At 34.8% G+C, this 72,089-nt stretch overlaps 3 protein-coding genes and 1 long non-coding RNA gene across 4 annotated transcripts; 2 read left to right on the plus strand and 2 right to left on the minus strand.

Annotated features, from left to right (window-relative positions):
- Positions 1–4,765: 4,765 nt before the first annotated feature.
- LOC136806196 (uncharacterized) lies at positions 4,766–11,440 on the minus strand. The gene is made up of 6 exons (XM_067062756.1): positions 10,923–11,440; positions 10,636–10,716; positions 10,133–10,236; positions 9,911–9,951; positions 7,883–8,158; positions 4,766–5,034 (listed from the first exon to the last, which is right to left on the minus strand). Exons 1-6 carry the CDS (start codon positions 11,367–11,369, stop codon positions 4,766–4,768), a joined length of 1,218 nt encoding a protein of 405 aa, XP_066918857.1. The 5' UTR covers positions 11,370–11,440.
- Positions 11,441–17,608: 6,168 nt separating this feature from the next.
- Positions 17,609–19,500, minus strand: LOC136806192 (uncharacterized). The gene is made up of 2 exons (XM_067062753.1): positions 18,668–19,500; positions 17,609–18,507 (listed from the first exon to the last, which is right to left on the minus strand). The coding sequence occupies exons 1-2, from the start codon at positions 19,464–19,466 to the stop codon at positions 17,681–17,683; spliced, it is 1,626 nt and encodes a 541-aa protein (XP_066918854.1). The 5' UTR covers positions 19,467–19,500; the 3' UTR covers positions 17,609–17,680.
- Positions 19,501–19,558: 58 nt separating this feature from the next.
- LOC136806195 (uncharacterized) lies at positions 19,559–21,355 on the plus strand. The gene is made up of 2 exons (XM_067062755.1): positions 19,559–20,212; positions 20,437–21,355. The coding sequence occupies exons 1-2, from the start codon at positions 19,719–19,721 to the stop codon at positions 21,353–21,355; spliced, it is 1,413 nt and encodes a 470-aa protein (XP_066918856.1). The 5' UTR covers positions 19,559–19,718.
- A 10,567-nt stretch (positions 21,356–31,922) lies between these two features.
- LOC136806193 (uncharacterized) lies at positions 31,923–33,298 on the plus strand. Its single transcript, XR_010846532.1, has 3 exons — positions 31,923–31,999; positions 32,648–32,737; positions 33,207–33,298. It is a non-coding gene; the product is annotated as an uncharacterized lncRNA (long non-coding RNA).
- Positions 33,299–72,089: the final 38,791 nt, after the last annotated feature.

The following is a 72,089-nucleotide window of genomic DNA, read 5'->3' on the forward strand; positions in this document are numbered from 1 at the left end:
AAAATTATTTTTTTTAATTATTTTTTTTATAAATGATCGCCTGATGGGAGGCTTTTGAACAAAAGAAAATCAAACAATCTGACTTTAATAAAAAATACCAACATGCGTGACAAAAAGTCCTCTTCCAATACTTCTAACTGTATATCAACGTTTGCTGGTTGTTCTACGTCATTTTTTGCCGGTTGTTCTACATGTACCATGCTGTATGTGTATTTTCAAAAAACAAAAAAACAAAACAAATTAAATTCAAATTCTGTAATAATTTATTGAAAGATCAAGTAAAAGGGTGGTACAGTTGTTAAATATGGTAAACAATTGCCTTGCTGGAACTCAGCTTCCCAAAGCTCTTTCAACGAACTGTAGATCGCTTGATTTTTCAAAAAGCTTTGTCCAAACCCCTCTGACTCTGTCAACTTGAAGCTGTAACCATTATCATTTTTCTTAGCGAAAAGGGTTACAGTATTCCAGTTTTTTAGCGTCGTTATCTACAAAAATAATCGATAGACAATAATAGCTTAGTGTCATAGAAATTAAATCTCAAAGGCAAGGCTGACGCGGAAAGTCTGATTGATTTGATGATCATATCAATTTATGTTGTCTTATTCTGATTGAGATTGGATCGGTTTAGAAATTTTTAAAGGTGCAGACTCTTTTATTGAAAGAATCGAATTAATTGAAATTTTCGGAACATTTTTTCGATTAGCTCTCAGTAAAATTAAAAAAATTGTAAGTGGTGTGTTTTATAATGTGTGTTGCAGGTTTTATTTTTACACAAGTGTCCCCGTTTCATATCTCCCTATTGTTATATTATGCTAAATACAAGTAAAATGTTTTTCTTTTCCTCTTTCTGGACAATATTGCTCCACGTCCGTTTCAATTCAATATCTAAAAGCTTGTTAATTAAAATTGATGGTAAGTAAATTGTCAAAATCGATCCAAGAAGGCGAACCAAACCTCTTCTGAGATTTTGATGTTTTTTATAACTATAAGCATAATTTGCAGAGAGGTATGAAAGGTTTATTTTATCCCCCTTCTGAAATGAAACCTTACCCCCCTCTTTTTTTTCAAAAAATCGAAACTCGCTCTATACGCTACCAAAGCGATCAAAGAGTACCAAATGTAGTCGAGTCAAGAGTTGATTGTTTATTTCATTTCTAACCTTATTGCATCGTGATTTGTAACTGCCAAAATGAAGCTAATTTGTCTTTTAGTTTTACGCTGTTTTCATTGTTTCCATTGTACTTAGATTTGTTATTTGATAGGACTTTTGTAGTGAAATTGTAAATGATTATTATATAATTTGTATTAGTCCCACGTGTATTGTCTATATTATGTGTCTAGGGAGTTGCGTATTGTATTGTATAGTGCCGTATTGTGTGTATAGTTATGTGTTTGTCCCTTGAGAGTTGTCGTGATGTGTTATAAATCTGCGTATTGAAATTGTGAGTGTTAGTTGAGAGTATATGTTTACGTGTACGTGCATGTTCAGCCACAGTGTTTTTAGTAAGTTTCTATTTCTTCTTTTATATGATATATCTTTGACTTTTCTTTGTAATGTAACAGATGTATCTTTATATTTTGACTTGTACTGTATTTATATTTCGTTAGCTAAATGTGTTATTTTATTCAATTTTAGCCATTTTCCACCAGGAAACCACCATTTTTACATGAAAGTATGAACTCAAAAATGTTTTTTGTTATGCCTGACCATGTTGCCCTTGCTACCAAACCTTTTTCCACAAGCATTGCATTCGTGACTTTTTACATGTGTTAAAAACGTTTGCGTTATACCAAATTTTTTGTTGCATATTTTACAAGTATAATTCTCCTCATGGGTTTTCATGTGCTTCTTCATAAGATCCTTTGTTTTGAATGTTTTCCCACAAACTTCCACCCACTGATTTTCTGGATGTTCTTCAGTTTCAGATTGTGACTCTAAGTAATTTGAAAATTAAAAAAAAGATTTATGTCATACAAAAAATCATACGAGTGAGACCCTTCATGCACAAAAAAACAAAAACGTTCGATTGATGAGAAATAATTCGAACGTTTTTTATTTTTTAATTGGAAAGTAAGTGAAACGAATGAAATGAATGACAAAGTCTTATTACTTTATACTGTTGTTGTTAACAGATATTAAACAAAAAATTGTATTAAATTTGATGAAGCATATAAATTACCTGCACTTTCCTCTTCAGTCTTTGATGATTCCCACTCTGATTCAATATTAGTATCAGACATCACGACTTTTCTCGAAAAAACTGGTGCACTGAAGAATCTTGTCGATGCAAGTCTGCAATCTTTGTTTATTTTTATTTATATTTTAATGCTGACGATAATTCGGACAATCAATGATAATTCAGACTATCAAAGATAATGCGAACGATCAATGATAATTCGGACCATCAAAGATAATTCGGACCGTTATCGGCTGCCTCGCCGGAAAATGATAAAGTTTAAGATAATTCGGACCATCTATGATAATTCAAACCGTGTACGGAAAAAAAAATTTGCGAATCGGATGGTGTTATGCCTCTTTGGAAACACAGGCCATCAATGATATGTTGTCATTTCATTAAGCAGAAAAATAATTGTCAGAATGATATATAGAATGTCAGAATGAATATAAGGTCTGTGACCCAATTTACAGCAATTGATTTTATATCACTATGCTTATAGTGATATGGATCAGCAGGTTTTCAAAGAGATAAAATATTATATGTTAGAGTCATTTAGCATAGTACGGAAAGGGGTCTGATCCCCCTTCTTAAACAACTCCCCCTCTCGGCATCTTCCCCCAACCTGTAAAAATTGTTATCCCCCAGGGGATTTGGACAAAAATAACTAACCTTTAGTTTAGAGAGTGAGAAGTTAAATAAAAAACTTCTTTCTTCTTTTTGACTCGACTACTAAAACAGGAAACTTCTTTTCATGCAGATGAAATTTCATAACATTACTTAAAAATAATCCACAATATATTATGTGTAAGCCACTTTTTTTAACGATCCCCCTATCCTTTCTACCTCCACCCCTTTTCATAAAAATTTCTGATCGCCTTGTTCATTTACTCGAAAGGGTGCACCCCCTTAAGAAACCTTTAGAATGTTGTTTAGAGATATGAATATACTGTATTTGAATTCATTCATTATTAAAGATTACCGGGAATCCCAAAAATAATGGACCTGAATGGACAAGTTTGAGCTTAGAATGAGATTCTGAGAGAAGTAAAAATGATACGAAAAGGCTCTTCCAGAAAAAATGAGGTAGTGGAGGATATAACATATGGAAATTTAGCCCCCCCCCCCGACATAATGAATTATGACCCTCTGGACAAATTATCCCTAAACTGAGCAAATTTGCCCCCAACAACAAGGCAAATTTTGCAGATTTTTCACTACCCCCAGACAAAATATCCAATATATCCTCGACCCCTCACGAACAAAAATTTTCTAGAACAGCCAATCTAAACTTTTCACTATTCTAAGGAGGAAAGGCTATTCCAAGCTCTCATGCTTTAAATTTGCTTTCTGTTCAAAATTTTTGAAGAACGAAAACGAGACCATTTGCAAAGAAGTGAATAAAATCGAAGTATGTCAATTGAAGCAACTGCGTCACAACAAAAATATGCTCTTTGCAAAAGTTAAAAAAAAAGTTGATCCACACATTTGATCTTTTTGAAAATTTTTCTTTCATTTTGAAAAAAGTGGTACCCTGAGACTGCTTGAGAGAGACAAAGAGAAATAAAAAAAATTCTAAAATTGTGAATTTTCCGATCCTTAGAGAGAGCCTTGTTAATAAAACTTTCCGATTTTCCAAATTTGAAACAAAGAAAAATAGCTGGCAATTTGACAATAAAGAAAATTTATTCATTGTTTTTCTCGGCATTTTTTTCCACCTGATGTCATTTGCCGGCTACTATTATTAAATTGATGTCTACACCAAAGAGATGACCAAATCTTGAAGTTATTATAATGTTGTAACAAAGCATGATCCAATACCCAGGGATTAGATTGTGGTTGTAAAATTAGATTGTTTTAATGTTAGGTAGATGTATGATGCCTACAATGGAGCTTATCCTTTTAAGTTACAAAAATGAAAAGAACAAAGTTTTTCCTCCACTTTTTATATTATACATACTAGTTTATTGTTGATTTGTTAAATTGATTCACTTTTGTCATTTTAAGATTCCTTATTCAGTCAGGTAAAACAGCAGAATCTTCTCAGAAAAATGACCCTCAGATGGGGTATGAAAGGGTGAAGTATTTTTATTTCGACAAAGATGCTTTGATAAAGTTATGATGATACTGCATGTGGAAGCCCATAAGAGGGCATACATTCTTAAACTGCATTTCTCTAAGACAAGGTTAAATGTAATACGAAAATGTAAGGTTTATTCATATTCATCAAATAACTACCAAATTAAATTTAATGATAAAACTTAATATTATATTATTAGAAAAGAATGTCTTTCCTGTATAAGAAAATATATTTCACATGCCAGATTTATTTAATTCTAAATATATACATTTGGCATGAAAAGCTGAAACATGGATGAGTTTTCTCATTTTATTTCTTTATACAAAGATGGTTAGAGGGTATGGGTTTTTGCACAGAACCTAACATTGCATTGGTTGTGGTGATGTGTAGGTTCCAATCATTGGTCCTTTCGTATAAAATCTTGAACGATCCCGACGTATCTAACCTAGCTCGACCATAAAGCAGCCGTTCTTGACTCTGTGGAGACTGCTTTGTGTTTGGCTTTGATTCAATCTTTCAGCTTTACACTCAAATCTTTGCTCTCGAGTTGACTGGGGTCGTCTGAATCATAAAACCCTTGTAATTCTTCTTTTTCTGACGTGGTTAGTTTATTCCAGAATTCATCCATCAAAAAGGATTGGAGTGCAGTCGCACAAAGAAGGTGACCACGGACAGAACAGGAATAAGCCTTTCCAGTAAACATATGTCCGACGGTAACAGGGGCATAGACAGTTTCAAGGGCTTTATCGAGGCCAGATCCTCCCATCAGACTGCCAACTGAACCCAAAAAGCTCATAAGCTGGTGACACTACTAAGTCAAAAAACATAGATTTTGGACACAAACTATGTTTTTTATTGACAACCAACTGCTTTTCTTAGACAACCAACAACTTTTTTTGGATTATCAATAGTTTTTATTGCATTATCAATAATTTTTATTGAAAACCAACAATTTTTATCGATAATCAACAATTTTTATTGATAATCAACAATTTTTATTGTTAATCAACAATTTTTATTGTTAATCAACAATTTTTATTGTTAATCAACAATTTTTATTGTAAATCAACAATTTTTATTTTTAATCATTCAATTGTTGATCAATATTTTTTTATTGGCAACCAACAAATTTCATTGACAATCAATAATTTTAATTGCCAACCAACTATTTTCATCGACAATGAATAATTCTATTGGATTGACAATAGTTTTTACTGGCAATAAATAAATTTCATAGCTTAGCATTAATTTCCATCAGAAACCAATATTATATTATCATTCTTGGTTGTCAAGATTTTTCATTGCTACCAAGACAAGTTTTCAAAATCCTATTGACTGCAAACTTGTAATTTAATCTCAATCTTGAAATTGATTACTATACCTAATTCCATTTCCTGATCCTTTTTTTAAAGGCTCTTCTTTCTTGAGACAACCTTTTTCTCAACCTTTCTACCCTTTCTACATTCTATTGAGACATTTCACTGTAGGAAAGAAAACGATCGAACATTCGAATTTCGACCAATCAGTGCGTGTTGTGATCACATGCACGAAGCATGATCGAATTTGTAAACAAATATGGCGGAATGTGTGCGGAGAGAATTCCAATGGGATGTAGTTCCCCAAGAAAAAAAAACAGGAAAAAAGACTACAATTTAAACGTTGATAGGAATAGAAATTGACTTTTGTTAAAGGATCATTGCTAAATTAAAATGACCCATAAAACTTTGGGAAAGAATGAGGTTTTAATGTAAATGTAAAGGCAGACACGGAAGACGGGGGGCAGGGGGTGTAGATCAGAAGTGGAAAATGTATTTCGTTATTTTTTGATGGTATCAAACGGTTATAATGATTTTGCTAATTCATTTCTTTGTTCTTATTTCTTCAGGTGTATAACAGATAGGAGCTAGACTCAAGACAAAACTCAATTATATGCAGTACTGGTTATATGGTTTGAAAGTCATTAGTAAGTATCGGAGAAAAGTCATCATTTACATATCTATTTTCGAGCTCTTTTAAACAACCAAAAAAACTGAAGAAACTTCTCCGATTAAAACTTACAACTTTGAAAAACCCCATTATTTAGTGGAAAGTTTTATTATTGGACGCTATTTCTGGTTGGATTTTTCTTTCGAAATTTTTCTGAACAGTTTAGTCTATTTGGTAACCTAAATCGTCAATATTAAAACAGTACAGGTATGCTTTTTTATTTTAGAATCGTTCAAGGATCAGAGAAGATTAACTAAGACAAACAAAGTCCAAAGTAGAAAGGAAGAAAATTAACAATCAACAATTTTGAAAACAGAAATCTATTTTCAGATCAGAATTGTTATCAGAATTTTCATCAGAATTTTCAGAATTACTTTTCGTATTTACAAAATGAATAATTATATGTGTTAATAAATATTTGCTAAATTAGAAATGCGAATAATATAGAATAGCTATCTACAAATGAATAAATATTATATATAATAACTTACAATTTTAATCTCAACTTCAATTTATTATTGTATTATATATAAATTCTAGGGAAATTCTATTTATATATAAATAGAGTATGATTGAAATACTATAGAATATATTGATATGTACAGACAAAGATGAATTTACTGTATGTTAAAAAGTCTCACATACAATCTAAGCAAAATAATTCTCAGATAGGAATTCTAGGATTTAAAGTGACTATAACAAAAAAGAGCCAAAGAGGGTAAAAAAGACACCACAATACAAAACAAAGGAATGACAACACAAGGAGTTGCCGTGTATTCTAATTTTTCATTCGTCCAAAGGAACTTACTTATCATATGTGGCAGTTAAAAGGGAGGTTTTCCGATTCTTCAGATGCTCAAAATCGAATTATGTTTTAAGAAAAATGGTGGCTAGGAAGGAATCAAGACGAAAGAGACAAATGCAATGAAAGGGCCATTTGCTTTACTGTGCTTGTTATATATAAAAAAAAATCACTGACTATTATTTTTTCTTTATGAGAAAGCATTTTGCTGCAAAGTTGCAATTGTAATGACCCTTTCAAAGCGTAAAAAAATAAAGTAATCTAGAAAATCATCGAAACCATTATAATCGTCGATAGAGAAAAAGAATCTTAAAATGTCCATTTTTTGCTGTTTTGAGAAAACATACTAAAACATTGAAGTGAATACTTAAGTTTTTTTTGCTTTAGAAAAACCATCAGAACATGCTAATAACCCCTCGAATTATTTTGAACATAGAAAAAGGGTTTCACCTTCTAAATAAAAATTGAAACAAGAAAATCTTGAAAAAAGATTCTAGCTGATTTGGACACAAGGCTGTCTTTTTCTCCAAGGATAAAACAATTACAAGCAGTACCAGCGAAAGAGAAGATCTGCTTCCATCCCTTTTATTATACTATTCCATCAAAAGATAGGCACTCCCCACCGACCCACCCTAACAACAAAATCGATAAGTTGTGATTTTTTTAACGTCTCATTCCTTTCGAACTTAAATTTAAATTTCTTAAAGCATTTCTGTGACAACCTTTACGATTTTGTTGTTTCTGACCCTTCCTCCTTCTCCCCCTCCTCTGAAAACCACTCCTTGCAATACCGGTCATAATGGCATCGATGATTTTCTAGATTTTTTATCTCATTACCTTCGCCAAGTTCAACAACGTCCAGGGTACATTTCGACGAAGCACTGGATGTCTTGCGTTTCCATGATATCATGAGGTTGCCGTCTTTCGTCCGGATTTCTTCCACGTCCACCATTTTATTCTCGCCTTCTTGAACATCTTCAAGCAAATAGGCGAAGCCCATTTGCCTCTCCCATGCCACAACAACATAACTATGCTTTTCAATTTTCGGAGGATATTTTGCCGATATGATCGATTCAGCGATGTCTTCGATGCTTGGGTGTTCTGGTTCTGGTTCTAGTTGCGCAGTGGTCTTTTTTACCCTCTTTGGTTTCTTCTTTTTGTATTCGTTCACCGATTTGAAGCCTTTTTCGGGGGGGGGGGGGTTTCAGGGGTCTTAAATACCGTCATACCGACAAAATTTTGGGTCAAATACCGTAATACCGTCGGTGAAGGAAGCCTAATACCGATACCGATATTATATTTATGTTCTTTTTCTAAAATAATGAATTTTCAAATCTATTGTGTAGTAACAAATTAGAAACTGTACAAACAGGTCTTGTACTTTATGAGGTCTCCCAGTCAAACCCTCAATTCAGGTATTCACGCACAAATTTTTGCTAATTCACGTATTCACGCGCGAAAAAGAACATTTTCACGTTCACGCACCAATTTTGCTTTTACATCTTTGGTTAAACGATTGTGACCTTATTGGGCTAAATTTAACCTTTTTATGGTCTCTTTTAAACAGATTGACTTATTCTTATACCAAACATTTTCGCCAATATATAAAGTTTTTTGCTAGTTTTGTGACCTTATTCTCGATATCGTCGACTTTTTAAGTCCTCTTTTACAGCTATTTGAGCTTTCATAAAGCAATATTTTAGGTCTGCCGCGCCAAAGTTACTTGCTTGTTACGGGAGGGAAATGCAAAATTAAGCCTTTCCCCCAATAATTTCTCCCTCGCAGACCCGTAAGATGTCTTTTATATAGAGAATTAATTTAAAATCGAGGTTTGGGCCAATCATGGTGTGAGAAGCCGTAGACTTCAACACAGGCTTCATAGAGGTGGTGCTGTGGTGCAACTAGAGGACGTGAATTCTAAAGTTGAACTCCCCCTTATCGGAGTAAAGAAAATGAATGGAAAAATAAGAACGCGAGCGAAGCGAGCGCGAAAAATTTTCAAAAATATTTGCTCTTCTTTGTTATTGAAAAACGGCCTTAATACGCTATTGTTAGCCAAGTATGCCTTGTTTGGTCACAGGATTTTGATTTTATTTAACACTGACCATTTGTTGGCAAAAAGAAAAATATGGTACGGCGAGCGACGTACCTGCCGTACCCGGTGCGGCGTTTCAAGAGTTTCGCCCAAGAAAAAATTTAAAATTTAGAATGCCTAGATTGCCTGAAAACGCATCACGTGCATCATGATGTGAATTATTTTTTAATCGTTCGATGATGTTTTTAGAACTACCTACTTTTACTAATTATGAAGGAGTAAATACCGTCTTTACTGTCTCTAAGTTACTGCAGTATTAGTGTATTGTATTGTAGTAGCAATATAATTGAATACGGAGAGACGACCATATCATTTAGTGCTGACGGAGAAAATTTTACCTAGACTCAGTCGATGGATGCAGTATTTGCATCACAAAAGTTGTCATTAAAAAAATGCGCCCGCAGAAAAATAACGAAAACATTTGTTTAGATATTGTAAAGTTTTTCTTATTTTGAATAACCTCACCATGACAATAAGTCGATAGGACATCCAAGATTGTGCGAGCGAAGTGAGCAAGAAAGTTTTACTGGTTAAAATAGCGCAGTAGTCTCATCTTTTTTCGAAAATTTTTCTGCAGGAAACTCATGAAGAAACTAAAAGGTAAATAGTTTTATACCGAAATACCGTTTTTTATTGATAAAAATATCGAAATACCGACAAAAAAACAGGCAATTTACCGATACCGGTAGAAAATGAAATACCGTAATCCCGTCGTTTTTTTTCTCGTAATACCGATTTACCGGGGGTAAAAAGGCCCAATACCGTCATACCGTAAAAGTGAAACCCCCCCCTTTTTTCCTCTGCTTCTCTCCTAGTATAAAAAGATAGATCAATTACAAATTTTGAAGGTTATCTCGAACAAAAAAAACAAAGTTGTAAACAGGTATGAATAACACAAAGAATGTTCAACGAGGGTAAATTTTCTTTCAAAGTTTTAAAGACCTCCAACTTTTTAACAATGTGAAAATGTTTTGACAGAATATGTAACTCACTTTAGCTTAGATTGACTTTTTTGTCCAGCCAATAATAAGGATAACTTCTCGTTGAGGGTTTGGTACGTGGTGGCGTCGTTGTCGTGCTTTAGTACGCGGATCATCTAAGAATTCAAAATAAGGACAAAATTAGTACAAATTGCGTAATATTACCATAACAGAATTACCAGTTATCAAATCAACAAACTTTTAGTTTTTTTAGTATACAACTTAAGCTGAATTAACATGTACAAATATATGTAAGAAGAACTAATTTTAAAACATAACCAAATTCACTTTTACGCTTTACATTTACAAAATCGTTTTGTTTGCAAAATTTCAAAACATTCGAATTGGACTTTCTGAATTACGTCATAACCGAATAGCCAATCAGCTGCTTACAAATAAATATATGAAATACAAGGGAACACCCGGGAAAAAGTGGACCTATGTCTATTTATTTACGTAACTCTCCCTACAAAGGATAAAATGCTCCTCCAAAATAATAATTTAATAAAAATTACCCAATAAACTGCATTCATCTTTTGAAGCTTGTTCTTGCTAGCTGTCAATTGGAATTTTTCAATCGCTTTCTTGGCAACATTCTGACAAATGAAAAAAATTATTCACTTATTAGAAGATTTCTGTATATAGATGGAGGAAAAAAATGACATGCCAATACTTTTCTTCGAAAATGAAACATCCCCAACCCCGTTCATGTATGCGGAAGGTATATAAGTTTAAAATGAGATTAAATATCAACAGAAAAGACCAACCAACTCAATTATTAAAGATCTGAAGTATTACATACCAAATAAAGTGTATGGGCAGCAGAATAATCTGGCCTTCTTCTGTCAAAATAGTCCTGAAGCTCGTAAGATTTTCTGTTGCATTGGCAGAGTGGTACTGTGTCCTTCCATTGATTATAAAAATTTAAAAGAAATGCGTATGATGGTGCTTCACTGGTGTGTGGGTCTTGAGCGGTAGATTGTTCGGTGGATGGTTCGGATACTTCGGATGGTTCTGTTAGTTCGGTTGGTTCGGTATGGTCTGTAGCTGTAGCGTTTGAAGTTTGCAGCGGGAATAAGTTTGTAAAGTTGTGTGAATTGTAGTGCGTAGGTGTAAATGGCGAAGGAAATCTTGTTGGATGAAAGGATGGAAAATACCAATTTTGCTGTTGCATACTAGTATGTTCGAAATCTTTGCCCGGAGGTGTTATCAAAATGTTTCCATTCCCGGTGGCACTGGCTGATGACATGGCTGCTTCCAATCTCGGTATGAACAAAAATGAAGAATAATGAATAAGATCTCAAGAATATTTTCGATGAATCGAACGATAAAAATTCGAAAATATATTGTCTGGCAATATTCGTTCGAAAAAATATTGACTACCTATAATTTCGTTCGAAAAAATATTGACTACCTATAATTTCGTTCGAAAAAATATTGACTAACTATAATTTCGTTCGAAAAATTATTGACTGCCTATATTTTTGCTCGAAAAATTATTGACTGTCTATACTTTAGCTCGAAAAAATATTAAAATCCTATAATTTTGTTCGAAAAATTATTTTCCCCCAAGATTTTGTTCTAAAGTGAAAACATTTTATAAGGACTCACAAAAAGCAAATTAATCATTTCCCTCCAAAGATTCGTATTGGTGGTTCACTGGTTAATGAAAATCATAAGATTTATTTAAAGAAAAACAACAATGTTTTTAAAATTGAGCAAAAGCTTTTCGATTAAAAATCATCTTCAGTGCTACAAATGATGTTAAAAATTGGAAATCAAAAAAGTTACAATTTATGTGTTTAAAAGCAATTAAATGTAGTAAAAAACTGGATAAAAGAAACATCATAAAATACAAAAGGCAATGCATGTTAAGAGAATATGTAAAAAGTAATTAAAATAATTGGCTAAGTTACTCCATTTCGGAAAAGAATTAATCGGTTTGAGTCTAGTTGGTCATTTAAAGACGGTCTCTTGAGGGCTATGATAGATGCCTCTAAGTTCTTCCGTAAACCAGTTTTCTCAGAGGCATTAAAGATAACCTTCCAAACGAATTGATGATTAGGGAATTTACGCAGGTGTTTGGCTGGTTCAGAGTTTTTGTCAATGTTTTCATGTTCCCCCCATCTGGTTTCGACGTTTCTTTCGGTTTCTCCAACATATTTATTTCCACAAGTGCAAATTCCTTCATAAATTTTGCATGCCGGATATGGACCGATTAATTCTTTTCCGAAATGGAGTAACTTAGCCAATTATTTTAATTACTTTTTACATATTCTCTTAACATGCATTGCCTTTTGTATTTTATGATGTTTCTTTTATCCAGTTTTTTACTACATTTAATTGCTTTTAAACACATAAATTGTAACTATTTTGATTTCCAATTTTTAACATCATTTGTAGCACTGAAGATGATTTTTAATCGAAAAGCTTTTGCTCAATTTTAAAAACATTGTTGTTTTTCTTTAAATTTACTTTTGGAATGGCAAAATTTTAAAGAAAATAAGATTTATTGTACTCAGAAAAATAATTTTCACTTTGAAAGAATGAATTCAAGACTTGCAGGAGGTAAGAAAATTTTACTTAACTTTAATGAAGTGGCATCGTGTTGTCGACAATGTGTTTTGTTTACCAACTGAATAACTGTCGTTCTTGAAGCAATTTTGATCGAATGTGGGCTTACGATCTTTTGTAAAATATCCGTTGACCATATTTGGTGATAAGTATTAAAAAACCAATCAGCGTTCGTAATTCTTTTTATTGACACTCCCTGAGGCATGTACTGTTCATTCAGAGTGTATCATTTTTAACCTCCATGCGCCTTTGTTTTGGTAAAAATTGAAAATTTAAAATGTCAGTCCAATTTTCAGCAGCGAAGCAATCTTGTCGGTCGGCAAGAGTACCCCCGGTTGTGGTTGTTACAAACAAAGCAAACAAATTATTTACCTCTTTTCAATTTCAGGTAGACCGTGTAACTGCACTAGCTATCGGTGTAATGGAGCGATCCGTTCATCAAAGACAATTTATCGCCATGCAAAAACTGATGCTTCATATGCCATTCAGAAAACCACAGCACCTCTTGAAACTCAAAACATTGACTGTCCGTATTACCCTGGACTTTTTGAAACCCATCCAGCAGCTAAGACACCTCTTTTCCTTGATGCTGATATCTCCGTCTTAGACCATATCTTTTTGGAGTTTCGTAAATTTGTTTCGCATCCTAGCTATGCTAAGGCAACTGTTTCTGAGAGCTTTCGCAACGATAAACTTTTTAAATTACCCAAACCCAACGAATCTTGTTCCGGCAGGTCCAAAATGCATAAAACATAAAAAGCATATTGCATAATGCATAATGCATAATATTTGAAAAATGTCAATTTTAGAGGCCATAATAAGGAGAATTTGAAAGATAATACTTTCAACAAAACAAATATACCATTTTCTACCAGAAAATAAAGGGTAGAAAGCTGTAAATTTGAATTTTGGATGATGAAGAAAATCCATGATCCACTGAAAATGCTTGTCGCCATTTTGATTTTCATAGTTGTATTTTACAGAACGTAGTATAGTGTAGAAAAAACACGAAAATATCTCCTCCGTATATTACTTTTCTAAGTTCTCAGAGATCTTTTTTAACATTTGCATCGGGTTTTCCATCTTACAAAGCATTAACCATGGAATGCTTTTATAATAAGCCAATATATCCAGCCAATATAAATTAAAGAGTTTCATGCAAAAGCTAGATCAAAGAAAATAGACTTCGAATCTTTTTACATTCGAATGTTTATGGCTTTTTTGAGAAAGAAGAAGGGGGAACCTTTCTGATCTGTTGCATCTTCTTATTATTTATGCTGACGCAAAACCCTTTTGTTATGATTCGAATGTTTTCTCTTTCGTTCGGATTCGAAAAGTAAATATAATATGTCTGGGGAAATCCCTCTGATAATGGAATGTTTACAAGAAACTCTTCTAAAGAGGTTTTCGTGGTTTTAGCCTCTACAAAAAGGAGAGTTTTAGAAAATATAAAATCGTTCTGTAAATTACACAATACTATTATGCATTATGCAATATGCATTATGTTTTATGCATTTTGTACCTGCCGAATCTTGTTCATCTTATGAAGAGGCAAAAGCCAAGATCAAAGACTTTCTTATACCGATCCAGACTTTCAAGGCGTGTGAAAAGGACTGCGTGGTTTTTAGAAATGAACTCTCTTCTGCTAAAACGTGTCCGAAGTGTGGAAGTAGTAAAACCAAATCCAAAACATTCAAATACTTTCCTATCGGACCGCGAATCGCCCGTTTGTATCAAAATGAAAACTTGGTGCGCATATTGCAGGCTCATACTACCCGCCCGAAGGATGGATATCTGCGTGACATATGGGATACCAACAAATGGGAGAATTGATTTGACGAGGATGGAGAGTTTAAAGGTGATGACGACGGCGTGGTTTTAAATTTTTGCAGTGATGGTGTCAACCCGTTCAAAACGATGCACCACGTCTACTCGATGTGGCCACTGATGTTATCGATCCTTAATTTTCCGCCCGCTCTGCGAAAATCTGTTGGTGGCATTATGCTGGTTGGAATTATCCCTGGCAACGGCAGAAAGGAAGCCTTCCACGTGGATCCATATTTTGAAATTTTGGTTGATGAACTAATGGTACTTTCAGATTGTCAAACTTTCCACCCGGGATATATGGAAGCACCCGTGAGAATCAAAGTACGCCTCCTGCAATACGTTTTGGATTTCCCTGCAATCTCTAAAGTACTTCAGCAACCAGGTTTGTCTAATTTTAGATTAGGGTGATCATCATGGATGTTTGCGGAACGTCGCGCTCAAACGCGCGTTCCGCATCCTTCGGCAAGATCTGCGTACGCGGGGCGTAAATTTGTATATGTTCAAAAAAATGTCCCCAAAACTGCTACCTCCAAAACGAAAAATGTCGACTTTGCTCTGTATTGAAGAATGGCACCTGTTTAGCCAGCGAAAAGAAGCATTTACCTCGTAAATTTTATTGAAAATTAAATTTAGTAAAACTTTGGTTCTGATTTTGTCGTTTTTTGTTTTTAATATACATATTTAAAAAAAAGTAAAAGTGTATCTAAAATTATATCCAGTTTGAATATCCTATCAAGTGCGAGATGTCTGTTTTTGTGTCGTGACTTTCACTTTTGCACATTTGCGAAACATAAACAAAGATGGCGATTTTTGTCAAGGCAGGATCCTGCTGATTTTTTAAGCTAGAAGGCATCTTTTGCTTGTAAAATGACGTTGCTACTGTGCACACTTATTGGAAATTTTAAACGAGTATCATTCTTGAGGTTTTTTTACCACTTCCTCTGGGAGAGGTGAGAGCTGTCCTATCCTTCACTTGCTGATGGTGTGGTGGCTGTGTAGTCAACTGCTGAAATTTTCCATAAATGGTGTGATGGTTGTTTACTTTGTGGCATTCAAACTTCATGGCACTTTTTTGTGATAATTTATTGAAGTAACCTTTACTATTACATCAATTAATCTCATGGAAAACTATTTTTATGGCTTGATCAAACCAAATATCTGCATGAACAGCCCAGTCAGATTTATAAAAAAACAACATTCGGATTTCGAAATATTTTAACTTTTTAGACAAAGGGCCGGCGATTTACACAAAAACTTCGGCGCTGCGCATAGGCTTCGCAAGGCAACATTTAAATCTTATTCAAGTTCTTACTTTCGCAGCTTCGGCGCAGCGGCGAAAATCGTCGCGCAGCGCAACCTTTCACAATAAAAAATTTAATCTTATTTAATTTTTTTACCTTCGCGGCTTCGGCGCAGCGGCGAAAATCGTCGCGCAGCGCAACCTTTCGCAAGAAAATATTTAATCTTATTTAAGTTTTTACCTTCGCGGCTTCGGCGCAGCGGCGAAAATCGTCTCGCAGCGCAACCTTTCGCAAGAAAATATTTAATCTTATTTACGTCGCGCAGCGCGCTCAAACGCGCGTTCCGCATCCTTCGGCAAGATCTGCGTACGCGGGGCGTAAATTTGTATATGTTCAAAAAAATGTCCCCAAAACTGCTACCTCCAAAACGAAAAATGTCGACTTTGCTCTGTATTGAAGAATGGCACCTGTTTAGCCAGCGAAAAGAAGCATTTACCTCGTAAATTTTATTGAAAATTAAATTTAGTAAAACTTTGGTTCTGATTTTGTCGTTTTTTGTTTTTAATATACATATTTAAAAAAAAGTAAAAGTGTATCTAAAATTATATCCAGTTTGAATATCCTATCAAGTGCGAGATGTCTGTTTTTGTGTCGTGACTTTCACTTTTGCACATTTGCGAAACATAAACAAAGATGGCGATTTTTGTCAAGGCAGGATCCTGCTGATTTTTTAAGCTAGAAGGCATCTTTTGCTTGTAAAATGACGTTGCTACTGTGCACACTTATTGGAAATTTTAAACGAGTATCATTCTTGAGGTTTTTTTACCACTTCCTCTGGGAGAGGTGAGAGCTGTCCTATCCTTCACTTGCTGATGGTGTGGTGGCTGTGTAGTCAACTGCTGAAATTTTCCATAAATGGTGTGATGGTTGTTTACTTGTGGCATTCAAACTTCATGGCACTTTTTTGTGATAATTTATTGAAGTAACCTTTACTATTACATCAATTAATCTCATGGAAAACTATTTTTATGGCTTGATCAAACCAAATATCTGCATGAACAGCCCAGTCAGATTTATAAAAAAACAACATTCGGATTTCGAAATATTTTAACTTTTTAGACAAAGGGCCGGCGATTTACACAAAAACTTCGGCGCTGCGCATAGGCTTCGCAAGGCAACATTTAAATCTTATTCAAGTTCTTACTTTCGCAGCTTCGGCGCAGCGGCGAAAATCGTCGCGCAGCGCAACCTTTCACAATAAAAAATTTAATCTTATTTAATTTTTTTACCTTCGCGGCTTCGGCGCAGCGGCGAAAATCGTCGCGCAGCGCAACCTTTCGCAAGAAAATATTTAATCTTATTTAAGTTTTTACCTTCGCGGCTTCGGCGCAGCGGCGAAAATCGTCTCGCAGCGCAACCTTTCGCAAGAAAATATTTAATCTTATTTACGTTTTTACCTTCGCGGCTTCGGCGCAGCGGCGAAAATCGTCGCGCAGCGCACAACCTTTCACAAGAAGCATTTAATCTTATTTACTTTTTTACCTTCGCGGCTTCGACGCAGCAGCGAAAATCGTCGCGCAGCGCAACCTTTTGTGAAATATTGACATATGTAATTTTTTATTCACAGATTAGAAACAGTTTTTTCAAATTTATTGAGACCTTTAATATTTACCACGATTAATGAGTAAAAACATTTATCTTAAAAAAATTTTATATACATCCCTATTCATAAATTTAAAAAAATAGTTATAAATATCCCAATATTGTAATTTTTAACTCTTACAACATCTTCATTAATTCTTTATACCAAAAAAAATAAACAATTTATAATTAAAACACACCTGCAACTAAAAGTGAACGAAACACTCGTGAAAATTTTGAATTATACAGCTTTAATTTAACATCTTTTTTAACCATCTCAATAACTTAACTTTTTAGAAAGCCTGGTGTTATAATTGTCATCCAGTAATTTCAATAAACATAACCTCTTTGCATATGTCATATTCCTTGTGATGTTTTTGTAACAATTCAGTACATGAAATGTTTGCTCACAGACTTCCGTATTCATCTTACGCACATCCTTAAATTTAGGAAGATCGGGATGGTATTTACAGTCGTCACTACTGAGCACGCATTTCGACTGCGTGTGTTTCTCAGCATGAAAAACGTCCACAATAAACATTAATTCTTCAATTGCCTTGGCAAAAACATTCCCTTCCCTTGCTAATCTACAGACGTACGGGTGTAGATCACAGGATCTATCATAAACTATACCTTTCAAGTTTCCATTAAGATTACCTTGAAATATATCAATTAACCCTGTAAACACCATTGATAGACTTTCAGCAGTATACATTTCAAAATGGGACAATCGAATGCCGCATGATCTAAAAACATACAACATACCAGCAGTCCGTGTCTCGTACTTGTTGCAGTTCTCTTCTTTCTTGCAACCTTCTCCACTTGTAATAACATTCTCCAATAGCTTTACTCTTTGTCTAGTCATAGGATAAAGGTCTAATCTTTCATTTTTGATTTCATTTTTCATCTCTCCTGACTCGTTAGAGTGGATGTGGCATAATTTGGATCCTTTTAAAGATTGATTTCCTCTAACCGGATTATTTATACAACGAACAACTTTGTTAACTTCTCCTATCTCATGAGGCAACTTAGTTATCGGTTTAGCGCAACAATATCGATACAATTTTTCGTTTCCGTCGATTACAACCATCTTATTCTTGCAACCTATAATTTAGAAAAGTCATTATTTTGATTAATTTTGAAAAACCCCACTGGGAAACAATTTAACCGGGATGCTGAGACAGGGGTGTAATAGTCATTTTTTCAATTTAAGCCTACACATATAATGATAAAATGAATCAAGTTCAAAATGTATCCGAATTACCTGTCTCGTTACATTCGTGTGAAAACCATTTTTGATCGATTACTTTTTTCAAGGTTGGATACACATCTTCACATATCTTTTCAATATCGAAATGTTTATTGTGGTCCTTTCTGTGCCATAACATTGTGGGGCAAATGCTTATTAGTCGTTTTATGAGCCAATGATTTTCGATGACTTCGGCAATCAGTTTCTTTGTAGAGTCATCAATTCCAAATTCAACATTGTACATTTCGGAAATCTTATCAAAACTTGTAGCACCAATACAAATCTGTAGAGAAATCCTCTCTAGATATCGTGTCGTAAAAGCTATGGATGACGTGATCATAAAGTAGTCATCTCCATCTGTTAGATACGTTCGATATCCATCTTTATTTTCTGTCCAGTGTCTGTAAAACTTCGTCTTACACGTCTTACACAAACCATGGTAATTCAATCCATCAATAATGCCATTTTCAGTGTAAATCCTTACTTGGGATGCTCTAGGGTTAATCCTGATCTTCTTCGAGCAACAAGTAGTGGTAATTGGGATAAATGCTGGCTGCTCCATGTATTCGCTGTTCCCTGTTTTATACCTAACCATACAGGTGCTGCAGTGTAGGATATGACTTTCGATTGGACGAAAATAAACTTCACCATTTGGTAGGTCAAGGTCTACTAATACCTGTAGATTACTGTCACTTAATGTGGTTACATACGATTGCAAAGTCTTCGTTATGTATTCGATTCGGTGTGGAGTGCGTAATGAAACATTACTAAGTAAATTCTGTAACACTTTCAATACATCAATCCGAATAATCATCTTCGCGCCTCTTAACTTTTCTCCGTATCTGCTTCCAGAAGGTTTGTGCTCAAACAAATTTTTCTTTTGTACATAATTTGTTTCATAAAAAACTGACGTTACAATAAATTTTTCAAGAAGACAATGCAATGGCTTTTTTTAGTTGTGACGTCGGATTTTGATTTTGGGAGAACATTGCATTGCCATCTTTAAAAAGAAGAAACTTAACGGCCATAAATTCATTTCACCTCAATCAACACTCGAGGAACAATCATGTCGAAACCTTTGAAAGAAATCTCAGACGATGTTTACCGGCGCGCACTGGAAAAATGTTGGGCGGTAAAGTTGGACACACAGAAAACCTTCCCTACACTAATCGATGAATGGATAACAGTGGAGAAGAAAAAACTTGGAGTTCCGTATTCTTACCTTGCATACCCACTTCTAACGAGTATATCATACTGTCTCGGTGTGAGCAGAGTAAAACTGGCTGAATCGTACCAAGAACCCGTCATCCTTTACTCGTTGGTATCAGGCAGAAGTGGTACAAATAAATCAAGCTGTGTATCACTTTTCCGAAATATCATCAACAAGATTGAAACAAATGAGCGAGATGATAAACAGCACATCTTTGACAGTGGCACTATCGAGGGTCTCATGACCACACTTCATGAGAACAACGGCTCCGTTTTATGCGCTGTAGACGAGTTTTCCACATTCTTAGATGCAATGGATAAAAACTCAAATGGAAATGTCGAACGCTCAAGGTAACTTTTTACTTAGTTTTGTAATTTTAAGATCCCATATACCTCACCGTCAAATATAGGTAATACGCACTCCAATGGAGAACCTAAAATCTTAATTGTGTTCGCACGGGTTTTCGCATAATCTTAGTTAGTATTAGACCTGACATCCGTATGTTCAATTTTAACGTTTATCTTTTGAAAATAGCTCTTCATGTAATGGTATATGAACATAAGATTATCTTTAGATATCTATCTCTTTGGTCCGGTTCATCATGGTCAAAAAAGACAAAGCACGGCGGAAAGGTGGAAATTGAAGACCCACGATTCAGTTTTTATGGGTTTAACCAAAACTACTTTCTTATTAACATGATCGTTAACAGCAATCATTTTGATGGATTCCTGCCAAGATTTTTGGTCGCTACTTCTGAAGAGGAGTATGTTCCAATAACGGAAAAAATTGCAGCTTCGAAAACAAAAGTTCCACTCTGTATCCAGAATTTGTTTGACAAAATTTTCAAACACTTTTACTATAAAGGTCATGTTTTTGAGCTAGACACTGAAGCATTTACTTTGTTTGCATCATATGATCAAAAAGTTTTGGACTTCAGAAAGGCAGATGTGTTCGAAGACATGAAATCAATGATTATGTCCAAAAGTATCGGTAATGTGCTGAGAGTAGCTGCTCTCCAGTGCGCACTACGCGTTGTTGTCGATGCCGATGACTTATCAAATCTGGATTTCACAATTGGGATGGTCGACATGGAACGAGCCATCACGTTGGTAACGTATTCGGTTAACTGTTTAATTGCATTGATAGACAGCACGAAAAATACTTCACGAAATGGAAGGAAACGACATAGCGAAATGCCTTTACCTGAAGTAATGGATGAGGAGTTTCTATTGGTCCACAAGGCGAAAATCAAAAAGATCTTCACGCAAAATTCAAAGATCGTACCGGTTTCATCCATCACAAGAAATCACATGTGTCCTCAAATAGGTGGGAAAAATGGTTCAGAAGAAGCCAAACGTTTTCTAAAGGGGTTAGAGTTGAATGGTCTTGGTAAGCTGTCAGTGGAGAATGATAAATCAGTATTTATTGTAACCGATAAAGAAAACATTGAAAATCAGATAGTCTCAGATTTGATGACTAAACTCGATCTTTGAGTCTTATACATTATCACACTTAATATTTATGGTTTGAATAATTAAATTTTTACGTGTTTGGATGATTTTTAAATTTGGCAGTTAATTTCAAATTTTGGGTTTTAAGGTTAGGTTGACCAGATATTTATGGAAAAATTCAGTTTTTTCTCCACACATCCATATTTATATTTAGTCAAAATCAAATCATATAATTGTATTTATTCTTCAGATGTTGAATTCTAATTATTATTTGTATATTTTCCAATAACTTATTAATCACATCCTTACTTTTTTCAATGAATTACTCTATCCACCATTTAAAAAAACTCATATAAACCGTTTTGGGTCACATCTATACATCATTTGATTTTAAGTTTTGATTTGACTTTAAAATTACAACAACAAGTAGGTTTTATTGACTTAACCTTTACCTAACACATGTATTATTGACACCACCAGGCCATTTCAGACTTTATAGTATAATAGCTCCTATCACACGCGAAAGACCTTTATATACCCTGGACCAAGCTTCTCAATCCCAGCCAAGCAAAGTCTTTGATCGGAGTTTTTTGAAAATTGATACCCTAATGGCGGCACTACTCGATAGCGGTGTAAATGCATCGAGAGCGCTAGGTCTACTTTTCCTCGAATTTATTTTATGATGTAGCGGCGTTAGATGTTAATTTTTAACATTGCAATGGCTTCTCCTCGGGTACCAATTCCAAAAAAACTCCAATCAAAGATGGCAGATATATTTTTTTTTTTCGGTCAAAAAATCAAAGATGGCAGATATTGCTTGGTCCAGGGTTATATAAAGGTCAGTGAGTGCAACATTCTTCACCGCTACGCCGAAGTCGCGAAGGCCATTTCAGACTTATAATAGCTCTTATCACACGCGAAAGGCTTGCGCAGCGCAACGTTCTTCGCCGCTACGCCGAAGCCGGGAAGGCCATTTCAGACTTATAAAAGCTCCCATCACACGCGAAAGGCTTGCGCAGCGCAACGTTCTTCGCCGCTACGCCGAAGTCGCGAAGGCCATTTCAGACTTATAAAAGCTCCCATCACACGCGAAAGGCTTGCGCAGCACAGCATCCTTCGTCGCTACGCCGAAGTCGCGAAGACCATTTCAGACTTATAAAAGCTCCCATCACACGCGAAAGGCTTGCGCAGCACAGCATCCTTCGCCGCTACGCCGAAGTCGCGAAGACCATTTCAGACTTATAAAAGCTCCCATCACACGCGAAAGGCTTGCGCACGTCAAATACGTGCGCTAACTGCGTATACCACGCGCAGCGCCGAAGTAAGTGTGCAAATCGTCGCCCCACTCTTTTTAGACCCTACGATTTTATTGGAATTTTGTCATGGTTAAACTTAACATTCAGCGGATATTGTTGCCAAATAATGATTTTTTTGTCACGTTGTCAGCCAATACTGTTTGACTATTTGAGTAACACTTTTTAAGATCATACGCCATATCGAATATTGGGTGATTGTGGTCAGTATAACATTTGTTGAGGCTGGTTGAGGAGGTACGCTGCTGTGAAAAACAGACAAAATATTTGCAGGAGTTCTTAATTATTCATCATGATATTAGAAAGACTTTGTTGTGGTTTGAAGATCAAGCAAATTGTGATAAGTTTTGTGACATGTGTGTGATGTTCAATGACATTTATAACTTTTACATACGAAGGCAGCAATCACTAATGCACTTTCATTTAATCTTCCAAATAAAATAAGCACTTTTGAAGCTTTTTCCTCAAAACTGTTGAGCGTGTTTTTAGCGAAGTTAAATGAAGATGTTTGTGATCGCCGCCTTAAAATATACCTTATTAAGTGGATAAATTTTGGCGTGGATTTAATTTGGCAATTAGCCAAAATGCAATTTTTGACGGGGATTTAGCTAATTTGACGATATAGATCAATTTCATAAAATTTGGCGGGGATTCAAGTTGGCGAAATGCAAATTTTGAGACACTTAAATTGGTAAAAATTACTATATATAAAATATACTGAAAAGTTGTTATTTTTTAGTTTTTGAAATTTTGGCGGGGATTTAATTTGCCAATATGTGTCATGCCACGCGATTTCCAACATACTCCATCACACCGGTGTCAAAAAAAACCAGTGGACCCACCGGTTCCCACCGGTGTCGAATGATTTTGCAACCAGTTTCAACCACTCTTCACCGGTGGCACTTTTTAGAGATTCGAGACTGGTGTCCACCGGTGTCCACCGGTGTTTTAATAATTACACCGGTGGAGGCTTTAGATTTCGGCTGCCGTCAAAAATTAAACTTAGAGTTTACGCATGCGCGATTACATCAAAACAAAATTGGCTGTTCCGCTTCGCTTTCGCTTCGCCTGTCTGCCTGTAGGTCGACACGAAAAAAGTGTAGAAGCAATCACTTCAAATGATGATGATTTGCCTAGAGAATGGTGATGGTAAAGTATTTGACAAACAAAAAGACAAACAGTTTGTCTTAGGAAGGATGAGGAAGGTTTGTATATTTTACATTGAAAAACTCATAGCAATGGAGTAGAGATGGGGGTTGATATAATGGATATCTTTTGAACTACAAAACCACCATTTGGCATTTGAAACAAATAAATGACACAAATGACGACTCATTTTTCTCATTGAGGTAAGGGCTTTAATCTGGTGGAACTATTTTTTCCAAAATATGAAGGGAATATTTTGGCCTGTCCTCCCTATTAATAGTCGAGTGAAAGTTTGAACTTTTTGGAGTGGGCAGTAAACCTGTTTAATAATTTCCCTCCCCTAAAATGGATTTTTAAAAAAAATTTGTATATCTAAAATTGTATTCAAATTTGAGGAATGTTCAGGCCCAAAGCCTGTGTTAGGTAGTTGCTTAATGCACCTTTTAGAACAGGTAAGTTATTGTAATTGGCACCCTTCACCTAATAGCCAGCAACTCCTCAATTTTGAATACAATTTGGTTGAATACAAAAAACAATCAATGGGATTTAATTTTGTGTTTACTTTCGACTTATATCAAATTTGATGCAGCCAAGTTGTTTTATTTAAATGGAACTATTATTAATGGTAGGGTGGACAGGCCAAAATTTTCCCCTCAATTTTTAGAAACCAAGCTAATTTTATTTGAAAGTCCTTACCTTTGTGAGAAAAATGAGGGGTCATTTATTAGAAATGGTTGAGTATTCCCAAAGTTATTCCATTTTCAAAACACAAAAAAATCACCTTTTCAAAGAATCGCCTCCTTACACCACGCCAGCAAGAAATAATTTTCGGAAGCACCAAAATCGCGCCAAAAATGGCGGATGAAATCTAGTCTTCCGTGTGGCGGGGTGTGGGGAGTTTTGCTGGTGCGGTCTGAAAATCGGCCCGATAACTGTTAAACTTTAGCTTATCGCTAATGAGCTGGAAATGATAGCTAAAAACAAATTTCACCACTAGGAAGCTGAAATCCTCAGCTTTCAGATGGTGTATGCTGCTTACATGAAAAAATCCGCAATCTTGTTGAAAAATTGCAATTCCTTCTATTTATTCAAAATTCCAGACAGCCTTTAGGTTTTCAAATAAAGCAGCATGTGATAGATTGTAGCCTAATCTTACCCTGGGTTTACTAAAAAAAACGCGATTGAAAAGATGAACCAGCTCAATAGCGACAGCCATTTGTTTCAATATGGGTCGAGAATTTTCTGGTGCCGTGGTCAGCACTAAATCGCGTTTTCACCTTGACGTCGAAAAACATGAATATCTTTGGAAAGAAAATAGATACCTGGATGCAGTTTTTTTTACTTGTTTCCCTGATAATTCCTGATTGATTTAAAAAAAAATAATTAACAGATTTGGATGATTCAAAGGTATATAAGTACTAATGCATTGAAGTTCATTTTTGTAAATTCTTCCTCGTTCCGCGCAATAAATCCTGACGAGTGCGCACCCTATTAATGGTCCGATTTGGCTGAAATTTTGCAAACTTCTTCCTTGGGTGAAAACCTAGGGGTAGTTTTTTCACTTTTTCAAAATTCTCATTTTTAAGGGCGTGGTCACAAAGTTTAGCTCAAACGAGGCTAAAAATTTGGGGCAGACTGGAGACCTCAAAAATGGTTGGATTTGGCTGAAATTTTGCTCACCTAATCCTTGGGTAAATACCTGGGAATGTTTTTTTCATTTTTTAAAAATTTTTGGGGCCATATTTATGTATAAAAGTTGCAAAGCGATCCAGACCCTTTCGATTTGCAAGTTGTTGCAATAATAGATAATAGTTGCAATAGAGTTGTTGCAATAGAACGGCTGTGTCTCCATAATAAATCATGGAGATTGGTAACGTCCAGCCACACATCAGATTCGATCTGACAGCTCACACTGTACCATTATTCAATTAGAAAAATTGAAGCTATTGACCAGACAACTCTATTTGGAAGATTTTAAGCAAAGACCAGGACACTACCCTTGAACAACATACAAGTTTAAATCTCAAATTATCCAAAATGATAGATACAATTATCAAAAAGTGTTCAGCAAAAGGGTTTTTTTTACTTTATACTTGAAAAGAATTGAGAAAAAAACGAGAAAGAATTAATAAAAAATAACACAAGTTGAATTGTACGAGAGATGCTATTTGAAAATAAATTATTGGAGAAAATGTACAAAATTAATCAAATGAAATAATAATAAAATTAATTATAATTAAAAATGGGTTTTGAGCCCTTCTGAAATATTAATTGGATGTTTTTTTGTGTTTTTTTTTTATTTTTGTTCTTGTTTTTGTTCTTGTTTTTGTCTTTTTTCTTCTTATCCTTCGACACCCACACATACCCATCTTTATCTCTCTCACCTTCTTTCTTCCACACTTCAAACGCCTTTGCACTCTTGCTGCCAGGGTTCTTTTCTCTATATAAATAGAAAGCTGCAGCGCTTAGATCAGCCATTTTTTTTTTATTATTTTTAATTGTTTATTTTTACTGAAGAGAAAAAACAATGCAAATTTGAAAAAGGTTAACTTGCATAGTATGTCACTTTCATCACCTCCAAATCACAAAACTGTCTGGTCTTCATTTATAAATTGACCAGGTCAAGAAGTCAAAAACAAAACAAACAAGCTAAATTATAAACCAATTATAAATTAATGACTAGGCATTTCTGTGATTTGGAAACATTAGAGACCCGGGAGTAAACCTTGGCTTTTAGTTCATACTTGCAACATTTGTAGATAAAATCTGATTAATGGTGAAAGTATTTAACAGAGTACACCACGTGAAGGTAAGCCATAGGAAGGGGTAGATCACAAGAATTGTGAAAAATTGAAAAGTTTATTAAAAAGAGAGTAATCTTAGGGATTGGCCATAAAGTATCTACTAGAGGGGGGTGGAGGATTTTTCTAAAATCACAAAAAAAATTTCGAACCAACCCTCTTTGACGGTACCCCACAATACACGAAAAATTGCAATGAAGAGTTGCTAATGCTATCAAATTAGCAATTTATTTATATTATAAATTCAACCAAAAATTCATGGTAAACGCCAAAATAAAAAGAGTAAAAAATGTAAACAAACAGCAAAAAAACCACCCTAAAATTCTCCACCCCACTCTAGTAGATACTTTATGACCGCTCCCTTAAAAGTTATTTTATAGTTTTTTGTGATCTACCCCTCAGTTTTTCGTACTCTGCCCTAAAAAAGAAAAACAATTTTGATTAGGGCTGACTGTAATAGTCAAAATGACAAAGCAGCAGCGAAGGGTAAATACTCATCACAATGATAAAGTATATTTTTCTCTTGATTTGAAATAAATTTAGAGAATTCATAGCAATTCACATTGAATGCTTTAACACAACTATTCACAATGAATTGATGTGACACCTCCATTGTGCTGATTTATCATTTTAATAAAAACCTCACGCTCGTGAAAAAGAAGTTAATATGTAGCTGGATCAGGTGCAGTGAGATTTTTGGTATTGTCAGTACAGAATTCCCGTATATCAGTGAAAAGATAGTCTTTCCTTTTCTGAGGGAATCCTTTAGGGTGGATAATATCAGGCAAATCTCTGGTATTGGTGACACTCTCAAGAGGGACTTTTCCAATGATAGACACCTTTACAGGCTCATCACCTAGTCTTTTTGAGCAATATACTATACCCTTTTCTTCTGAAGACATACTAAAGTGATGATACTCAAGAAGGTCTTTGATGTCTACAAATTGGTACTTTTTATCAAAATACTCTGTCCACTCATATGTTGGAACATTAACCTGCTTGTCATGAGTCCCAGCCAAAACACCAACATTAACCTTAGTATCATTGCAAACATCCATTACATCATACAATGATGAGACTTGTGTACGCCGCAGCTTTGTTTTGAATGCACCGAAACATCTGAAAATTGGAAAAAATTCATCCTCTAGAGAAAAACCTTTTCAGTCAACAATTTACCCATTTTTATCATTATATTTTGTTGAAGATAATATTTTAATAATCTTTTATGTTTGGCCTTCTGGGCCTTCAACATATACCCTGAGTCGGGAGGAAATTAAAAAAGTTTAGATGAAGGCTGGCTGATCATTACCTGTCACAGCTAAACTTTGTGTGGCCAGCAATCATAAATGAATATTCAATCTTTTCATGAAGTCCATTGATTATTCTCCACATGAGATAATGCAGAAAGGCATTATTCTTGTTCTGGCCTAGAGTTACAAATGTTATTAGAAAATTTAACAAGCTTGTTGGCTATTCCAAAAAAAATATACAGGGGTATTGACAATATTGACGAACCTTTTTTGCAAACCCCCTGGAAAATTTAAATGCTAGAGGTAGTTCCTATTAAATGGATTAAACCCTCTGGAAAGTGAAGTTTTGCAATTGTGTGAGTGTTGTCTTTAAAAAAGGGTCTGTAAAATAACTATTAAAGAATATACCAAAAGCCCTTCCAATTTTGAGACCCCCTGGAAAAGTTCGTCAATACCCCTGTATGGTTTAAATCATAATGAATGTGAAGGAAATTTGGAAAAATTGAAACCACTTTCGATTTGCAAGTCACATAATTTTTAAGTTCATTGCATAAATTTGTATAAATTAACGGAATTGTAATAAGAAGAATAGAAATTATCGTATTTTTGCATTTTTGTCGACTTTGCAGAAAAACGTAAACAAAGCCTAAATTCTGGAATTTTGAAAAGATTTTGAAATAATGAAAAGTGTAAAAAACTGTCAAAAGTACACATACCCGAACAATTATCAGCATGTAGATAAGCTTCTGTCTCACCAAAACTGTAATTTTCTAAATAGTGGTGCACATAGCTGATGGTAGCATTAGCACCCTTCCCTGTATTAACAATCTCATCAATGAGATAACAGTATTGAAGACCTATACCATCATTGCACAGACCAAAGATTGAACATTTACGAGGCGTCTTAAAAAAAATAGGCCCTGGCTGGAGAGGGTGATAAGGGTAATGAGTTTGTTGGGCATAGTCCCACGAGTAGTGGGACATTCCTTTAAAAGAACAAGGAGGCTTTTTAGAAAACGCATTGAAATTTTCCATTCCTTCTAATTGTAAAAACTTCCGAGCATCATCCTTCGCCCTTTTAACTTGAGCTCTGTAATAGCGGATTTCCTCAGCAGCCCGAATTATATGGTCCTCCTGTGATTTTAAAGCCTCGTCATAATCATCATTCCCCCCAGAATCATCACCCTCCTTATGTTTAGCACGAGCTCTAATCAATAAATTATTGCCCTGCTGACAAGTCCAGCACAAATCAGCCATAGTTTTAGCAACTACAATGTTTGGCAATGCTTTTTTCCAGAGGTCACGAAAAGCACTAAAACCCATTGCAGGCAAATCTTCTTTTAAACATGCACTGTGATAACTTTCATGAATTGATTTCTTAGTGTGGTGAGAGTTTATAAACTGCGTAGTACCCTTTTCATCCCTACAATAGGGAATTCTACCGGGTAGATACGATGCATTTAATTCGGCAAAATTTTTGAGAAAGGTAATAGCGTGTTCATTAGTCTTCATTGAAAAGGTATTATGAGGTAAACGTCCTTTATTCCCATGCTCACGAGCTACTGGGCCCTTTTCTTTAAAATGTTTACACAATGTTTGGTAAACAGAAAGACTCATTGTCAAGCAAAACAAAAATGTCTCACGACAAACACGCTTACCATGAATCATATAAGTAGTCTCACCATTTTTTGGTTTGTTTGCCAATATAAAACCTAATAACAAAAAGTCTTTTTCGCTGCTGGTCAATTCCAAAATCGAATCCCTGCGATCTCTAATCTCATCTTTGGTAAAAAGGAGATAACATTGTCCTTTTTCAGGTCCAATTTTACAACCACAACCTTCCCTATAAAATTTATCAACTTTTTCTTCTTCTTCAGTATCAAGAGGTCTCTTTTCAGCCATCTTTCTAGGTTTATTCTGTGATCTTGCTTTCACCAAAGCTACCAGCAAATGAAAACAGAATGCTGATATCAAAGGGTGCGCGCGCATAAGTAGACATACTTTTCGAACCTTCGAAAAATGTTTCAAGATCGAATGTTTTACTGGTACATGTTTTACGTCATTAAGATCGTGACAAATTTTGTGAATTTGAGTTGAATTGGGAATAGGGCCCTAATATTACTACGTGACCAACAATGCAACATGGTGACATGTATTAGGAATAAGGGCCCTAATTACTACGTGACCAGCATGATGACACGTATTGGGAATAGGGCCCTAGAACTACGTGAGCAAGCTGTAAAACAATAGAAATTTCGAACAACAAAAGTTTGCGATTCCGAAAACAATAACAAGTAACATTCTAATTGGTCCTTTCAACTAGTTCCATTGTTTCTGTCACCTTATTCAATTGTTTCGAATACCTTGCCCTATAAAAGGACACGCTTCAAAAGATCCCATTGCTTTTCTGCTCACATCAGCTTTGTTCAATTTTAAATATAATTTCTAATTTTTATTTGTTTGTTCAACATGGCTAACCGTTCAGTAAGAAAAGTAATTGAAGAAAATCTCCCAAAATATGCCTTGGTATATTTTGAATCAGATAAGAAGACCAGCATCAAAAGGACTGACCAACTTACCTGGAACAGCCAAGACCAGCGTGGAAAATATTGCAAATTTGTTTTTGGCACAAAGACATTGATTGGGCAGATTCTAACTATGAAAGGTAAATAGTTAGTGGGGAACTAATGGAATAGATATTACACGTTTTTTTTTTAAGAAACTAGTTTTACCAAGCAGCATCAATGTTTCTTAAGAAATCGGCCTTTTGAGCCTTAAATGTTTCTAAACTGTTTGACATTATCAGCCTCATGGAAGGCTGAAATTTGACCTCCTATGAATTTCTCTAATTCGATATTCTTGCCAAATAAGGATTAATTTCACTTCGCATGAATTTCTCTAATTCGATTTTATTACCTTATAAGGATAAATATGGTGTCAATGGAAATTGTTTTGCCTCCTATAAATTTCTCTAGTCCGATAAGGATAAATATGGCATCAATAGAAAATTTCACCTCCTTTAAATTTCTCTAATTCGATATTGAAATAAGGATAAATATCTCAATATTTCACTTCGTTTCTCTAATTCGATTTTATTGCCTTGTAAGGATAAATATGGTGTCAATGGAAATTGTTTTGCCTCCTATAAATTTCTCTAGTCCGATAAGGATAAATATGGCGTCAATAGAAAATTTCACCTCCTTTAAATTTCTCTAATTCGATAGTAAAATAAGGATAAATATCTCAATTTTTCACTTCGTTTCTCTAATTCGATTTTATTGCCTTAAAAGGATAAATATGGCGTCACTGGAAATTATTTGGCCTCCTATAAACTTCTCTAGTCCGATATTCTTGCAAACTAGGGATTAATATAACGTCAGCGAAATTTGACCTCATATAAATTTCTCTAATTCGATATTGAACATTATTTCTATAGAGACGGAGAATGAAGTGAACGTCTACGAAAAAGAATGGGAAAAGAATCAGCCCAAGAAACGAAAACAGGCCGAAACCGAGACCGAAAGTGACGACGAAGAGGAAGAGGAGAACAGAAAAAAGAAGAAGCCGAGACAGGTATGTTATTTTTCATGACAAATTTATTTCAGTGAACGTATCTTCTATGATTTCAGTGTAGAAAATCTAAGTTGAAATTTCATTTTCTCTTTAATGAACAAGTCAGATTTTCTACGAATCACGTTGAAAGGTCCTATAAAAATAGAAAAAGAAGTTAATTCATTCTTTTGCACGGGGAATCTTTTCGGTCCTTGACAAAATCTTTATTTTCGATGTCTTTGGAAAATTTCATGTTTCATTCAGTAGGCATAAAGTATAAAGTCTGTTCACGATCAGTGTACATATTTGTCTATAATTTTTTAAGGATTGGTTCAAATATAATAGATTTGGTACCGTTGGAAAGATATTGATGAGTGGAATAATTTGAAATAAAAATTGTTTTGAAAACTTTCTAAAATAAAAATGAAAACGAAGAAGAAAAATGAACTACTTGTAGAATTGAGATATAATTATCATTTTCAAAACAAAAAAGAGCGTACACTTATCGCGAACAGACTTTAACTTTTGATTTCTTTTTTTGCTATTAAGACTATCAAGAGGAAAGGAAAACCATCAAAAGAAAAGAAGAAAAAGCCAGCAGCAGTACCAAAAACCAAAGAACAGGTAAATTAATTTTTTATAGCCCTACAATACAATTGTCAATCGTTTTCAAGAAAACGAATGGACTATTAATGTCTGTCTCAAATGTGGACACTTTACCTTTTTAACATTTTTTCAGCACCTAGTCATACTATATTTAAAAGTTATACACCGTTGGAAAGATAATTTTGAGGAGAATGTTTTGATAGATTTCATATCTTGCTTAGGTCAAAAGATACAGCCCTTAAAAGTAGGGCTAAAATTGCCAAAAATCACTAAAAATGGCCAAAATGTACGTATTTCAAAGAGCTGTAACTTTGGATCAAAGCAAGATAGAAGAAATCTGATTATCTTTCCAACGGTGTATAACTTTTAAAAATAGTGTGACTAGGTGCTGAAAAAATGTTAAAAAAGTAAAGTGTCCACATACTTTTGAGACAGAATTTAACACCGAATGGCCTTTTTGAAATCTTTTCCTTACCTAAAAGTTCGTCTGAGTTTATGATAGACGTCCTCTTTTAAATTCAACCTCGTTTAAATTTCTCTAATTCGATACTATTGCCATACATGGTCATGATACGAATTCGTTTTTGATTGAAATAAATTTCAATGAGCTGATCTGAAAAAGGAATAGATGTGAATTATGGAATCTGTGTTTACATCTATCTACAGAAAAAAGAGGAAAAGAAAAAGAGACAAAGCAAAGTCGAGAAAGTGAGAGCAGCCGAAGCAAGCTGCGAGATCGCATTGGAAACCACAGAGGTATGTATACCTTAAACCTATTAATACCAGGCTTTTTGAGTTTTGTATTACCGGGGGTGGGTACTCCTTCAAAGTGAACTTGTGACTTGTGTGAGGTATTCCATTCAAAATTTGCTTTTAAAATCTGTCTCAAAATTATGTGGACACTTTACTTTTTTAACATTTTCTCAGCACTCATTTATGCTATAATAAAAAGTTATATACCGTTAGTATTTCATTTTTTTAATTTTCATTTTTCTTCATTTTCTAATTTTTTCAAAATCATTAAGCCTATTAAAACATTCTCTTCAAAATTATTTTTCCAGCGGTATATAACTTTTTATTAAATGAGTGCTGAGAAACCTACCTACCTTAGCTTTCCAAATATGTATAACAAGTGCTTCTAACAAAACAGTCTAGCGATTTTACAAAATGCCCTCTACTACAAGTGGTACCAAGTTCTATAACAATTGTACCTTTATTTTTTAAGCCAAAACGCGACATCATTAACGTGGACAAACAAAAGAATGTTAATGGCTTTATTTTCGATTCTGTGGTCCTAAAACATAACGTACCTGAGAAAGCCGACGCCCAATTTTCAAAGATTGTCAAAAGCAAGCCATTTGATGGTAATTTGAGGACCTTTTCTTCCCTTAAAACCAAAATTGTTGCTCCGTTGTCCGGCGAAATCGTTTCTCCGTCGTCGTCGTCCGGCGAAATCGTTGCTCCGCTGTCGTCGTCCGGCGAAATCGTTGCGCCACCGTCGTCCGACGAAATCGTTGCATCACCGTCGTCGTCGTCCGACGAAATCGTTGCTCCACCGTCGTCGTCCGACGAAATCGTTGCTCCGTCGGCATCATCCGGCGAAATCGTCGTTTCGTCCTCGTCTGGCAAAATCAACAAAATCGTTGTTCCGTCGGCATCATCCGTTTCGTCGTCGTCCGGCAAAATCAACAAAATCGTTGTTCCGTCGGCATCATCTGGCGAAATCGTCGTCTCGTCGTCGTCCGGCAAAATCAACAAAATCGTTGTTCCGTCGGCATCATCCGTTTCGTCGTCCGGCAAAATCAACAAAATCGTTGTTCCGTCGGCACCATCCGTTTCGTCGTCCGGCAAAATCAACAAAATCGTTGTTCCGTCGGCATCATCCGTTTCGTCGTCGTCCGGCAAAATCAACAAAATCGTTGTTCCGTCGGCATCATCTGGCGAAATCGTCGTCTCGTCGTCGTCCGGCAAAATCAACAAAATCGTTGTTCCGTCGGCATCATCCGTTTCGTCGTCGTCCGGCAAAATCAACAAAATCGTTGTTCCGTCGGCATTATCCGGCGAAATCGTCGTATCATCGTCGTCCGGCAAAATCAACAAAATCGTTGTTCCGTCGGCATCATCCGTTTCGTCGTCGTCCGGCAAAATCAACAAAATCGTTGTTCCGTCGGCATTATCCGGCGAAATTGGTGTTCCGCTGTCGTCTGGTTCCTCCACTGTTCCATGGTCTGGTTCCTCTAATGTTCTGTTGCCTGGTTTTGTTGTTCCTTTGTCTGCCAACACTCCAGTTTATTCAACGAACGCTTCAACCCCACGCCAACAATACACCACACCAAGTAGTTGTTCCTCTCGCATGTATTTCACTCCGGAGTCAACGGATTATGTTGTTTCTTCAAGAAGTGGTGGTCGATTTCTTCAACAATCCAAAGATCAAAAAAGCACTCGTGAGAAGATCGATGAACTTTCTTTGGAGTTGGTCCAAATGCGTGGGGTGATGGAGCAACAGGCAAAGGACATCAACACAATAATGACGATATTGAAAGAAACCACCAACCGCCAACCACCAATGCCAGTTCTTAATCACCATGAGGTTGCAAATGAGCTGGAAAATATTGAAAAAGCAATTGAGGATACCAGACCAAACCTTTTCTTGCCTGGCGGTTACATGGAGGAGCTCTTGGGGAATGGGTCAATCACAAGTTCAAAGTCGGAGGTTACAACTGAAGTAACAGAGGCAATTGCCAAATCCGCCATCGAAATGATGAAAAGTAAATTCAGCCCGCAAGAACTCAAATACGGGAACATAAAAGGCACCGCCAGGATGAAGAAACTAAATGAGGCGACAATGAGGAATATTTATTGTTCTATCCGAGAAAAATTCAATCTCCGCCCTGATTTTGAGTTCCTGGGACCCATTGAGACTAGAATTGGGATAAAATTGAATGCCCATAGGAAGAATATAAAATTATTAACACAGATAACAGATATTCCAAGTCAAAGCGCCAGCTCTTAAATCATATGGTGACTCAGTGATTGATCCATTCTCTTAAATTATTCATCAGATTTTATTCGCTACATAAATTAAAAATAAATTCTCATGGATCAACGCAAAACACCATATGCTTAAGTTCTGAGGCTATTTCTTAGGAATTTTTTATCAATAATTTACTGATCATTGTAACCTCATTATTTTTTTAAACTATTTCTTAGGAATTCTTCAAAAAGTTGTGTTTGGTTTCGTTGTCTGCATTTTGCGGTGGTACTTAGCGAAATATGAACTTTTAAGACGATGTTTTGAATTCATTGTGACAAGGATTCAGAGAATTAAACACAATGCCACAGATTTGAAAAAGATTTTTTTTAAATTGTACAAAAAAAATACGAGTTAGTCAGTTGGTCGGTAAAAATTTTGTCGAAAAAATTAAAAATTATTTTTTAAACCTATGGTAATGTTTTCTTCATTCAATCAGTTTGACTTTTCGCAAGATCCAAAACGTCAGCTCTTAAATTATATGGTGACTCAAATCATTCAGAATTTTACTCACATTCAGTACAGCTATTAACAATAAATTCTTGTGGATCAACCCACAACACCATTTGATTGTAACCTTAGTTTTCTTCATTCAATCAGATTGACTTTTTGCAATATCTAAAACAAAATAATTATCAAAAATCATGTTATCATCATTAATGACATTGTCAATAAATTTGTACAATTAATTCTTATGGATCAACCCTCAGCCGATTTTGTCGGCTGACACAAAAATCAACGTCATTTTCAGAATCAATCTTGAATGAATTTCAGTTTCAAACTTCAATGTAACGTCTTCAAAAAATTGATGTCAGCATTTTTAAACTCTTCACAGGTTTTGGTCTAACGATTTTTGTGTCAGCTGGCATGTGTAAATCACACTTAAGGATATATATAGCAATTCTTGATCGATTTATGATTGCAACTTCATTTGTTTTAACCTAATTTATTTAGGATAATAATATAATATAGGATTTATTGTAAGAGTTTTAGTATTTTTACTTTTTTTCACGAAACTTGTGTTCATGTTAAAATAAAGCTGGACTAAAAAAATGTTGGTTTGCCGTCACCCGACCCTAAGTTTTGGAGGACAGTCGGTTGGATATTTTTTTTATTTTATTGATTTTAAAAATTTCCAGCACTGATGGACTTTTAAAACAAATGGAACAAAAAGATTCTTCTTTTATAAGGTAGCAATATAATAATATTTTTTGGGTCGGCAGGTTTTGAATAGGGTGAAGGCAATTCAACATTTTTTTAAAGTCCAGCCTAACAGTAAAAAAAGGAACAGCCCTGTGAATTCAGGTTGGCATTTGGCATTATCGACCTAAAATAACTAAAGCCGACCTAGATTCTTCATTTCTGCCCTTCTACTAAACTGGATTCACTGGACTGAAAGAACGAGAAAATTAAGCCATATTGTACAAAAATTTGTAAAATTCATTAGTTTTAGAGTTGTATAATTTAAAACTTTTCCCCTTAAACTGAGTAAAAAGAATTATAACATCATTGTTTTTATCTCAGTCAAATCATGTGTAGTCTCTATTCTGACTTTCAAGATCAAAAATTTTCTTATTTTACAAGGCAAAAACATAAAATCTTTAAGAACGTAGAACGTAGAATACTTTTTTAATCAAACAGCTGGGGTTTTACTAATCATGTCATGTTTCCCGTTAAAGGAACTGTACTATACTATAAACCCTTCTGGACGTGGTGTCAGGGTGGCCTAACCGTAGGTATTGCTACCTATCTCAAAGATGCAAGCTAACACAAAAGGAAAAGTCGACTCGTAAAAATCCAAATCTCAAAAAATAAATTATTAACCCATCCATAATCAAAGAGCCACATTAAGTGGGAAAAAGGGTTCTAAATTAGATAAGAAACTATTTGTGTTTGGTATGGAAAAATAGCTTTGTCGACTTCAAAGGAATCCAAATTTTTATGGTTTAAAACAAACTCAAATCATCTGATCTGGGTTTCCTAGTACTGTTTTTTAATAAACTTTCATCAGTCAACAGAAAAACCAATACAAACTTACTTTAAAGATCAACTCCAGATAAGCCCAGGCTAACTCCAGATAGGAAAAATTTTAAAGAAGGAACCAGCGCGAGTTTGAAACTTCAAAACCAGATGCGATTATTATTAAAATAGCGAACAAGTTCGTTATAGGATGGTTCTCATTATTTTTCATTCGGCAATTTATTACAATTATACAATTTCGGCTACCGTAAACCGGTTTGAACCGGTGTTGAAACCGGTGGCGCTCGCTTCTTCCACCGGTGTTCCATGGTTTGTTATGGTGTCAGTGACGCGAAAATTCAACCAGTTAGCACCGGTGGAAGCACCGGTTGGAAGAAGCAAAACACCAGTGTAAACCGGTAGGTAGTTAAATGAACACCGGTAGGTATTCTGTGTGTTGGAAATCGCGTGGCATGACACATATTTGTTAAAATTTGCCAAATTCGCAAAATTTAATCCTCACCAAAATTAATCCACAAGGTATGAAGTATTTATTCAAGGTGTTCGAAGTCATTGCATGTTTAGCTTTTTTGATTGCATGAATCAGGGGCCGCGGCTCCACTCTGAAAGTGATAGGGCCATGATATACTGACGAAGGAGGCGCCACCATGGCTGGCGCCGACGGCAGAAATTTTTGAATTTTAGCTCTTTTAGATCGCCCAAAACAGGTTTGTTATAACGTTATTAAACAAAATTTGGCATGATTGGTAAACTTTCTTTTTACTTTGAAAAAATGTGGTCAGGCCGATGCCCGGGTGGCCCCCCTGGTGCCGCTGCCCCTGTGAATGTGTGAAAACTAGAGAATGTAGTAAATTATAAATTAGTGACATTTTTGTGAAAATGGAATTCATTTTTACCACTTTTAGTTAGGTCTATTATACGATGTCATGTTTAATACTTTAAAGCTACAGAATCTAAACAATGACGAGAAAGACTACACTTTTCCTAAACTACACATCAGTGTGTTATTGTTTTTATGACCTCGTGCTTGAGTCTTTTTTCACAGGGTACGTATGTTGAAAAATTCTAGAAGGACCTTTTAAAACTCATCAAATTATTTTTAGCTCAAAAGCCCTGTATGAAAAACTCTCTGTGTTACCCTTTTAGATACCGAAAGACACTGAAAACACAAATATATGTTTTTGAATTTTGAATAAGATAAAAACTATAAACCAAACCATAATATGTGAAATTTTGCATTTCATGAGTTTCTTAGTCTACACTGTAATATCCCTATGTTATTAAGTCCATGCTACAATGCTATACTCTTTAGAGTTTTAATTTTTTATTTTTGTTATTTACTTTTGTGGAAAGTTGTATTGAACAGATATTATTGTACTTTTAATCAGGGAGATTTATTTAAAGCTACAAGTATTACAAAATCGAGCACAAATGACTTTTTGTCTTCTAATTTTCCAACATCCTCTTCTTTGGCATTATTGTTATGCCTCGATAATAAATTCTAGGTGAAATAAAAGGTCTTATTAGTTTGTTCTTTCAATTCTGCATTAATTAATAACGGCTCGATTTCCTGTACATTTTGAGATTTCTTCGCTTTGCGAAAACAGAACGCTCGTTCCGCAACCCCTTTTATGTTGATTTAGATTTTCGGAAATTACTATTCCAGGGTTTCGAAATTTTTGATAGTTTGAAATAAGTTAGACAGGGTTTTGCAATTTAAGTTTTTTTCTTTTAATGTTTGGAATGTCTTCGATTTAAAGGCGTTTTTTTTACTTCTTTGTTTTTTTAATGTTTGGAATGTCTTCGATTTAAAGGCGTTTTTTTTACTTCTTTGTTTTTTTAATGTTTGGAATGTCTTCGATTTAAAGGCGTTTTTTTTACATCTTTGTTTTTTTAATGTTTGGAATGTCTTCGATTTAAAGGCGTTTTTTATATTTCTTTGATGAAGAATTCCCCGAGCTTAGCAAATTACTTTCTTTATTTAATTAGAATTTACAACAATTTACATTTTAGCCGCTGGTGGACTCAAGGCCTGTCCTTGGTGCAAATTAGAAGGTTGTCACTGTCATGCTCTGAATAAAACCGTATATATCAACATTCGAAGGTAATACATACTGGGGACTCATCCTGTTGTTCAAATTCAACTTAAATTCTAACTTGAATTTTTATCTTGTTTTTTATATACATTTTGGTACCTTAAGAGCCGTTTTTAAAAAAATCTTCAGAATAAAGAAAGTGCGATACCTCACCCTCTTAGATTTTGCTGAAATTTGGACGTTTAAATACACTAAAATGTCAACATATTTCAAGCATAATTGTATACACAAAAAAATGATGTCAGGTTTAGACTGGTTCAGGAGTGAGAAACTAATTTTGGTATTATAGGAACCTAGACCCAACACACTGTCTTCGCAAGAGCAAGTCGTTTTCAAAAGTCGAGAAGGAAGAGAAACCAGACTCATTTACACCCGAAGAGGAATCCAGGGCAAGGGAAAAATTTGAATCTCTTCCCAACAAAAATCAAAAGAAAAATTATGCCAGAGAAGAAGGTATCAAAGGTAGGAAAAATTTTTTTCAATCGAATCATTTCGATATTTTTTCTATAACCATAAAGTCTAATTATGTTTTTAAATTACTTTTCGAAGGTTTTGTGACTATGACTAGTAAAATCTAAAACTTAACCTTAAGAATATTACCTTAAGGGAAGAAATTTTCGCGAGAAGAAATTTTCGCGGAATTTAATTTCGCGAATCAGAGTTTCAAAATGGGAAATTTCGCGGAATTTAATTTCGCAAATGAGAAGAATTTATCAACTTAGATTAACTTTTAAGCATCACGGAGTTGTTTATATTTGTTTATATTTGATAAAAAATACACGTTATAATGCTTAAAAATCAATTGTGTCCATCTTTTTTGGTAATACCTGGTCAAAAACAACAAAATAAAAGAATAAGAAAAAAAATCGAATTTCGCGGAATTTAACTTCGCGATTTAACAATTTTGGTGTGTTTCGCGGAATTTAATTTCGCGAATTACGCCAAAATTCGCGAAATTAAATTCCGCGAAAATTTCTTCCGCGAAAATTTCTTCCCTTAAGGTATGTGATTCCGACCAAAAAGTTAAGAATATCCATGATTAAATGGATTTACACTATTCTTATAAAAAAAACGTTTAAGCAGGTTTAAAATTCTAAGCAGCAACTGTAAAATTAAAATACATATTATATTTATCAAATCAGGTACTTATTGCTTCATGAAATTGGAATATCATAAATACCACGAACATTACCAACCAGACGGAATGCATACAATTACAGACGCTGTTCATACGATCATAAATTGGCTTATTGGTAAGTAAATTTTCTTGTTTTTTTTTTTAAATAAAAGTATGTATTACCCACTTCGGAGAAAACCAAAATTAAATAACATTACAAATCAATGTATGAAAAAGTATTTCTTTTGAAGAAAAATATTCGCTTGGTGTTTGTTTTATTGCCTCTTTTCATTTTTCAGGAAAACTTGATGAACAAAAATTGTTACTCGCAGAAGACGAAATGACACTGTCAAAGAAAAATCATCGTGCCAAAAAAGTCAAAACATTAACTGAAGAGGAAATAAAGATTGGCAATAACAGGTAAATCTAGAAAATCTTAAAAAGATGATATACTAAACAAAAGATTAAATAGTAAGAAAAAAAAAATTCAAAGGGATACACATATTTTATAAGCTTAACAAAAAAGAAAAGAAAAGTGAAATCAGATACACGTTTTTTTTTAAGAAACTAGTTTTACCAAGCAGCCTCAATGTTTCTTAAGAAATCGGCCTTTTGAGCCTTAAATGTTTCTTACATGTTTCTAAACTTTTTGACATAATCAGCCTTATGAAAGGCTGGATTGGAAGGTTCTTAAAAAAAAACGAATTAAAAAATTTTATTTTCTCATTCTCAGTCCCAGCATGTTTCTTAGATGTTTCTTAGTTTTTAGGCATTCTGAGCATCATGTTTCTTAAAAGTGTGTTTCTTAAAAAAAACGTGTACATCTTTATTTTGGTCCTCAGAAAGACCTCCGAATTTTATGGTATAAAATATTTTGCAAAGCTTCATTAAAAATTTTCCAAAAACGAGTCTCAAAGTTGAATTCCATTTGTTTTCAAGCAAAAGCAAAAGCAAAATTTCCAAATAAAAAAAGCGAATGTAAATAACTACTTCATAAATTCTTCTCGTAGATGCAAAAAGATGGTACATTTTCCAAGTCATTGCTCTGGTTTCACTGGTGATGTTTTCTCAACGCCTAAAATCGCTTTGAAGAACACTCATGGATGTACAGAGGTACAGATGATATTATTTTGAACAATTTTCCTTCGTGTTTTATCGTAATCATGTGTCACACAACGGAATACATCTCTCAGTTTTGATTTCTTCAGATTTCTTAGAGACAATCCATTTTTTTAATTTTAGTACACGGCGAATCGTATATGGATCTTCCTGTTAAAGGATATGCTTGAGCTTCGACAACGACGAACTCTCGTGTTCTTTTTCGACGTCATTGCACGAATTCATGCGAGGAGATTCGACGACGAGGCACTTACAACGTTGGAAGACGATATGGTGGTTGCTCTTGCTCTTCTTGAACGTGATTGCACAATCCATCTTTCCAACATCACAACTCACATCTTGGTGCATCTTGCTTCGAAAATCCGGGATAACGGTCCGTTATATGCATTTTGGATGTTTGCGTTCGAGAGAATGAATTCATGGATCACTCGACGGGTAATGAATCGATCCAAAATGGAAGAATGTGTGATGGAAACTGTTCAAGTAAGTTGAATCTTCTTTTATCCATTTTGAGTCTTGTCTCTTTAAAAACGTCTTCCCTCTATATTTCTTCTTTTTGAATGGTTGAGTGAGAGAAAAGATGTGCTCATAATGTTGCAGAGGGGTTTTCCCTGAGACTCTCCTTTAATTCTCCCCCGTGGAGAGAGGCATTACGAGATTTTTTATAAGAACAAGTGGACCAAGTTTTAATCGAGAACACTATAATACACTTCTTTATTTCTAATCCACGTGTAATAAAAAAAGGCTTCTTTATTTATGTAACATGACGCTCTAGGTCATAAAATCTATATAAGTACAGCTTATGTATATAACAAAAGCTGGTAAATAGTGAAAAAACAAACGCAAGAAAAAGTGAAAATTGATACGTCAGGTTTTTTCTTAAAGAAAACTTCCTTTTTGGAATTTGGCCAAAGGCAAATAATATTAATCCCAGTTTTTGTTGTTCCTTTATAAAATCGTACTGATTTTCCTTACGTAATTACTTATTTTACAGATTCTCGACTGGGTCCTTTTCTGTCAGTTCATGGGAAAGTTCGATCACCTGTATGACCGAAATAACACGCTTTGCAGCCTCAGCAATTCAATGCTTCAGCGCGATGGCTTGATAGAAAACGTCGATCGTGGAAAAGAATTTTCGCTATCATGCGAAGAAAAATCATTTTTCAACACAACAGAAGTCAAAGGGAAGAGATACAAGAAATTCGAGCCCGTCGTTGAAAAGATTGAAGATCAAGTGGAGTTCAAGGTTGGGGAATTTTGCTATTGTGAAGCCAAGGCGTCATTTGTCAGAATAGTAGATCTCGTCCAGATTGGTAATCAACATTATGCAAAAATTTCAGTGTTCGAAGAAGTTACTCGAGATTATGAAACTGGCTTGTGGTATGGAAAAAATAACCCTGGCTCCGAACACAGCGTGCTTTTGGAAGATGTCTCTAGACCTATGGTAATAGCAATTGAAGATGACTTTATTTGGTTTATTGGTTTTGAGCAAGAAAAAGAATATTTGTGGTTTGAAAGTCATGTGAAGCTTTAGGAAGTTTATTATTATTATTTATTTATTACAACGAATACAAAGTTCAGGCACGCCGTGGGCCTCTAGAACTGGTCTTTGTTTATTTACAATAAATAGCGTAGTTCATGGTTTGCCCATGCTTTGTTTAAATTATTCTTGAACGATTTTATCGATGATGCTTCTGCCACGTATTTTGGAAGCGCGTTCCATGTTGAGATAGTTCTATAAAAGAAGGACTTGCTTTGTGCACCACGTACTCCATCGTCCGGGAAATTCATCTGAAGCTCGTGTATATGCTTTCTACATGGTCGCGTCCTTTTGATAAACTTTTTTGGTGTTGTTTTACTATCATAGATGTGGATATGCTTATACACCTGGACCATGTCACAGAAAAGTCTTCGAAACTCAAGGGATGGTAGCGCCAAGCGTCTTAGTCTTTCTGCATATGGTAACCGTGAGATTGGTTTTACTAGTTTTGTCGCACGTCTTTGGACACTCTCGATCAGGTTGATAGATCGACGTAATCTTGGTTGCCATACTGATTGAGCATACTCTAAATGTGGTCGTACAAAGGTGGTATAAAGTGTCTGGAATACGTGAGGACTAGGGTCTTGAAATCCTCTTTTGAGCAATCCCAACATAGAATTAGCTTTGTTTACTTGCTTAGCGATATGTTCTTCAAATGAAAGATCTGAGTCTATCAAAACACCGAGATCTTTTTCTGTGAAGACATGTTCAAGTTGCTCTCCATTTAGTTGATACGGGTGTGCATGCTTTATGTTCTCGAATTTACCTATCGTTAAAACGTGGCATTTGTCGGGGTGGAATTTCAACAGCCACTCATGGGACCATCTTTCAAGTGCTTCAATGTCATGTTGTACGATTAAGGAGTCAAGAATGGAATTGATTTCCTTTATAATCTTCGTGTCGTCTGCAAACAAGAAAATGCTTGATAGAACATGTTCTGGTAGGTCATTAATATAAATAACAAAAAGCAGAGGACCGAGCACGCTTCCTTGAGGAATGCCACTTATCACTGGATCTAAAGATGATTTTGCACCATTAACACTCACTAATTGCTTGCGGTTCGATAGAAAAGATTTGATCCAGTTCAGAATTAATTCGTTTATCCCGTAGCGTTCTAGTTTCATCATAAGTCTTCGATGGGGTACCGTGTCAAATGCCTTGGCAAAGTCGAAGTATATGCAGTCGACCACTTCACTTTTTGCAGTTGATTCGCAACACATATCTATAAAGGAGATAAGCTGTGTGACTGTTGACCTTTTGTTGATGAAACCGTATTGCTTGTTCGATAGAAGCTCTTCGCTGATAAGGTGTTCCATGATATGTTTTCGTATCATTGTTTCCATCAACTTACAGACTACTGAAGTTAGACTTACGGGGCGATAGTTAATAGCAAGGTTGTGTGCTCCTTTGTTTTTATAGATTGGTGTCACATATGCTAGTTTCCAGTCACTAGGTAAGTTTCCTTCCTCGAAAGTTTTATTCATTATGATTGATAGTGGTTCTGCAATATGGTCACGAAGTTCAATAAGCATTGAGGCATGAATCTCATCTGGACCAATTGATTTATTCGCATTGAGCTTCCTGATTTGTTCTGTTATCATTTCCTTCGTAATGTTTAGTGGTTGAAGTATTTTATCTGTTCTGTTGTCAAAATCAGGTAGATCACCTTCCGGTTCTTTAGTAAAGACACTGCAAAATTGTTTCTGCAGGATGTTGGCCTTTTCTTGGTCCTCGTGCTTTAGGGATGTCTTGTCATCGGGCGTTTCAAGAAGAGGGGAAACTCCACTTTTTGATTTAAGTTTGCCTCTGACATGTGACCAGAACGCTTTTGGGTTTCTCTTTGAGTTTTCACCGATGGCTAGATCGTATTCTCTTTTTGCAAGTGCCATCTTTCGATTGACACGGTTCCTCGCGATTACATATCGGATTCTTGCTTGACGTCTGTTTGTGGGTGATGATTTTGATTTTAACCAGATCCTGTGAAGTCGCCTCTTTTCTTTGATGTCATTACGTAGTTCAGCATTAATTGGAATTTTCCCTTTCTTTTTCCAGTGAGGCGCTCCTAACTCTTTTCTTGGGACAAATTGATCTCTGAGTTGAAGAAGTTTTGTTTTGAATTTTGACCAGAGCTCCTCGATCGACCCATGTGAGGTATCTATGAATTCTCTCGTCCAGTTGATTCTTTGCAGATGACTTTTCATCGACTTAAAGTCTGCCAAGTGGTAGGTGTATCTTTTGGTTGGTGCTTTAAGTTCCATATAACATTTAAAGCTAAAAGAGAGAACGCTATGATCACTTTTTCCTAAAGGGCTTAGGAAATTTAGATCTTGAACCTGATCTCTTTCATCTGTTAAGATGAGGTCAATCAGTGAAGGCTCGTCAGTACCTCGACATCTGGTAGGTTCATTCGTATGTTGGAAAAGGAATGAATCACGTAATGCTTCCAGGAATTGCTCTTCTTTACTTTCCTCTACATGTGGACTTGTCCAGTTCTTCCAATTTATAGTTGGAAAATTGAAGTCACCAATGATGCAACGATGCGTGTATCTCTTATCTTCTGATATAATTCGTAAGAGCTGGTTAAGATTGGCATTATTTTCTCCAGAGTTTGATTGATTCGTTGGACTGCGGTAGACGCATGCAAAGCAAAGCATATCTTTTCCAGCCAGACGTACTTCAATGATGCACGCCTCCTCCAGTGCTACAGGACATTCAATGTCAACTGTAAGGTGGTCTACACTGGTATGTCCTAGGATGACGATACCACGTCCTGTATTGTTCTCAGTATTGGTGTGGTTTACGACTGTGTATCCATCAATTAGATATTCGTGAATTTTCCATCTTTCACCGTTCTTTGGTTTGACTTCACAGATTGCAATAAAATGTGGATATTCCTTTGTTATGAGTTCTTCTAGTTGTAGTTTTTTCATTGTTGTTAGCTGGTCGGCATTTGTATACATAATTTTTATTTCCGAAATTGTGTTTGATTGGTTCTCGTTTTTGTTTTTTGATACTTGTTTATGCGTTTCTCTTGTTTTTATTGGTGGTTTGCGACTTTGATCTTCTTCAGGTAAAAGCCGTTTTTTGAGTTGCCTCTCACACGATAGATATAGGTTTCTGATTTCTCTTGTGAGTTTCTTGTTTTGGCTTCTGTTGAGAGTACCTTGAATTGTTTTCTTTCATCAGGGGTGAGATCCTCAGTAACGCTAATGCCTTTGTACGTCGCGTTATCCTTCAGTGCTGTACTCGAGGAAATCAATGAGGTGAATTTTGCGAGTCTGTAGTTTTTTCCGTGTTTAAGTCTAAACAGAGCTTTACGCCGAAAATACATTCGAATTTTCAAATGTAAACAGCGCTTTGAAAATCGAATGTTTTTGAGTGTTCACACGAGCGCGCAAATGTTTTCGAATGTTTTGAAACAATTTATTTTAGTAAGTACGTTCAATCTGGACAGTCTGGAAAATTTTGTTTGTCACTCGATCTTTCGAAATCATTGAAATCTTTTTTTCTGAGAGGGGAAGGGGAAGGGATATTTTCTTTTTCTAAATGTTGCATACCGGTATTATTTTCATTTAACAGAGTCAAAATGTATTTTCTTTCAAAGAATTATGATTTATAATCAGGAAACACTTCTTAGTAATTTTAACTGTATTTTGGATGCACAAGTTTATTGGAAGGGCATTATTTTTGCCCAGAGTTATAGCTTCAGTTTTCATTTTTATTCACTTCTTTGTTGTTTACAATTCTTTATTTTATTCTCCAAAAAGCTTTAGATTTTTTTTGGTGTTGTCAACGATGATGATGTTAGTGCAATTTAAGAATGAAGAAGATGGGAAGAAGAAAAAACCGAGCTTTCTTCAGTTTTGAGATGTTTTTGAATTTGAAATGCGTGCTGGAGCTCAACTGCAATAAAACAAAGGTTAGTTAACTTTTATTAATTGTGGATTCTTGATATTATTCAAGTCGCAGATGACAAGAGCAAGAGAATTCTCTCACTGTCAACTGAAGAAGGAGTTGTGGTACCACCTCAAAATTGGTCGAAATTCATGGAGAATCCAGCCTGACTCAGCTCATTATTATTTGCTGGCAAATGCTAAACCTCCTTCACTCTCCTCACTTTAGATATTTAATTTCCCTACATAAGAGCTAAGGCTCTTTCATTTTCTAATATCCCTGTTCTGGCAGAATGTAGATTAAAATGCTATGTTATGCTATTATGGTCTTTATAAAGAGAATGGAAGTAAAAGATGGGTATTTTATGCTAACCATCCCTGTCTCACTGAAAGTTTTATCTCTAAGGTTATGGATTGATGACACAAATCTTGATTTATATTAGATTTATTTATATTCTTTCTTTTTCTTCAGGATGTAGAAAAAATGGATTTCAGATGGTTTTGGAGTCATTTTTTTCTGGATTTTTTATGTCTGAGCTACAGAAAGTTTAAAATATATTCAGTATATTGTGCATTGTGTATCAAAAAGTCACCTTGTCTCGTTCTTCTAAATCTGATGTCTAGTCCTTCTAGTTTAGATACATCCCTGTACTATGAATGAGCTATAAAATATTTCACAAGAAGAATAAAATTCATTTCTTTCCTTTCAATTTTTGCAAGTTTCTTGATTTTTGAAGTTCATTTTGAGACATTTCGCCTCTTTTTCTTTCCCGCCTCCTTCTTAAAAAAAAATTCACTTTTTTCTACGCCAATCAGATCTCACGTCTTTTTCCCGATCAGCCAATCACAATGGCTTGTAGAGGGCATTGCGTAATTTTTTGTCTGGTCTGTAATTTTGATGTTTTCTCGAATCCAATGAATTTTCTTTAGCAGAGTAATGGGGCCCACTAAACCTGCAAATGCAGCGATTGTATTGGCTATCAAAAAGCCATTTTAGATTTTCTTGAAAGCCAGATAAATTGCGGACCGAACCGTGGGTCGGGCTATTTTTTCATGGTCCCTATCTCGAATAACAGGAGATCAAAGTCTGGACTTCGAAGATTCCTTTGACAAAATACTTCCTGAAGAAAATATTTAAGCCATAAATTAGCCCCGACCCTAGATCAGGTGCCCCTATGTGCAGGCCACCCTAAACAGTTGTTTTTGACCCTTAACTCTCGGCCGAGTCGTTGCTTTTTTTGATAAACAGCAATTTTGGGACCTTACTTCAGTGGTCGTTTACTCGCGGTTTTTGACAGTTTTAACAAAAGAGTTTGCCCTAAACTTCAGTTAAAAGGTTATATTTTCACAATAAATCAATTACACAATATTCTGAACTTGTTTATACGTTTAAATTTGAGCTCAATACTCTTCATTATGAAAATCGCAAAATTTGATAAATTTTACAGACCAGAAAATTCACCTCATTGACACACTCGAGTAAGATTGCCAAGTAAATTCCATTTATCAGACTCATCGTTAAGAGAGACTAACAATGGACGTTTCTTTCCTTCTTCCTCCTTACCCAATCTTGCTACACGTTTGATAAGACTGCGTGAGTGGGTATCCTTAATCAAGTTTGAAGCCCAGGTTTTGTCATCATTAATACTTTGCTCAACAACGCCATGTACGATAACATTTGAGGCGCGTTTTTGTTTACTGTATTCTTCGGTTTCTTCTTCGCGTATTGCGTCCCTGATCACTTCTTTCAGGGCTTTTGAATCCGGGGACTCCTTTGAGCCAGTAACATTGGCATAGGTCTGTGACAGAAACTTACATTCTTTTTTAATTGTCTCCTCAAGCATTCCTTGAGGGATTCGATTTTGCTTTCTATCTTGGTCTCCAACTTCTGTTCGACAAATTCGAAAGTGTGAAGGCCAGGATCGGTACTGAGTTTACTCTTTAAACTTTCCAGTTCATGTTGTTGTTCGTTTATTTTCTTTCGGTCAATCTCATTCTGTTTTAACAATCCTTTGCAAGCATTAAGTTCTCGGCGGAGTGTCTCGTTTTCCCTTTTAACAGATGATGGTAGGGTCCGTGGTTTTGCAGGAACAAGTTCAAGAACTTTGGGTGTTACAGTCACGCAGTTGGGACAAACATACTTGTAGTGCGTGCTTTTGTGCTTGTCTAGGAAAAGTTGAATTTGGTATGGTGGTAACTGTGTACAGCGAAAATGGACCAAGCGTCTACATTTCAGACAAACCAAACAATCTTGATCTTTGTCGTCGATGCAGTCCGTTAGTGTGCATATGACCAATTCAGCACTGGATTTCTTTTGATTGGATGCCATGTATCGTCAGGTTTAGAAGAAAAATTAAGGTTTTTCTTCAACATTTGATATTTTGGTGAAGATGTTGTTGGAAAAATTTTCTGTTCCAAGAAAGCGTCTCTATTTTTTTTTTTTTTTACTTTAGTTTGGTGTACGAGGTTTCTGATTTCCACAATACCTCTACAGAATTTATTTGCTCGTTTTCCGTCATTTTACCTAAATTTTACCAAGAAATGACTGTTATGACAAAAATTCTTTAATTCTGGAACAAAGGCTCCTTTAGTCAATTCATTTTATTTTTAACTTTTTCTTCTCTTTTTTGCCTCCGAGGAAACCCCGAAAGTACTGTCTCGACAACAACTTATATAAAAATAATAATTTCTAGTCAATTTTTTTTTCAAAGGAATTTATTATATTATAAATTATTCTCGGACACGTCCGGTAAAGATTTTTAAACACGCCGTGTAAATTTTTACGACTCTCTAAGCTTTAAGGATTTCAAACTAAGAACTCAATATTTGTCCTTCAATTTTGACTTATTTTACTTTTTTGATGTCATCAGCTGCCTGTCTAAATTAATAAGATTTTAAAGCTATTGGAGATATACACAATCCTACCGAAAGTATAATTTGAGAATTTAATTTTTGAAAAAAAAAATGCAATTTTCGTATGTTTCATTTTTTTGAAAAGTGAATTTCAAGTTAATTCATTTTTTAGTTTTCTAGATCATTTTATCTTTACTGATCTTTTACTGGAAGAAACCTTTAAAGGAAAAGAAACGAAGACTATCGTCATTAATCACACAATGAATTATTTTTTCTTATTTTGCGCTCCTTCAAAAAGAGCAATTAATCGTTAATCACACTCTTCGATGCCTCGCCAATGTTTACAAAATTGACTTTAATTTTGAGATGCAGTCATGACTTAAAGACTTTCTTATAAGAAAAATATAATCTATACATATTATTATTCATTATTTGCGTCTGGAATGAATAAGCGCCAAATAGCTATAAATATGGATTTTTGTCATAGAAAGTGACGTAAATCGATTATTTGTTTATCGTATGTCGAGAAAGAAATTTTGCTGCCTTTTTTTTTTATAATTGAATGTAAGTTCACAATGTGTAACTACTAAACGAAAACCTTGCTTTTTTTCGAGTCAATTCTTTTAAAGTCAATTATTTCTGAGCTGAGACTCTTGCCATGTTCTTATTAAAATTTTGATCTGTTCTCCCAAGCTTAAAAGGAATAGAATATCTGTTTAGATATTTCTCTATGGTAAACTAACTTGAAATAAATGAATAAAATTCCCTTGCTTTTTGTGATTAATATCTGTTTTCCCCCAAAAAGTTCAATCTGTTTCCAATGCAATATCATCTTTTTGGAAACAGATATGTTTCCCAATTTATTACAGTATGTTATGTCATTTCCTAGAAATATTGATATGTTTCTCTCTGATGACGTCATCAGCTGGAGCGGGGAAATAGATAGTTTTAAGGAAAAGGTCTTTCCTAGAAAATCGGATCTGTTTCCCCATTTTTCAAAAAAAGCTCTCTCCTATAAAAGGGAAACAGATATTTCGGGGGAAATGGGCTCGTTGGCTGCTTCTGACGTAAATCTACAGTACATCTTAGGTCTGAGGTTAAATAAAGGCAGAACGAAAATTTCCCCATCTATTTCGAAAGTTGTACAGAAGTGACGTCAAAAAATCGAATGTTAAATGTTTTACAAACATTCGAAAAGTTGCAAAGTAGAAAAAACGTCACACTGCGTAAAAAAGCTAACTTTTAAAGCCATTGACCTTTTACATAGTTATGATGTATGTTGATTCAGCAGATTGAATAAATAGAATCTTTTGTAATGAATAAAGAAAAATGTGGAGCAAGATTTTTTTCTTCCTTTTATTTACAAATTTGAAAGGACTCTTTTATTAAAATTTTGCTGACATCAGGTTCAGACGAGTCGGGTGTATATAACACCGTATAATTCCTTTAAAGTCAGTCTCAAAGAACACAGTAAAAAATATTTCAAATCAAATTTTATATCCATAGCATTGAAATTTTTCTTTCCGAAAATGTCACTAATTTATCAACAAAAAATATTATTCAATTTTTCATTATAACGATCATACAAAAGAAAAACAGGTTGTCGACTAAAAAAGTAGCTCGACAATATTGTTTGATTAACGACTTTCAGTCAGAACGGGGAATGCATTCAGTTCATTATTTGAAAAAAAGTCTTAAAATCTAAATACCTGAAAAGAAAAAATTAACCCAAACTCTATTTATAGGACATCCCTAAATCCCAAAATACTGTATGCCGAACAATCATCAAACAGCAAAAAATAAAATTTTTGACTAGAAATGAAAATGTTGTTGTTTATGGTTTGTAGCTGATAAAATCAACATTTTTACCACACTGGCAGGAAAGTTAAAATTGGAGAAACATCTTAACCAAATTTCGAATCTCCGTATCGAATACGATCACTCCAGGTCCACTTCAAAATGAACAACGTTTCTGTAAAACTTTTCCTCACGACAAGATCTTTTTAGGAGATCCAAAAATTAAAAACGTGTACATTTCGAGTCGGCAATACAGCTTCATGAATCAATATTGTTTCATTATATGGGGTCCAACGTTTGAAAAAGATTTTGAAAGCAAGATATGACGAATCCGGGTACTCAATTCCGTGTCTGTGTCTGAACTTTTAGTTGCTTAGATTGAGTCGATCTTTTGATCAAGTTCACTATTATACACTACTCTATTGTATGACCACTCCCTCCTTCTTTCTCCTTGCTTTTTTCTCTTTCTTTGCATCTGTACATTTTTCTGCTTTCTATTGTTTAAGTCTAAAAACAAAAGTAATGCAAACTTAAAATAGAAAATCAGTCATGGAGACAAGATATTTCATTACAGTAGCCATATATAAATGCAATTCATTTGAGCTCAGGACATTGCTATTTCTTCAATTTTCTCAGAAAATCTGCAAAAAAGAATTAAGTACAAAGGGAATCGGGAAAATCAAAAAGAAATGTTCAGGTTCGGTGCAATTAAAATGTCTAAAGAGTGGTCTTACTTTTGTTTTGTTCCTCGATATTATCAAAAAGTCTTAGTGACTCTGAATGGAAGATACGTTTGTTTTTTTCAAAAGAAATGCACCTCTAAACAAACAATGATAACTTTCCCTTTCTGACTTTCCCTCCAAATTTTAGCTAAATTTAGTCAACGATTCAGTCTACCAGCAGATATTTGCATCTATAGGCTATAGAACATCCCATTTATATGAAAGGTGTGAATTCAATTTAAGTTTTTCTAAAGCAAAACCCCTTCACCAACATAAAAGACCACCCAGCACACAACAACCAATCTCCTTTAAAAACGTCAAATTCCTTTGTTATTTTTGTTTCTCATCCTTTAGGAGAAAAAAATTCCCATTCGCCACTTTCTTTTTGTTTTGGTCAAATATTTTCTACCGCTAACGTTTGATATTCGAAATCCTGACCAGAAGATTGAATATAATGACGGAAATTCGAAATTTAAAAGACTAAGTGCATTCAAGCGCTTTGGAGCAGTCTGTAAATTATTCTGCAAAAGCTACTCCTTTTCTTCCGGTCTGTGAAATTGCTGTAATAGAAGAAAGTTATTATTTATTAAAAATGAATTTACAGAATGAGTTTTAACAGGGGGTAAACGTTTTTTACTTTTGCATGATGAAAAGTATTTTGAAAATGCAATTGATAGAAAGCCAGTTAAGTTCTGCTCCTATGATTGATTTGAATTTTTTTCATGAATATTTCTGGCTATTTACAGGTGAAAAAGGCAATTTTCTGGTGCATTTTTGTATACCGCACCCCCTGAAAAGACTGTATGCAAAAGTCAGGAACGGAGTGGATGGGGAATTCCCTAATCTTTTCATAACAAAAAGTTTCAAGAACAAAATATGTCACGAGAAGATTTGGCGTTGATTTTGTTATGCAAAACTCAAAAACACCATTTTTTAACAGCTACAATCATGGACTTTAATGTTTGAGAAAAACAAACACTGGAAAATGCTCTGGAAAAACCATGGAACGGTCCCCCCCCAGTGGCAATGTTTAGTATGTTTAGTGCGTTTAGTGCGAACGACCTTCCCACCAACTTTTTCAATGCACTTCACCATTGCCAATGGGGGAATGGGGGAGGGGTTCAACTTTCGTCCATGATTGTAGACAAAAAATATGGTTTTGGTTTGAATAAAGAAGAGGTTTGCTTCCTTCGGGAGGGTATAACTTCTTTTTTTTATACAATAAGTCGGTAATACTAGGGCGAGTTTGAATATTTATAAGCCTTCATATTCGTCATATCAGAAATTGAGCTGTACACGCTTTTTTTTTTATAAGAATGGTGTAAATCCATTTCATCATGGATATTCTTAACTTTTTTGGGAAAATCATCCTAAAATATTCTTACAACATTCTTAGGTTAGGATCCTAATTGACAATTTATAATTTAAAATGGTCTAAAAATGGCATTCTTAGCTTGAGTAGCAAAATTCTATGATGGTGATATTCTCAGCATATTCTTGATTTTTTGGCCATTTTCATCATGGACATTCTTATAAAGTGTATTCTTATATAAAAAAATGCGTGTACTTGGTTTACTGATTTATGTGGTTTGTGAGAGATGCTCTTCTTTGATGTCTGAATTGCCACAAAGTAGATCCGTGGCCCTTATTCTGACTAAGTACTGCAAAAGGGAGGGGTAATGGAAAATATTTAAGTAACTCGTGATAGTATGTGGATTGTATTATGTTCAAGTGTGAGAATAAAGTGATTGAAACAGGAATGGAACAAAGAGAACATGATAGTCATTGATAAATCCTGACAGTCTATGAAAAAATATTGATTAAAATTGGAAATTAATGTTAAGCTATGTGATTTATTTATTAACTATGAAAATTGTTGATTGCCAATTAAAATTATTGATTGTCAATGAAATCAAAGTGAATTTTTAAAGATTCAACTCTTACGTAAGCGACAGTTGATGCTGGCGAAGGTGGAGGGAGGAGGTTCAATGAATGTATATAATTGAGGAGTAGTATTTTAAAGGTATCTTCAAAAATATATAAATTTTTGTAGTACCCTCCATAATGTTTTTTGCTGATTTGACAGTATTTATCCTAAACAAACATGAACAGCTGCAGGAAAAATTTGAACAATCATGATAAGTTGATTTTTTCTGGTCTTTAAAAAAAGAATTACCTCACTGACAATCAGTGATTCTAGAGGTTCATCTGGGAACATTCAGTGGGGATGGAAAATTCTGTGGAACATTTTTTCTTAGAAAAGTGATTGTTTTAGTTTAATTTTGACACACAAAAAAACAACAATCTCAGACTTTCTTTGTGGACAATAAATGACTTTCAGTGCAATATGCCAGGCCTCTTAATAGATAACATTGGTTATCAATTTAAATCAATAGCTAATTGATATTATGTGGCGATCAATTAGTTATTGGTTATTAATTGATGGACGTTTAGTATTGATTATCAATATTGAATTATAGATTTTAAACGATAACCTATTGATCGATTAATATCGATTAGCTATCGACTTAAATCAATGGTGGATTTTATCGATTACGACCGTCTGGAATAAAAAATATTTTACAAGTTCCAAGATTTTTCCGTAATTTTTTCCCAACGCTTTAATGTATATATAAGTGACAAAGCTTATTCCACGTCAAATGTTACTTTTCCATGTTTATTTTATCGCTTTGCTGTTTTGAAAACCAAAACAAACCGCCTAAACAGACAGTTTTTTCTACTGCTATGTGTTGTAAAAAGAGCCATCCAAACTGAAACTTGCATTAATTGGACTTGGGGGTGGGCTTGAGTATAGAGTTAAGTATTTCTCTCAGCTAAAAATATTGTAAATATATTGGCAGCACTAGATAGAGGAAATGCAGAGGAAATCATCAGTTTTTATTTGACGTCAATTAGATAAGACGCTTTTGCAACGCTCTTCGAAAAAATGGCTGAAAACAAAGAAAAACATCAAAATTCATGAAAATAACATCAAAATGGATAAAGATCAGCCTTTCGGAGTAGCCTCACCACCTCAAGCTTGCACGCCGTCAAGATGTACTGAAGACGAAGACCTGGATCGCTTAACATGCAAAAAATGTAAAAGATCAGTTCATTATGAGTGCACACAGCTACCTTTGTATCAGCTACAAATATTCGTGACATCCTATAACGATCATTACTTATGTTCAAACTGCGTCCGAATAACGAAGAACCTAAGAAATAAAGTGGGAAAAAACACTCAACATTTGATGCAAAATGAACTTAAAAAGAAAGACGACGTCATACAAAAACTGAACAACGAGGTCAACACTAACACCAAAACCCGTGATTCAATCAAAAATGATCTCAAAACTTTTCTGGCAGGAAAAGTACAAGAAATTGATTGAGGAAAAGACAAGAAGCATGATAAAGGAAGAAATCAAGCACACAACAGAAATAATGACGGAAACCTCAAAGAAAACATTCGCCGAGATTACCAAGAAGCAAAAAGAAGACTTAAAATCTGCCGAAAACCAAAAACGGAAGGAAGAAAGTGAAAAGAGGGACATAGACTCTAGAAAACTGAATATCATCGTTCACGGGTTTCGCGAATATTCAGGCCCAGATAAGGAAGAAGAAGAAAATGGAGTAAAATATGACATATTTCGGTTCCGAGAACTCCTGGAGGAGATCAATGTTCCAGAAATAAATGTTACACACCACAGATTAGGAAACAAAAAAACAAAGAATGGCCGTCCTCTTAAAGTCACCCTGCAAAGTCAGCATGACAAAGATCTTATCATGAAGAATTTACACATGCTGAAAGAAACTTGTTTCTTTCAGGTAAGTATCACGGAAGATTTCACAATCAACGAACGGAAAAAGATAAAGGAGATGCACGAACAAACAAAGAAGCTTAACAAAGACATTAACAATAAAGGATTCAACTGGCGCGTAAGAGGAAACCCAAGAATAAAACTACGCATTGTTAAAAAATTAAAAGACCAAACAAAAATATCTTCAAGTTATAAACCAAAATGCTCTACAGAAGAAATCGTCAGCGATTGGGCATTAACAGATGATGATGATGATGATGATGATGATGATGATGATGAATGATTCATTTTGTAAAATAGGCAGTCGAACTCTGTTAGCTTTAAAGCTAGTACAGATTTGTACACTTTTTTCGACTTTAAAGAATATATACATTAACATTAACATTGACATCCAACACATTTTACTCGTTATTCATTGTATCTTTGTTATAAATGGATATTAACTGTAATCTCATGGTTAATTGAAATTCGATTGATGCTATTACTTCCATTGATTTGTAATTTCCCTCCTAGCTGTTGTAATTTCCCTCCTAGCTTTTGTAATTTCCATCCATCGTTTGAAAATTCGTCATCTTTTCTAAATTCTTACCAACTTCAAAGGTTTAGGTAAATGGAATAGTAAATAAATTGACCTCAGGAAATCTATCCAGAATTTTCCTCATAACAATAAGATTACTGATACTGTATTTTCAGGTTCTGTTGATGATTGTTGATGAGCAACTGTATGTGTCGATGCCAGACCTGCAAAAGGTATGAATACATCTTTAAAATTGTTAGGATCCTTTGGGGTTGCTTTCAATTTGTTCTTGATTTTTTTATTACTTTTTTAATTCTTAAATAGAACTTACTCGTTTCCATAGTTTCAGGGGTCTTTGACTTGTCCTCTGAAAATAAGATAGAGTGAAATATTTCAAATATAAAATCTCATATTTCTATTGACAGTCTTACTTTTCTTTTTCAGAATGTTGAATAGATGACAAAGATGTTCATTTTAAAAGGTTTGGATTGCAAGATTTTACTCACCTATCTTTCTTTTTCTGGTGTTGTTGACAGACAAGCTTTCTGGGCTCAGCGACTTATCTAAAACAATGAGAAAAAATATAAGTCTGGATAAAAAAGTTCTCTTTTCATTGAGATTGTGGGTTTGGCCTTACAAATCTTGAAGAAACACAGTTACTTACTTTCTTTTTCACAAATTTGGTTCCCACAACATTTGCAAACAACATCTGGTTCATCTATAAAGAGATGGTAATTCAATTTGTTAATTATTTTTTTTAACTCTTTTTTTTATTCATCTTTCAGGGTGATGGTAAAACGTGCTATCTTATCAATATTTCTGAAAGAGTCGCAAGGTAATTATTGTTTTGTTTTTTGTTTTTCAAAAGAATTACCTTCTTTTGATTTGAAACCATCAAAACTTTCGATCCCAAGATTTTCCATTCCATTCGTGAAAGATGATTGATTCAACGTGATTGATGTGGAGGCTATAAGACGAGATGATGTTGCCTTTTGACCTCAATTTAAGGGAAAATGATCAGACCTTCATTTCAAAGGACATATTTTTGAGTAATTAACTTAAAAACGAGATATTTTGGAATATTACCTTGATGTTCTGATGAGACTGTCATGTCAATTTCTTGTACTTCTTGTCCTATAAAAATATGATACCAACAGATCAAAATTCTTAAGATTTTTACATTAGTTCATGTTTAGTATAGAATAAGCTGAATAGTCTTTTACCTCTGATATCTATAATTAAATGCCTTGTGGTAACTAGATTTATAAGTAATAATTGATTTCGAGTACTTTGAAGCGAAACTTACCATATCTTAGGTTTCGTTTGATAATTCGTTTTTTTGCAGGTGTAGATGTCAAGGGAGCCTGAAATAGAACATTTTAAAATGAGTCTTGGATCGATAAGAATTGGATATCTTGAGTAAATTAATTAGATGCAAAATTATTTGGAGATCACGTAAATCTTTGAATGTTTAAGTACATACAGGTACATATACTATCAAGTCTTTGAAATACAGATGTCTCCCTGCAAATCATATCTTTTAAAATCTTTCAACGACAAAAATTTATTCCATTTCCGTCCCCTAGACATTAGAGCATATAGTTACCTCGTTACGTAAGTGAGGATTTCGTCTTTCAAGGTTGTTTAGTCTAGCAAGCTAGACGACTAATTCAGACATATTAGAAATAAAGCAAAAAAGTAAATTTTAGTCGTCTAGAAAACTTTGTGCACTAACTCCAAACAAAAAAAAAGTGTCAATATCGCAATTAAAACTTTTTCCCACTCAAAAGAAATTCTTGAAAATAAAATGTGTGTGGATTTGCGTGTTAAAAATGTTTCATTTGAGTTGATTTTATTTTGAGAGTTTGTTGTTGCTTAATATATTGTTTTCTCTCTACGCAAGTTTCTGCGTAGCTAGGCCCGGTATCTATAAGGCTGGAACACCGGATTCTTCCAGTCGTTTATACAAACTAAATCCCGTATCATTATTTGTGTTTATTATTAGTATTACATGCATTATAAACGACTCCAGTCTAAAGGTTGTTGAGAAAAGTCCTGTTGCCTTCATCATCCTTGATGACAAACGCTGGGATTCGTTCGGGGTATCTTGTTGTCAACTTTTCCCAACAATCTCTCAGATATTGACTTTCCTCTTTCAACGTAAATGATCTAAGCACAATCATCAATCGAAATTTTTCGGGTGTTTTATAACCACAATCGGGAATGATTCTAACGTAAATGTCATTCATCATCTTTTTTCAAACTTTTAAGTAGTAAAAAGATCGAATAAGGGTTAAAAATGACTAATTTATGCTTAAGGTTTTCCCAAGATTCGAATCTGGATAATGCTTATAAATTGATAAAACTTGTATTTTGTACCTGAAATGGTGAATTTCTTTATTGCTGAACAAGTCTTCCTCTAAATCGTGGAATAATATTCCTCTGTCCGTCTCGGTCCACGCATTTTCAATCAATAAAAAGTCGGGAATTGTTTCAAGGTGTAGCTGGTAGTTGAATGGTTGGGACTCGATCACTTCAAAGGGAATCATCGTTGGTTGAAACAGAGGGAGAAATGTTTTGTTTAAGGTGACGTAAACTTGATGATCTTTACTTTCTTTGTAGGTCACTTCATCGTGGAAATCAGTCCTTACCTGGTATCTGATGAACAAATTTATCAAAACGATTGCGCTTCTTTTGAGACTTCGTTGGAAGATGTCCCGGAAATACTTCGTAAATATTTGAAATGTGCCCCTTTATGGCGTGCAAAGGTTCCAAGCAGACGATCTCGTACCTATCCAAATGGCATTCTGTTAAAGTGAATCTGGGATGGTAAAATAGAAGAGCTGGTAACCGATGAACGCCGGCCATTTCTCTTACGTACAAATCCAATAGTACCGGTTTTAACTGATCCATCGTAAACGCAATTTCTCGTAGATGTAATTCCGAAACCAGTTCATCTTTTGCTATTTTGGCTATGATACTCGCTCTTTGTTCATCAAGACATTTCCGTGTGTAACTATAAAATAAAATGAAAAAATTTAACATGTTTTTAATTACTTCATTCCTCTTTTCTGAGCTTTCGCTCTATTTCGAATACCCTATCAGGTTTAAATCTGGAATCAACTTCCACGGCAAGAAATGGTCAATCTTCTAGATTTGCCCCTTCGGGGTTGTAAACTCGGTGATTAAGTACCTCGTAGCCTGAAGCTTTTCAATTCGATCTTGTAGGTCGAGCTTCTTCGCTGCCTTCACGTAACCGAGATCGTCGCATCTTTTTGCATCCATTGAACATCCCCAACAAAAAAAATCCCCTCCCTTTTGATGACCTGATTCCAGTTGACAAGCTGGAGCATCTCCTGTAAAACAAACCTTAAAGGTTAATTTGTTTATCAAAGTGCATACTCTTAGGTTCCAAATGAACGGGATTTGGGGGGGGGTGGTTGGAAAATTTTTCTAGATTTTAATAAACGGGGAAACATTATTGCCGGGGGCTATTTAAAGCAAAATAAGGATAGGACATAGGACTGACAGATGAAACTTTTCAGTCAATTTAAATCAATGTTTCGATTTTAAAGCAATGCCAGATAAACTTAAAATTTATATTAAATTTACCCTTGAAAAATCTCAAATGGTCCTTAACTTTTACTCCTTTCATCACAGCAGGTTTTGTTGATAGTTCGTGAATATCTTCCAAACGGATCTCGCTATACATCAACTGTTGATCGTTGGACGGACAACGTGCTAGGATGTATACTTCCGGAGTTTCAACGTTAGCCTGTACATATGTTGTTTCGCCTTAAAAAGCAATTAAATAGTAGACTTGTTATGTATTTTTGCAGATGTAGAAATTTCTCCAGATACACAAAAATAATTAGATACAGTTCGTTGATACTCTCGAAATGGTTTATAGGTCGGTCCATTGAGTTTAAAGCCCGAAAGGGCTAGAGTTCAATCTCTGACCTTTCTCAGGCAAGAAAAAGTGAAGCCTTAAAAAATACGATTGAATCTAGCAATTCCTTTGTTTACGATTGATATTTTTTTCGAAATTTAGCGGTAAATTTTAGTTTCAATCTGTCATTTGTGTAAAAACCAGGCGACCAGCTCAAGGCCGCGCAACTTTGGTACGATTTGTTCGCTTCAAATCCTACCAAGGACTTCTAGCCGTTCGGACTTATACTTCATTGGGGCGGTCTCCACTTGCGCGCGCTGCAATCGCACATTTTGACTTCAATCCTTTCTATTTGGAAAAAAGATTACGTCCTATTCATAAAAATGTAGCGCGCGCTTCTTGAAAAAATTTTTTAAAACATTTCAACTTTTTTCAACCGTTACGTCAGATCGCGCCGATGGAATTGCTTCATTTTTCTTTTGAACAATATCGTGGTAGCTTTGCTCGAAAAAATGTGATTGCAGCGCGCGTAAGTGTAGACCCAACCTCGTTCCCTGCGTAACGCCAGCTTTTTGCCAACACCAGGGTATTCTCTGGCGTCAATCAGTAACGTAAATGAAGCCCGGGACACACGGGGACGAGGTTGGTGGACACCGACCTTATAAGCGAGCTCGGGACAAAACTTTTTGACATCGATCAATATGTATATATGGTACTGCTCGAAAAAACAGCTAGTATACATTATTACCGTGGTATACATGGCGTTCTAGATTTAGATTTAGAACGCCATGGCGCGCGGTATACGAATTCCAATAACGTCACCTTAATCTGCACAATTTCGACTGCGTATATCTACTAGCAGAAATCGGATTTCAGATTTAGTAGCATTTTCGGATGAACGTATTCGAAAACCTAGCTAGCAGTTTATTTAAGATTTTCGCAGATAGCCTTATCCGTTATTTTAAAATTTTTGGTCAATACGTTATTCTCAGTAATCGGGAAACGAAAATGTTCGAAAATCAGAGAAAAACTCAACCAATTCGTTATTGTTAAGCATTCACTTGATTATAAATCTTACGGAAGCTAATTTTAACCAAAAGTCGAGCTAATCCAGATTACAAGTGATGCTTTTGTTGGATAAACTTTGGAATTTTGAAGTTTGAGCTAAAGAAAACTCCTTAAGATAGATCAATTACTTTAAACCCAAACTATATGTGTATGCGGGTCTTATATTCCTTCTTCACGAAATACCCCTGTCTCACAGCCCCTAATTTTTACTTTCTGGCGCATATCAAGATTCTTGTGGTAGAATTTTCCGCTGGAGGACTATTTTCCTCAGATGTTTAATTTGCAAGCGCCTTCAGAGGTTTACCGTGCCCGTAAGAAAAATATGAACAGCAGTTACAAGATTAGAGTGGGGATAATAAATCAAAGTCAATTTCCCAGCGAGGCCGAAATTCTATCTAGGGTCATTTTTCCAATCGGGCTGTGTTAAACAGGGGTGTCGCAAATAAGAAACGTAGAAAAATCCAGTGAGCTATCAGAACATAACACTAGGAATCGATTAAATTAACTTACATCTTTTCGGAAAATATTTGCAAAAGCTTTTTTGTCTCAAAAAACAGTCATAATTTTTGATACATCATTTCCGAAAATCTTTCCAAAAAATTTCAAAAAGTTCAATTCCTTACTGACAATTTAAAAAAAAATCGGAATTTTTTGTAATTAGCTTGGCTAGGCTGATATTTTCTTTACGGTAAAAAACACTTAAAAAGGGAGGGTGACACAAAAAGAACAATTTGATTTTCTTGTTTTTTGTTTATTTCAATCAATACCGTACCACCATGTTACATAATATAACATTGTTAATATAACATTATTAATGTTTCCATGTAACATGGACACAGTTTTAAAACTAAAGTATTGAATTACCTGATTCATCACGATACTCGTGATCCAACATGAACAGTGCTTGATCATATACACACGAAATTGTCGAAATTGCTCGCGGCGTGGGTCAACTTTTTCTCGAAATTTACTTGACGTTTTAATCATTACTATCACTATCATTATATACGTTTCATAATAATTATGGTCCTTTTGTTCAAGTCAAAATCAACTGTTTTTTTTTATTTCCAAAATGTATATCTGCCATTTTTATGGATGGGAATACTTTAAAAGGTACAAGGCGTCTCAAAGGAGATTGTAGTATATTTGCTTAGATATTCAATTAAATTGTTACAAACGTTCCTTTCTGTGTTTCAATTAAGGACTTTTTGATTCCTTTTTCACTAGAAATCGAAGAAAATAAACGGTCCTTTGAGAGCATCTAATGAAGTCGTTTTCGTTCCTGTCGAAATTATTGTCATTTATAAGAAAACCTTTGAATAAGCGTATTTTACCTAACGTTACTCCGTTTATTTTAGATGAGCATTTTACTGACCAAAAAGGGGACGAATTAGAACTGTTTTGATATACGTTCTTCAATAAAACTGTATTACATCTCTTTACACCCTGGATATTATCAGAGTCTCATTTTAAAAGCTTGATTGCTTGAGAAAATTAGGGGGTTTTAGTGGGCTTTGTAGTTCCCATTTATCTATAAGAAATTTCTCATCAAGTACCTCCGTTTTAAAGAGCTGAGATTAGTAATTTTAGCTGCATTTTTTGAAGTTTCAAGGGGGTGTCTATATCGAGAGAGTCTTTTCGTTCTTACGATTTCATTTTCAAGAAAGACTGGGGGTACAAACGACCGACTCGTTTACTAGATAGAGATTGGTTAAAATGTAAATTTTGTTAAATTATGCTAATTCGAATTCAGAATTTATAAGTGATAGGATGTCCCCGGATTTTCTTTGTTTTGAATACAAATCGGGGTGCTTTTGCTACTTTTTACAAGTTTATGCAATTTTCTTTTCGAATGAGTGAATTCGGTCGAGATTGGTTTTATTTGTATATTGTGCGTGGAAAAGGAATGCCAAAGAAACTCTTGTCAAAGAAAATTTGGAAAGATGCTGTAGGAGCTGCTTCTAAACCAAAACGCTTGAGTTTGGTTCCAGATAGAGATGGGTTATTTAATTGTCCTGTAAAGAATTGTGACAGTGAATCGTACCAAACAAAACGAGGTTGCAGGAAGCATGTTTATCAGAGGCATGGGTGGTATTATTTTTTTGACGAAAAGCCAAATGTAGAGGATGTTTTACCAAAGCAGGTTGTGACATCTACAACCCTAAAAAGAACGAAACGCAGTAGGACTACGGACATACCATCTTTCAATCGAGACTGTTCATTTGACATTTCTTTTAAATCCTGGCTGTGTAGTGCCGTCGGTGGCTCTAAAAGCTATAAACAGTCAAGCCAAGTTAGTTGCAGAGTTTTAAAATTTTTTAAATTTTGCTGTCAAGATTGCTACCCTGAGTGGGACATACCACTAACTATCGTAGATTATTGTGTCGGTTCAATTTCTTCTATCTCAGACTTTATCGAATACTTAAAAAAGGATTGGTGTGTTGGCTATGCTGGTTTAATAGGATATATGAACTCCTTGTCGCATGTTCTAGATTTTAGGAGAATGAACAGCACAGCACTTAACGAAACCTATGTGGTATCAGAGATTTATATTGACCGTGTTAAGAAAACGCTGGCTCGAAAAATGCGATGTGAGTGGAACATTTTGCTTAGTGTTGATTATTTGTCTAAGATAGATTGCTGGGCAAGCCTAGAAGATATGCAATCAGTTATTCCTCACCATGCCGAAAGATTTACTCAAATTTTACTTAGTACCTCAACTAAGGATTTTCGTCCATCGCCACACGATCTGTCATTTTGTACTGGGTTTCTCACTGCAGTTTTGTTCCTTATGGTAAAAGCTACCAGACCTATGACATTTCAATATCTGACAGTAGAAATGATAGAGAATGTTGACCAAAATGGAATGATCGACCAAACAGTTTTCAAGACTATGGAAAAATACGGATTCGACACTTTAATTTTTACAAAACAAGTTCTGGATATTGTAAATGGATACATTAAATGTATTAGACCAAGGATGAATCCAACATGTGACTATCTTCTAGTGACAAGAAACGGAACGCAACTTTCACGCCTTAGTGACGTTTTTGGAAGGTTAGTTTTTCAAGCTATTGGAAAGTATATCAATCCGACTAGATATCGACAGATCATTGAAACGGAAAGTGCAGCAAAATTAACAGTAGAAGAACAACATGTTCTCTCACAAGACCAAAAACATACTTCATTTGTTGCGCGAGTCCACTATAAAAAACTTCAATCTAGAGATATTGCATCAAAAGGAAAAAAAGTAATGGAAAAATTAACAGACGAGACTCCATCAATAAACGCTCTCTCTAAAATTACAGAAACATTGGATATATCGACGCTCCCAACGCCCATTTTCAATATTGAACACAAGACTCAAATTAAAGTTAAAGGACAACGCCAGAAAAAAGTTGCATTTTCTTCAGCAGAAAAACTAGGAATTCAAAAATATGGTTGTGCGTGGTCAAAAATTTTGACTGATCCTGAATTCAAATTTCATTCTTCAAGGCAGGGGGCAACATTATGTCGTAGGGCCCAAACTTGTAAATTGACTTGACTTAAGAAAGCTTCAATTGTGTTTTTTTTTATTATATTATTGGAAATATATCAGAACATACAGAAAATATCAAACTGAAGCCCCTTCACTTTTAGATGATTTTATTTAAATAATGCTTACAGGCAGAAGAAAACGGTTTTTCTCAAAGGGTTGTAATGAGTTCACGGACAACGAAAACATAAATTCTGTTTTATTTTGAAATTTGAATTTGAATTTGCATTTCAAAGACCGAATAATCTTTGAATCATTGAGCTGTCTTGCCGGTCGTAAAGACATTTTAAAATTTGAGACACACACTCAAAGTGAGAGAAAAACGTTCCACTATGTACAAATCAACAATCTTGTTGAGTGATTCTTGCGGAACAGAAAAAAAATACTACCGTTGGAAATCATCTTTGACACGCGACACTCCTTCAACACGTCCTCACTCTACGGAAGCCGAGTAAAATAACTCACAAAGTTTAAGTCAGAAGTCTTGGGTGATAAATACAATGTGTAAAAAAGTTGAAGGGAATATGTGGCTTTTCTTGGCGGAAAATTGTGTGATACATACCTGATTCTCCAGATGGTGTACCATCAAAAAATTCTACTTGTGGTTGAGCTTCTATTAAAGATCTACGATTGTTGACTCCTTCTTGACGTGCAGCTTTAACCCCCTGTTGAGATTCTGTTGGTCGAGTGGTGTACGAGAAAACAGAAGGTATGTAGTCTTCATGTGTTGGATTGGATGTTTTTTTACCTAAAAGGAATATGAAAAGAATGGCTCAGGCTTTGTTCAATTAACACAAACCTACCTACCAAATGGATGAAGATAAAGTTTATTTGCTTAAACTAACCTACTACCTAAAACCTCATTTTGGGGGAAGTATACCCAATCAAAAATAGTCCTAGCAAGTGAAATTTGCTTGAAAAGCCCAAGCAGACGCTTGGATAAGATATCAATAACAAACTAACCTGAGATAAAGATGGCACTGCACAGTCTTGCATTTTCTAACTCTTGGTCACTTCCCCATCCTTCTCTCTTTAAGGCTTGCATCCATTTCATTCTCTGTATTTCCTCCTTTTTTGGAAAACGATAATAAGTGAAGTGAGGGTGTGTTGTCTGCCTATGTGTACAACCATAAGCACAGCATGATGGCATCGTGGTAGTTTTGAAAAAAATTGTTTTTAAAAAGTATTTCAACTGCAGACAATCCTTCTTGTGGCTTCGCTTTGCTTGTGTTTAATAAGAAATAGTGGATTCGCTCGCAATGTTTTGCCCCCAAAAATTTATGACAACACGCGCATTGCGATATAAACAAACCACGATCACGAAGCCGTCTATTGATACAGCCAATTAGAGGCTTTGAGCGTTTATTATAGGATAAATGATGACATAAGTGAAGTGACGAATGAGTCAAAAATGGTATGGAAAAAGAGAATCGAAAAAGCAGTCGATGAGAAACGGCTCGTCGAATTCAACAAAAATAAACCTTACTCACAAAAAGTAATTTAAAGTTCCATGATCGTTTTTTCATGACCTTTCTATCATTTCTCAAAAATAAGATATGCACCGATGGAAAATGAGTTATGCACCAATGATATCTTAACCCACCAATGTGACATGACTGAGGCAAATTGTAACATAGTCACAAGTGGATGGTTCCTCAGTACTCATTTTCACTCCATTTATTTAAAATTATCACTCCTACTTAGGAAAGGCCACTGTCTCTCTCGATTAAAACATCACACAAATTTATTACTCAATACTACCTTATCAATCTTATCTAAGTTTATCTTTCCAATCACCCTTTGATCAAATATCTACCTTTTACACATTTAGCCACAAATTAACATAAATGAAATTAGCTTTCGGACTTTGGCAAAGTCAAAAAAACTCTCTACACCACACCTCACTTCACCATTTGTTTTATGGCTCACAGAAGTACATCGCCTAAGATGTCCTCTTTGACGTCTTACCCCTTTTCCAAAAAGTTACCAACTTTCTTAATACTGAAAGTATTAAGCTACATCCCAGCTACATTATCTAGATAATTTATTTTGGAAGAAATTTGTGCAGGGTTAAGTTTGTGCAGATGATTAGCTATATCCTGGTGTTCCAAGAGGTAATTTCAGTAGAGGGTTAAAAGACTGGTAAAGGGAATGAAATATAACCAAAAGGGTGAGAGGTAGGCCCAAAATTACAAGGAGGGAAAGTTATGTCAATATGGTAGTTCAAGAACCTTTTTTATTGACATTTTGCAAATAAAAGAAGGATGTGCTAGAATGTTTCCAATAGCCAAAGTTAAAAATATATAAAAACTTTGAGACTGGGTTTCATTTATTTTGGAAGAAATTTGCTCGATTAGCTCGATTTGCTCACATCAATTTGGCTTACATATATTGTGTTCTCATTGTTCTAAAGGAAATTGTAATAGAAGGGAGAGCCTTCCTATTAAATACTGGTAAAGAAAAGATATGCCTTCTCTTGGTCTCAAGAAGCATACTTGCATTGAAATCCTGCATGAATTTCTTTCTCGCTATTTTGTTTTTATATTTAAAGTTTTTTATCCTTAGCTGTTTTTTCTAAGTATTTTTAATACCGGGTGACCCACGAAAAAGTTCAGACGTTTCCCGACGTCTTGAGGCCGAACAAATGTCCTAAAGTGCTTGGAGTTTTGATATTTAGAGAGCAGATATCCTAACTTAAAATTTGAGTTATCACTTTTTAAATTTGACCAACTTGCTCTCTACTTATGAGCTTTTAAAGTCAAAATTCACTTTTCGGAAAGTGTAAAAAACACGTAAAAAAGGGGTATCAAATTTGGTATTTTTAGACGTTTTTGATATACAGTTTTTGAAAAAAATCTGAAAAATCTACAAAAGCGCCAATTTTTATAAAAACTAGTCTTGTTTTAAACAAAAGTTACTTTTAAAGGTGTTTTTATTAATTATTAATGTCATAAAACTCGTTAAATAAGTCAATTGTAAGTGATTTTCTAATTGATTGCATAAATTTAATACCTCTTTTATAGGTGTTTTTTACACTTTCCGAAAAGTGAATTTTACGGTCACCCGGTAGTTCTATTTATTTTTTTAAAAACAAATTTCATGTAATTATGATTAAAAATATATTTTACTGTTTTTACTGTTTTTTACTGTTCTATGTAATTAATATATGTTTTATGTAATCAATATATTTTTTCAAATTCAATACTATGATTGTTTAGAATTATGTGAATGGAACTGAAAAATAAACTTCCCATGCTGCTTGCAATGAAATCATCAAATCATTGTATAAATTGAACTGTTGGCTGAGGAGATTTTAAAAATAGTAACATGTAATGGAGCGAACTTAATATCGTCTGGGAGAGCCTATGTTCCCTTAAATACTACTGTCCAAGGATCATATTTTAAAATATTCAAGTTTATCACACCTTTTCGATGGAGTAACCTTGGTTGATTGATTGTTTAGAGATAACTTTGAACTTATGAATCGACACATCCTATAAAGTCATACGATATATTCTCTGCAATATTTAAGCAACATATGACAGTGTACACAAATTTCACTCCTGTCTGGCTGATCTACCAATTCCTATTTCTGTTCGATGCATAGCATGTGGAAGTCATTTGGCTCATCGATCATTATCTGATATCTTTAATAAATGGATGTTCTCCCTCATTTTGAGTTCACGTTTTTATCATGGATGCTACACTATAGCCGGAGATCCACAGGATGTAGAAAAAAGCCAAATTTGTATCTTATTCATCTTTGTAAAATTTTAATGCCTTTCATAATTCTAGAAAAATGATAAAAGTTTAAATTACGTCAGTAAAATGTAATCCTCGTTATCACGTTATCTTCTTTTAAGTTTCATTATCAATTTCAAAGTTTCAAATTGCAAAATAATCTTTTTTGACCGTACCTTTTAAATTTTTTCTATGAAGATACCTCAAGAGAAGAATTTTTGTGGAATTAGGCGAATTGCCACAACAATCGTTCAAATTCGTCAAAATTACTTTCCATTCGCCAATTTAGTTTTCTCTGATTTTCGAAGTTATTATTTTCCAATTTGCACTTTTCTTCCATATTCTAGTTGATATAGTTGTTTTAAAAGGAGTCCTTTGCCAAAATTAATTCTCACCAAATTTAAGGGCTCTGACCATAGTGGAAAAATCACTTTTCATTTTTGATCTTTAAACTTTTGTTTCTTGTTTCTGTACATATTTACCAAAGGAAAATCTTGTCAAATTCTATTTTTGTCAATTACCCTACGAGTAATTAAGAATTTAAATACAAAAACTATGGCTATGTTCACACTATACCGGATAGCTTTTCGAAATGGTTCAATAGCCCACCCGCTATGATGTAATGAAACGCTACGAAGGGCTATTTTTGTTTACTGTTTTCACATTTGTGACGATACTTCTATAAAAAGGAGTAACTTATTTTTCTCTCAAAAACGATTATCGTCTTAAAAATCATATCGGATAGGGTGTTCATACTATCCCCTTTCTATCGTCACAAAAAGCTATCCGGTATAGTGTGAACATGGTCTATAAAACGGCTGTAAAATAATGTTAAAAAAACATTAATTACCCTTTATTTAGAAAGAATTATTTTCAATGGAGAAAAATATTAGTGCTCATACAAATACCTGTTTTTTGAAAGTTTTCGGAAATTTTTTCTAATTCATTCGCTGAGAATATAGACCTTTTTGTAAAAGTTGAAATGGGTGCATTTCAGTAGTCCGACACTTTTTAGTTCGAGTATACAAAAGTCCGACATTAGGGGAAAAGAGACGGGTGAGCTTTTTTACGACATTGATTTAGTCCGAAAATAAAAACAAAATAGAATATTTGGAAGGGTAGACTTCTATACAAATAGAATAATGTAATGAAATACCTTATCGGGGAAAAAAGTTATATGTCGGAGTTTTGATACAAATTTGAAAAAGATAATGAGACTAATTTCGGATTTTTGTATTGTCGGAAAATAGGTGTCGGATTACTGCGAAGACCTAGGCTACGTCAGGAAAAGTCTTCATTTTCTTTTAAACTTTCATTATATCTCACGTGTCGAGGAATGTAAATGCATCTTGAAGTCTCTCAAAATAATGTTATACAATTTCACCACCTAAAAATATTTCCTTCAAAAGTAATGACCCAAAGAAGACCAAAAAGTAGCAAAAGATGACTTCGGCCAGCCTCAAAATCAAATATATGAAAATATATCTATTTGTTAGTAATTACGGCTCGTTAATTGTTCATGTATATTTTTACGACTACTAGGTAGTAAACCGGTTTGGTGGTATCGTGTTAAATAACAACGTGCCTATTAATTAATCGTTTTTATATCATATTTTTAGGCCCTGTCTTCATTTCAGTCGAGATGGCGTATGTCGCGAAGACTTTTTATAAGAATCGAGGAATATTGAGGAATGTGTTTACTAAAGAACCTTTATCGTAACATCGTCCTTCCTCGGATTGCACTTGGCCCCAGGCTACTAAGTCGAAAAAGTCAAATGTTCCGTTGAAATTCCTGTCTTGGTAATGTGTCGAGGCACGTCGTGATTTACCAAAACAGAGCTCAATTATCCAAATGAACTGGCTACCGACTAATACAACTGAGTGGTGACAAAGCTAGTCTGAATTGCAGACTTCTATAGATATACCCTCCTATGTAACCGTTTACGCTAGTAGCTTACGGAAGATTTGGAAATTGGACATTGGAAATTGAAATAAGTAGAATGAAAACATTTATTTCTTATATCAAAGTACCTAGAATTTATCTTTTAAACTGAAGGATATAATTCACTTTTTAGCAGATTTACAATAGTTACATTGCCAACTTATACTTGTAATCTCGATTGTGTCGTACATACTCTTTCTGTATCGATATCCTGAGCATTGCAGGTGGAATGCACGTTTGCATTTGAACTGGATCCATCTATAAAACGAAGGTGGAAAATATTAAAGAATGGGCTGATACTAGTTACAATTCTTGACGCCCCTGTCTCAGGGATTCCAACTGCAAAACGGGGTTGCATTCTCAAAAAAGGAATTTTCCTAAGGAACGATGTGAATAACGAAACAAATAATTTTAATTCTCGGGCTACAATGAGGATTTCACAACACTTACCTATTGTTATCGTAAACATGATCTTTTTTACACTCAACGCAACACCATATCTCGTCGTCGTCTTCCTCGTAATTATCGTTGTCAGTCTCTCCGTTCTCCTCCGTTTCCAATTCACTGCTACTGAATTTTTGTGGTGACAGGTTTTTTGAGCAACCTTCACCTTCACCATAACCCTCTATTGAACTTGATGTAGCACTTACGGGGACCGCTTCAGAAGATTGTTCTTTCACAACATTTTGATTAGACTTGACAATGTCGACTCCTGGCTCCTTAATGATTCCCGCAAAACATGAGGCTAATACTTTGCTTTGAATTCACCTGCTTTCTCTCACACCAACGTAGCCCTAACGGAGCAATCACCTTAAAAGGAATAAAAGGATCAAGAAAAAATCTGTATAAATGTATTTACTTTTATTCCCGTACCAAAGGTGAAGCATAACTAGCCCTAACGAATACTGTAGTAATTATTCCGTAAGTACTGTTCACTTAACTTCCTCTTAGATGGGATTGTCCTGGAAGTTTGTTTCATCAAAGTTGAATACATTTTCGGCTGGGACATTCCCGATTTCCTCTTTCAATCTATCGAAAAATGCACATACTTCTTCTGGCATGATGCACCGCTCTGGCTTTACATTGTCCGCGTATCGAACTGTCAGCTTTTGACGCACAATGGAGCGTCTAACCCAATCATCGCACGGCGTATTGTCCGTGAACACCTGAAGAAGAGAAATACCCTATTCATCAGTCAGGTCGCCTTCGTGTTACTTATCTAAGTCACAACCGACTTTCGATTCCTTAAATTCTAAAAGAGGCTTCATAATTTGTGAAATTGGCTACAAAAACTGACGTAAACACAGCATTTAGATACATCATCATCAACGTCACAATGGTCAAGATAATTCCGTATCAGCAATTGTAAATCAATGATCCGAAGAGGTACGCGCCACATAACAAGCTCGCCAATTACGAGCGCAATCGCTTTTTCCGTCTCTTGTGTCAA

The sequence above is a fragment of the Clytia hemisphaerica genome, unplaced genomic scaffold (genome assembly GCF_902728285.1).
Source record: "Clytia hemisphaerica strain Z4C2 unplaced genomic scaffold, Clytia hemisphaerica genome assembly, whole genome shotgun sequence".
NCBI lineage: Eukaryota > Metazoa > Cnidaria > Hydrozoa > Leptothecata > Clytiidae > Clytia > Clytia hemisphaerica.

What these genes read in the sequence shown, in the direction of transcription:
- LOC136806192 (XM_067062753.1), bottom strand. Translation starts at nt 19,466, where the DNA reads ATGATTATTCGGATTGATGTATTGAAAGTGTTACAGAATTTACTTAGT. An exon ending in ACACGAATGTAACGAGACAG is followed by an intron (nt 18,508 to 18,667) that starts GTAATTCGGATA and finishes TCTAAATTATAG; the next exon opens with GTTGCAAGAATAAGATGGTT.
- LOC136806195 (XM_067062755.1), top strand. Translation starts at nt 19,719, where the DNA reads ATGTCGAAACCTTTGAAAGAAATCTCAGACGATGTTTACCGGCGCGCA. An exon ending in GGAAATGTCGAACGCTCAAG is followed by an intron (nt 20,213 to 20,436) that starts GTAACTTTTTAC and finishes GATTATCTTTAG; the next exon opens with ATATCTATCTCTTTGGTCCG.
- LOC136806196 (XM_067062756.1), bottom strand. Translation starts at nt 11,369, where the DNA reads ATGTCATCAGCCAGTGCCACCGGGAATGGAAACATTTTGATAACACCT. An exon ending in AAAAGTCAATCTAAGCTAAA is followed by an intron (nt 9,952 to 10,132) that starts GTGAGTTACATA and finishes TTTTTATACTAG; the next exon opens with GAGAGAAGCAGAGGAAAAAA. An exon ending in GGGGGGGTTTCACTTTTACG is followed by an intron (nt 8,159 to 9,910) that starts GTATGACGGTAT and finishes CTGCGCAACTAG; the next exon opens with AACCAGAACCAGAACACCCA.